At 47.6% G+C, this 70,919-nt stretch overlaps 2 protein-coding genes and 1 pseudogene across 5 annotated transcripts; 1 reads left to right on the forward strand and 2 right to left on the reverse strand.

Annotated features, from left to right (window-relative positions):
* Positions 1 to 8,799: 8,799 nt before the first annotated feature.
* On the reverse strand, positions 8,800 to 34,958 carry Ppcdc (phosphopantothenoylcysteine decarboxylase). 4 transcript variants are annotated; one of them, XM_055622066.1, is made up of 9 exons: positions 34,914 to 34,958; positions 33,622 to 33,715; positions 32,748 to 32,906; positions 32,329 to 32,392; positions 29,735 to 29,917; positions 15,590 to 15,685; positions 14,602 to 14,730; positions 9,953 to 10,121; positions 8,800 to 9,516 (listed from the first exon to the last, which is right to left on the reverse strand). In XM_055622066.1, exons 5-9 carry the CDS (start codon positions 29,867 to 29,869, stop codon positions 9,431 to 9,433), a joined length of 615 nt encoding a protein of 204 aa, XP_055478041.1. In that variant the 5' UTR covers positions 29,870 to 29,917; positions 32,329 to 32,392; positions 32,748 to 32,906; positions 33,622 to 33,715; positions 34,914 to 34,958; the 3' UTR covers positions 8,800 to 9,430. The 4 variants fall into 4 exon arrangements, with proteins under 4 accessions (XP_055478041.1, XP_055478042.1, XP_055478043.1 ...); XM_055622067.1 differs by lacking the exon at positions 34,914 to 34,958 and adding an exon at positions 34,516 to 34,891; XM_055622068.1 differs by lacking the exons at positions 32,748 to 32,906; positions 34,914 to 34,958 and having other exon boundaries at positions 33,577 to 34,891.
* Positions 34,959 to 36,003: 1,045 nt separating this feature from the next.
* Positions 36,004 to 58,498, reverse strand: Scamp5 (secretory carrier membrane protein 5). Its single transcript, XM_055622428.1, has 7 exons — positions 58,390 to 58,498; positions 46,365 to 46,418; positions 45,468 to 45,596; positions 41,515 to 41,671; positions 40,629 to 40,730; positions 40,121 to 40,238; positions 36,004 to 38,512 (listed from the first exon to the last, which is right to left on the reverse strand). Exons 2-7 carry the CDS (start codon positions 46,369 to 46,371, stop codon positions 38,318 to 38,320), a joined length of 708 nt encoding a protein of 235 aa, XP_055478403.1. The 5' UTR covers positions 46,372 to 46,418; positions 58,390 to 58,498; the 3' UTR covers positions 36,004 to 38,317.
* An 8,922-nt stretch (positions 58,499 to 67,420) lies between these two features.
* Positions 67,421 to 68,394, forward strand: LOC129687836 (glyceraldehyde-3-phosphate dehydrogenase-like; annotated as a pseudogene).
* The last annotated feature ends 2,525 nt before the right edge of the window (positions 68,395 to 70,919 follow it).

Below are 70,919 nucleotides of genomic sequence, written 5' to 3' on the forward strand. Positions count from 1 at the left end.
GAATCTCTTTGCCTGGCCCATTGAGGATGGCTGTCCCTACCACCATGTTCCTCTCCAGCCCTGACAAACAATTAAACCAGTGTGAGCCTATTTCAGCTCGGGGCAAGCCTGTGCTCCCCTCCTCTGTGAGTGGCTGGCTTTGCTTTCATGGTTCTGTTACTGTCCTCAGATCCACAATCCATTGCCTAGTGTCCCTGTATCCCAAACAAACAAACAAAACGAAAACCAGAAAATAAATGCAGTTATAGTTTGGCCAAACCAGGGAGATATAGATCCTGATTTCTCCCCACCATGCCCCATGGCAGACTTACAATTCATGGAAAATCAGAAGACAAAGGCCAGACCATACATATGATTTTGCTGTGAATCAGCGATAAAAGATGACTCAGGTCCTCTCCATCCTCGGCATGGGGGGCTGCATGTTACACGGCTGGGGTGTGTGCCCCCCTCTGAGAACCTCCGATTCTTAACTGTAAAAATGAAGCTAACAGTGCTTACCTTGAAGGATGGTTGGGAGGCAGGAGCAAACGGTCTGCCGTAGGCCAACTGCCAGATAAGCCTGTGTTGCCTTCCAGCACTTCCTCTCCCTCGCCCCCGTCATGCCAACTTCCTCATCACAGCTCTGCTTCTCCCACCAGGAGAATGGCTTCTCAATAAATTCAAGCGACAAGTGAGATCTCAAGCCCGGATTTACCCTTCATTGCTCCTAAGTGCAAAAAATGATCTTGGCCCTACTCTAAACTCACGCTGAAGGCCCTGGGTGCCCTGGCCTCACCTTCCTTGAATGTGTCTGCCATTTCTGCCCACACTGGCTGCCTCAAAGTCCACCGATGAAGCTGGAAAACTCTTAGCCCTCACTTCTCACTTGTTGAGCCTACCCAGGTGAAGGCACTTTTGGCCTCCTCCTCTTCTAGGAATCTGGAGGGACAGAAGGCAATCTGCTGGCCCTCCAGCACCCAGGGGCCTGCTATGTAGGCTAGCAGGCAAAAGGTCACCACCTAATCTCAGCAAATAACGAGCCACCGGGAGAACAGACCACAGCAGCAAGGGGTGGCAAGCTCTCACAACACACCTGAATCAGCTGTGAGTCTCCCAGAGGCTCAGGTTTCCCACTGGCCTGCTGCCCTCACCCACCTGCTACCAACATTCTTTTACTATGAGACAACTGGCAGTTTTCTGGCCCAATCCTTAGTGCCTCTGCTTTACCACAGGTGGTACCAAGGCTGGCTAACTTATCAGAGACTATTGAGTTGTGCACGGAGGTGTCCAGAGCCTGCCAGTCACCAAGGTCTGACTCCAAGGTGCTTTGTTTCAAGGCATCTGCATTTTGGGGTTTGAAGCTGCCCTTAAAACTACAATATATTTGTGAAGGAAGCTATGGAAGGAAAGGTAATGCAGGAGCTATTAAATCAAGGCTGCAGGAGTGTCCATGCAGGGGAAGGAATGCTCCAACTGGTACCAGGAGAATGCTGAGGACCATTCTCCTTTGCGAGAGCACGCTGGGAGGCAGTTGCAAGGCAGGAAGAAAAGCCTGCACAACCAGAAGGACATGCGTTCGTTTCTCACCGAGACAGAGTTCTAGATAACTTTGACTACCCAGAGCTGCCTTGGGAAGTGAAATGAGATCAGAGAAACATTTGGTCGCACAGACCATATAACACTGTATCATCTGGGGCTCCACATGGCTCAGCCCCATCTACCCAGAACCTCACACTGGCCAAGAAAGAATCTAAAGCGAGTCCAACCCACAGTTGCTTTTTTGATTTCCTAATAGTATTCCCATACTTTACGCTCAGTGTGTTTTATCTTGTTATCTTTTCAGCTCTCTTCCCCCCCCCCCCCGCTTTATGCTCTCTGCTCTCTTTTTGAATCTGTGCCCTTTTATATCCTGATGAAGACCCAGTTACTACCAAACAGAATAGGAGCTGTGCATCTTCCTTGGCTCTAGCATCATTAGTCTGTTGAGAAGCAACATGTCTCAAAATTTTCTTCATTCCCCATTCATCTGCAGAGACCCTATTTTAGGCCAATCCCCTGGCCATCCTGTCTGGCTCTGAGGCTGCCCATTGTAAGCAGGACCCTCTCAGCTCTTATGTAGTTAACGTAAGAGCCTTGTCTCTTTGCTCCTTGGTTTAATTTCTTAGCCTTTTACCCACTGCCAGAATTTGCCACAAAAAAAGAGACCTGGACAAACTCAAACAACAAAACTTATTTCCTTCTTCCCATCTTCCCAATTCTGTGTCCCAATTCCGTTTTTCTAAGACCACACCTCAAAATTCCTGTGAACAGAAGGGTGGACCCAATCCCTAGGTATGTTTTGTTTGTTTTGTGAATTTTAGTTTTTCAAGACAGGGTTTCTCTGTGTAGCCTTGGCTGTCCTGGAACTCACTCTGTAGACAAGGCTGGCCTAGAACTCAGAGACTGGCTTGCCTCTGCCTCTAGAGTGCTGGGATTAAAAGCATGGGCCACCACCACCTGGCTCAAAATTCTTATTAACAAGTGTGAACTATGAATAAATTGCACCAAGACAAAACTGTCATTAATTTCCCTCTCTCCTAACCTAACTTGCCACAAAAATGCTGTTTTGTTTGTTTGTTTTCTGTTATTGTTTGTCCCTTTCTTTCCATTCTTTTATTATCTATCTATCTATCTATCTATCTATCTATCTATCTATCTATCTATTTATTGATTTATTTTTAGGCAGGGTCTCATGTATCCCAGGCTAGCCTTGAATCTTCTTCCAACCTGATAAGTTCCTTGAGGCCAGGGACCTGACCTTAAAGGGAAGTCATGTGAGAAGAGTAGTAGGCCCATTTCTACTCCAACAACTTTAATGAAAGTCTCCTCCTGCCCCTACCAAGTCTTCTCCCTGCTTTCACTTGCATTAACTCTCTGCCAAGCCATTCTTAAGAATGTCTGGACAAAGAGCAGATAAACCATTTATTTAATATTCATTATTGTGTATGTGTGCACAGGTGTGTGTGTGTGTGTGTGTGTGTGTGTGTGTGTGTGTGTGTGCTACAATATACACATATGTACTTACTGCAAAGTAAGTCCACCAGGGACCACCACATAGGCACTCTTAGAGCCAAAAAGAAAGTCTTTATTGATGGCTGGAGGCTACTTGGAGAACTTGCCCAAATCATGCAGCCCCAAGCCTTATAGCCTTTCTCTTTTATGCACAGAAATCACATCCTGGTTGTCACACTTTAGTTAACGAGAAGCAGAAGTACAGAATCCAAAAAAGCAAGATTATTGTCTTTAGGGACTTTTCTGGAACTATGGACTAGGTTTAGGTCTTTGTTTCTGTTTTGGCAGGTGTTGGGGCCTACCTGCTGGGTTTTAAGGTCAGAATAGCACCTCTAACATGGCATCAACTGTGCTAAGCCTTGGGAGCCTGTTATAGCAGAGGTCAGAGGTTCTATGGTGGAGTCAGTGTAAGGAACGAGAAATATACCTTGCAAGACAATGGGAGACCAAAACAGGAGCAATATACCTTGCAGGTTAAGGTTTCTGTTTGTGGTGAAAGAGGAAGTTCCCCACTGTCCAGTGTTCAGTCCTCGCAAGTTAAAGTTTCTGTAATTAGGAGCAAGTGCCTGTTTCTTAGATCTGATGTAAACTTGTAAACTGCAAAACATGTTTTTCAGCCTACACTAAACTTGAGACCCCATTCACAGGATATGCTTCCCCATCCCTTCCCGTTCACTGTCCCTTTCTAACAATGTGGAACAGCCAATTCTCGCCCCTGCAAATACCTTTTCTCTCCCACAAATGGCACCTTGAGAGGCCAGCAGGGGATGCTCTCTCAAATCTTGAGTTAAGGTGAGACGCCAGCTGGCCAGTCCTGGGTGCACCCCAAAATATGGCTTGCTTTTAACTGGACAGTTGTGGAGTTGGCCTTTTCTCCTTCCAACTCTCAGGTTTGGGGGTTTTGTTTTATTTTGTTTTCAAGACGGGGTTTCAATGTATAGCCTTGGCTGTCCTGGACTCACTTTGTAGACCAGGCTGGCCTTGAACTCACAGATGGTTGAGCCCTGCTCTTTGTAACATAGCTGAAATCATTTTGTATTTAGTATTCATTTTTGTTTAAAAGGTGAAATTAAGTTCAAAAATTTTAACTTACTTTCTAGAAGTGGTTATTCATAGCTGACACTAACAGACCCTGCCAGAGGGTCAAGTTAACCTTCTATTTTACTATGACTCAGTTGTCTTAATTCATGCTTTGTTCTCTCCCCGCTTGGCTACAGTCGGGCTGCACTGTTATCTCTGCACTCGGCTACACTCTGGTTGTACTCTCGAAGACCCTAACTACCTCACTTAGGACCAATCAGCTTAAAGGTTAGCGATAATACTTTACCTAGTTAGCCAAAAATGTAATGCTGCTTTGTATAGTCAGCCAGAATGTCACATCGCCCTCTCTTTGCCTTCCATCCTAGGTTTTCCTATCAAGAGGCTATCCTAAAAGCAGACCAGTGTCACAGCTTGGCTCCCGAGTCCTTTCTGTGGCCCTAATCATGATCAGCCTGGAACAGGCACTTAACAAATAGCTGACTGAGATTAGCGTCTGAGTGGTTTGTGTGTCTGTTCTCAGACTACAAGACCTTCCTGCCTTTGCCTCCCTGAGTGCTGGGGTTACAGGTGTGTGCCACCATGCCCAGCCCAATTCTCAGGTTTAACAGTCAGTTCTTTCCACTTTCACATAGGTTCTAGTCATCAAACTCAAGTTGCTGGTCTTGTGTGGTACATGTTTTTACTTCGTGAGCTACCTGATTGACCCTATTTATTCTGGAGTCCTGTAACCCAGGTTGGCCTTGAACACTGATCCTCCTGCCTCTACCTCCTAGTGTTAAGAATGGAGGTGTGTGTTTCTGTGACATTATTTATACCAATGGCAGGTTTGAGAAAGTCCCACTATACTCTTTGGCCCAAGAATGGTCCACTGTCTTGGACAGAACATGTAGGTGCAGGAGGAATTCACATGAATGAGGACAGGGACATTTGCCAGTCTCTGAGAGCTAACTTTGGTTGTCAACTTGACCCCTATCTGGAATGGGCTAAAAGAGCATCTGGACATACCTTGAGGAATTTTCTTGATTGGATCATTTGATATGGAAAGACCACCCTAAATCTGGACCACATCTTCTGGTATCATCCCCCACAAAAGGACATAGACGGATGCTTTTGATTATTTTTGTCTTCATGCCCTCACTCTTGGTGGGGCATCTGTCCTGTTGCTGAAGCATTCTGTCCTTGGTATTAGAATCTCCTTCAGAATTCTCATGTAGAGCGAAGGCTAGCATCTCTCTAGGAATCCTCTGAGACTCCACCAGACCGGGATTGCTGGGACATCCAGTCTCAAAGACTGAACAACTCTCAGATTCTTGGCCTTTCCAACAGGAGACAGCCATTGTTGGACTAGATAGAACATACACTGAAAGCCACGCAAGTCATAAATATGTACACACACACACACACACACACACACTTGCACGCACGCCTGTACATGTCCCATCAGTTCTGCTCCTTTAGTGAACCCTGACTCAACACAGCCAGGTCAGACTCAGCAACCCTGGCAGTCCTAGAGGTGACAAATGTAGCAGAACCCTTTTAAAATAATTTACTAATTTCATGTCAGATAATATGTTCATCTGGCTTAAGATCTGAAAACAAAAAGCCTGCCTCCCACCACTGCTTACCCGTCTCTCGGGCCCCTGCCAAAGGGATTCTTATTCATTTCCAGTAGATATTTGTTTTGTATACGAGTCAATCTGACTCGATCTATGCCCTCCTCCCCTTTTTTATACACAAGCTATCATGCCATACACACTTCTCCCTGGTACTTTGCCTCAGAAATCTTCCCAAATCAGGAGTGTCCCTAATACTGGGGTTTGTGTCGGTGTGGTGCTCCAGTACAGAGACTCCAGTTTGTTTAATCAGTGTCTAGTTGTTTCCCATTGATCGGTTTTCAGACTTTCAGTGCAGTCCTGGTTTGCCTTCTACTGCTGGATAGGCACCGTGACAAAAGCAACATGGAGAGGAGAGGGCTTCTTTCAGCTTAGAGTTGTAGTCTGTCATGAAGGGAGTCAGAGCAGGAACTCCAGGCTGCAACCCGGAGGCAGGAACTGAAGCAGAGGCCATCCGTAATTCTGGTATATTTCTAGATGTTTCTTAGAAACATTGCTACATCTCCTAGCAAGGTATGAGGTTTCTGGTTCCCCACACATTGATAATCTAAGAGAAAAACCTTTCATTTGAATGTAATTTGATTGATATCCTTATCATGAAAGGATGGGTAAGTAGTTTAAGGACAATTTGTAGTGGTTGTTTCTATCTGGTTGGTTGTTTTGTTGTTGTTTTTAAAAAAGCCATTGTGTGTGTATGAAGGTCAGAAGATAGCTTGTGAAAGTCAATTCCCTGGTCCCTGCGTGGGCCAGGGACCAGGCTTGGCCACAAGTGCCTTTATTGGCTGAACCACCACTTCAAATCCTAAGACTTTTGTTTTTGAGGCACACTGACTCTGAAACATGCACAGGATCTTTTTTGGGGGAGGAGGGGAAAGGTGAAAACAAGTCTCACTATGTAGCTCAGGCTGGCCCGAAACTCACTTTTTAGCCTAGACAGGCCTCAAACTCGATGCGGAAAGGTCTCTGGTTTCGTTTACTATGGAGGGCCTGGCACATCCCAGGCAGCCAGCACTCTTCTGCTGCTACATCCTACCTGAGGTTGGTTCTTCGTTTTTTCTTTTAGTGTTTCCTTATTCGCCTTGCACGCCCGTGTAGAAGTCAGAGGACCCCTTCCAGGATTGGCTCTCTCCTTCCACCCTGTGGGTCCCAGGCATCGAGCTCAGGTTATCAGGTATAGCGGCAGGCCCCTGAAGTTTGTTCTTGATCCTACTTTTAGGTTACATTTTTCTTTGGTGCCTTAATGCAATTTTATCCCAAAGAGGCCCTTGATTAAGTCAAGTTAGAAGGGCTCCTGGAGGCTGGGAAGACCATGGTTCTAGCCATCACCAACTGTACCTTCAATGCTTTCAGGACAGCCACGGGACTGTGCTTAGTCTAGGAGCCAGAGCAGGAAACAGCCCCCACGTCAGCAGCAAATACACAAACAGGGCCTCGCTGAAGCCACATCAGAGTAACTAGGTCAAAAGTGAGACAGCATGAGGTTTCTAGGCCAAAGGCTCTCTAAAGACCAGTCCTCCAGGCCATGTGTAGCATGAACAGGACAGACATCTCCACGCAAGTACGACAAGCTGAAAGGGTGGGAGTCGGAGAGCCAACACGGAAGGCAGGAGGCAAGCGGAGTCCTGGGATGCAGGAAAGGCTGCAGCTCTGCCAACGGCTGACCCGTCACTCTCCTAAAGGGCCGTGTCAGCTTGGGGTCTGGGCTCACTTCCTTCAACATGAGGTGGACTGGTCGGTTAATGTTAGGCCGCTCCTGACACACATAAGCACGTCTGAGAAGTGCGCACTCACAGACTGAACACTCAGTCATCTGACATCAATCACATCCCTGGTACTCAGAGTGGTGAGAGGAGTTTCCGCCTACCTGCAATGCGCCTTTGTTACCTGCTCAACCCTAGTCCAAAATATGAATGTTTGTTAAAACAGTTCATAGTTTACAGTCACACACTGCTGAGAAGCTTGAAATACCATTCTTCCTGCTCCATCCAACCCAGACAGGAATCACCATTTAGTCCAGCGTGTCCCTGTTGCTTATGACTGACAGCCAGTGACTACAGCTGTGTAACCAGGTCAACAAGTAGCCCTTATCATGATAACGGCCCCAAAGTACAAGACTCCTGATGCAGACAACTCCGGGAGGCCAGAGGCGCATCAGGGGCCTTCCTTTACACGAAAAGGTCAGTTCTGGGCCAAGTACAATGGGGCACAACATTAATTCCAGCACTCAGGAAATGGAGGCATAGTGGAGCTCTGATTTCCAGGCCAGCCTGGACTACAGAGCAAGTTCCAGGACATCCAGGGCTACAAGGAGAAACCCTGCCTCAATAAACCAACCAACAACAATAAAACCTAAGTTCTTGACTTTCATACAGTTTTTCACTTGTATGTTGAAGCTGCTAAGAGACCATGTTCACACAGGTTTTGCAATAGCATTTGAAACGTTTATTGTGTTTATTGTGCGTGCATGTACAAATGGTACATGCCACAGCTGAGGGCAGGGGTCGGAGGGCAACTTTCACAAGTCGGCTCTCACTTCCGCCCGGCGCTTCCCTCAGATGACACCTTCACACACTGAGCCATCTTGCCAGCCCCTGTTACATTTTTAATTTTTTGTTCTATTTCTTTCAGCATGGAAAATAGTTTATTGTACAAAAAAAGTGAATCACTGTTCTATTTTGTTATTTTGCTAATCTCTTACTGAGCCTAATTTATAAGTCAAAGTTTGTCATAGGTTATATACCTATAGGAAGACATCATACATATAGAGTTCTATACTGTGGCTTCAGGGGTTTGCTGGGAACCCAGCAATGTAGCCCCTGTGGGTGTAAGAGACAAATGTACTTTTCACATATACCTCATGCCTCTCGATAGTTCCATTATGGAATAATGATCACACAGATGGGAAAGCGAGGGTCAGTCAAGGTCCGTAGCCAGAACGGGGTAGAGCTGAGACTCGAATCTGAGCTGTTTGCTATGACAGCTCTGTGCTTAATCACCCATGTTGCCTAAGAGTGTGGGAGTGCTAGTCAGTTAGCGCAGAGCCCTCTCTGCCTCACTTGGCCATGGCCCCCAACCTCTGAGGGCACAGACAGGATGTAAAGAAGGACAGACTCTCTTAAAAGATCACTTTTCTTTATTTCCCAGAACTACTCCCGTCCCAGAGTCTTGCCACCTCACAGACTTCTTGACTCTGTGTAGGACCAAAGAAGGGGAGCTTCCAGGGCCTGACCAGGAGCTGCTGTACGAAGGGTCTTGAGCTATGGTGTTCCTTCTTGTTGCTTTTGTTTTAAAATAGGCTGTCATACTCACAGATCGGCTTGCCATATACCTCAAGCCAACTTCAAAGTTATGGCAATCCTGTCCCAGCACTCCAAGTGCTAGTACCACAGCTATGAGCCACTGTGGCCAGACTCAGCCATGATATTTCTAAAAGCAATTCCCAGGCAGGAGGTCCCTCAATCATTCAATTAAACTTCAAGGAGCAGCAAGTTTACCTAGTTTACTGGGACTATCCCAAGAAAAAATGGGAGGGCCTCTGGGAAGCAGACATTTGCTCACTGAAAGAAGGCATGACATGGGTCTGTGGTCCTGTTTAGCTTGAACAGGGTTAGACCCCAGAAACTCTGAGAAGACTCCGTCCAGCCTCTTCTCAGCAAACACAAGCTCATCATGGTGTGCTGATGTTCCTCTTCAGCAGCTTGGGCTGAACTCACTGGGTACAGGGACAGCACGACAGAAATCCCAGCTCAACCCTGCCGGACACCACCATGCTGGAAGAGCACTTCTTTTACTTTATCCACAATGCTTTCCACCTCAGCCATGGCGCCGAGACCTGGAAACAAAGTTCGTCTGTCGCTGAGAGCCACAACATGTGAGCTAACCTTGCCTGTGGCTACCACTCACATCCCCTGTGCATTCCACCCACGTCCTAAGCCTGGGGAGCCCAAGTCCAGCTCTGCCTGACCTAGATCCATCATATCCCTTCCAAGATGGCCCAGGACAGGCCCCAGGAGTCATTCTATTAACAGCATTTGTTCTATTGCCAGGGGCTCTACCTGCCACTTCATACATATTGTCTCACTTTGGCCTAACAATCCTGAGAAACAAGAATTAACGCTCTACCCATTTCCAGATGAGAGAGCTGAGCTCAGAAAATAGTCTGTCCAAGGTTGCAATGCGCCAGAGAACCACTGGACCACAGAACCCAGAGATGACCCCAAAGCAGAGCCCCTTCTACAGCCCTGGGTTGAGTATGCCAGGAAGCCCACCTTGGTCTCCACACACCAGCTTCTTGCTCACACAGGGAATCTCCACGTAGCCAAAGGACTTGAGCTGGCCCACCTGCCGTGCAGTGAGAGGGTGCTCCCACATGGCGGTGTTCATGGCAGGGCAGAAGAGTAGGGGCTTGCTGAGGTCCCAGGCCCGGATGACACAGGTCTGTGAAGAAGCGGGGGAGAGGTGCTGATGCCCTACCTACCCTTCTCAGTCCTCCCAAATCCTCCCTACTATCCTCATCATCAGAGCAGCTGTTGGCTAGGGATGACTGGATGTCACCCATCTACAGAGAAGTGTTATTGCATTCTTGGGGCAAGGGGAAGTTGTCTCTTCCTCCTCCATCATCTCCACTCAGGCTCTAGCTTGGTCCTAGACACAGGAGATACCAATTAGCACCCACAATGACCCAGATACCTCCAACAGACCTCCATCCTACTGCAATCTCCATGCCCACCAGCCTAAGTCTTACAACTGCAGGGCAGTAATCCCAGGTGGGGGTTGGAGGGAGGAAGCCAGCTTCCTAGCTCTCCTCACTGGAAAGCTAGGAAACAGACTGTTCATGTTCTACTCAGCAACAGCTCTACTTCTAGGTCAACTAAACCCTCAGAACAAAACCATCCAGCACGATACCTTTTCTCATCCCTTATCTCAAGAATCCTTACTGTAAGCCTGTAAGGACGATACTGTCCCTTGCTCACAGATGGGCAAACTGCAGCTCCCTGAGAGAAAAACAGCTGTCCAAGATCACACAGAAACAAATATGGTCCTGTACAACCATTCATTGGACTGGGCAGCCTCCCTACCTCCCAAAGCCAGACCATACCACCAGGTCATACAGCAGAGCAGCTATGAAATGGCTTACCAGTTCAGAGTCTCCCTTCCTTCCTTCCTTCCTTTCTTCCTTCCTTCCTTCCTTCCTTCCTTCCTTCCTTCCTTCCTTCCTTCCTTCCTTCCTTCCTATTTTCTAGCTCGGAGTCTTAAGGTTGTAAACTCTGAAATCATACAAGCTTGAAATCAAAGCATGGTTGATGCTAGATATAGTGACAGACGTCTGTAATCTCAGCCCTCTAGAGGCTAAGATAAGAGAATCTCAAGTTCAGGGATAGTCTGGAATAAATATTAGGACCCTAACTTTTTTCTTTTTAAGAAAAAGTTGAGCCTGGAAGCATACTCCTTTAATCCTTAGAAGGCAGAGGCATGCTGGTTTCTCTGCATAGCCTGCTCTACACATAGCAAGTTCCAGGCCAGCAAGGGCAACACAGATGTTGTTTCCAAAAATAAAATTAAATTTAAAATGAAAAAAAAAAAAAAAAAAAAAAAAGAACATGAATGCTTCAGATGGTGGTGGTGTTGGTGTGGCAGCAGTTTTGGGGGGCAGAGTCTCCCATAACCCAGGCCGGTCTCTGAACTGGCGATGGAACAGCTGGCTTTAACCCTCAGTCCCTAGCTTTCCTAAGTGACGGCATTAGAGGTGGGACCCCCAGATTCCAGCAAAAGATGAAAAGGCTTAGAGGCTCTTAGCTGAGAGCAAGGCACTGAGCACAAGCTCCACAACAATGGCTCCTACATTCACCCAGGTGCAGGCTGGGGAGGCCAGGCACTACCACCAAAGAAACAGGCTTTCTGTGCTTTGACAATACCAGGTACCTGCTCCTGAAAGCTCCTGGGCAGACAGCAACTGTGACACTCCTCCTCAGAAATACAGTCCACTTGGGAAAGGAGGAAGAGTGTAGAGAACAATGTGACAAACAGGCCAGAGCCGGCGCCTGTCCCTCAGGGCCCTTACCCTCTCCTGGGACAGCAAGCAGCTTCAAAATCTGATTGTTTGCATCATCCCAGACACCAGTGTTGGTTTCACACCAACTCCTTACAAAACAAAAACCTGGCGTTGACTGGACAATTTCAGTCACATTTCTTGGCTCTGTACCACCTACTGCTTTTGCAGGAGTTGTAAGTAAACCTAGAAAGGACCCTTGAAAATGGGTGGCATCAGGAAGAGGCTGGGCTTGTCTCTAAGCACCCTCAAAGCAGAGAACACTGACCACAGCAAAAGCCAACCGTCTGTCCTCAGCAGGGCTGCTTCCCCACCATCTGACTCAAAGCTCAGTGCTTCCTGGATAAACCGCAGCTCCTCTGAAGCAACTAGCAGTAGGAAGGGGAGAAGACACTGGCTCCCACAGCAAAATGGCTGGCACCATGCTCAGCGCCTCAACCTTGCCCCTGGGAATCCTCTCAAACAGGGCAGATGCTGTCCAGAGACTAGCACTGAGCCAGACTGGCAACCTTGGGGAGTCACCCCCTCTTTCTGATCTGATGAGAGACCAGAGCAGATGGAGACAGCCATCCCAGGCCCTTGGCCTGGAAGGAAAGAGTGCAGGGCAACATCTAGCACAATGCTCCTCAGCTCCTTCCAACACTGGAGACAGGGAAGAGAGAGTGGGCTGAGCTTTCTTTCAGGACTCTAAGAAGACACTGACTGAGGAGGGGTGCCCCCCCAACCCAAGGCAGCTTACAGCTCAAAATGTAACACTGGCAATTGTCTCGGACATCTGTCTTCAGGTGAGACTATTTGAGGCAAACGGTTAGTTTGGGGAACATGTTCCACTGTCCAGCCAATTCTGAAGAGAATCTCAAAGATAGGAGTGTAGCAGCCTGGAAGAAAAAAACCTAGGTGCTCAGGCCATGCCTGTGATCTCATCACTCAGGAAGGAGAAGGGAAAAGCAAAAAGATCAGGATTTCAAGGCCTGCTGGTCCACATGAGATTGATTATATTTGTTTTATATGTGTGGGTATTCAGACTGCATGGATGTCTGTGCATCATCACATGTGTGCCTGGTGCCCAGGCGCAGCTAAAAGAAGCTGTTAGATCCCCTGAGACTGGAGTTACAGACAGGTGAACTGCCACGTGGGTGCTGGGAATCAAACCTAGGTCCTCTGGAAGAGCAGCCAGTGCTCTTAACCTCTGAGACATCTTTCCAGCTCAGCTAAAGACTCTATTAAGAATGGGGTGCTGTGCATATAATAAAAATATCAACAACAAGGAGGGGAGACCTCGGTGTTCAGAAGGTAGGAGGAACACAGGGATTTTGGGGACACGGCTGAGTACCTCCCTTCCCTGATTCGGTGCCCTGCTGTGCTGTCCCAGTCCTACTGGGCAGTCAGGACCATGCAACACCCAGCTCTGCTTCTCTGTCCTACCCAGTCTGCTCCTGGCCACAGCATCAGGGCGGTGCTCCTCCCACCCTCTGCTCTTAGCCTAATGGTGCTTAGGTCATTAGCAGCTTCCCAGAAGAAAAGCTAAGACCTCCTAACAAGCAAAGAAGATATTAACATCCACTTTTCTTTTATATACTGTAGTCCGGGGGGTTGAGTGAGCCCAGTGTTTCCCACTCACTACACAAGCACTAGCCACTGAGCTCTATCTCCAGCCTTCTTTTTATGTTTTCTTTAGAGAACTTTTGATCCTCCTGCCTCAGCCTTTCAAGTTGCCAGGATTATAGGCTCATGTCACCAGGCTCAGATAAGAGGGCATTGATTTCATATGTGATATCCCAAAACTCCTGATGCATATTCAGTATCCAGTTCTTTACCATTTCAACTCTGAAAATGAGTTGAGTATAGTGACATACACCTGTAATGGCAGCATCCGAACACACAGGTAAGAGGAATGCCAAAGCTGAGACAAGCCTGCATTCTCTCTCTCTCTCTCTCTCTCTCTCTCTCTCTCTCTCACACACACACACACACACACACACACACACGTAAATTTAAACAAAAAATATTTATGAAAGAAAATTACTTCCTACCACATACAAGCAATATTATTAAATGCCTACTTAACGCCTAGCACCAAGCAGGCTCCAAAGACTGATGGGGCCATTTAAGACTACAGTACTCACCATGGAATGCTTTCCTCCTGCCTGCATGGGAGATCACAAATCTCTCTCTCCAAATCAAGCACTCCCTGTGTCCTCAGTATAAGCCTCCAGAACATGGAAGGCGAAAGGTCAAGAAGCTGAGGGAGGGGTGACCATAAGACCTTTCCAGGATGTTCACATAAACAAAGGCAGATGTTCCTTAAGGGGGCAGCTCCCAAGAGGTCTCAGAAGCAATCACTTCTCACTCGGTTTTTCCCCTTTGTCTCCAAGCTTTCCCTGATAGATGGGAAAACTGGGTCTTAGCTTTGGAGCCAAATTAACTATGAAGAAATAAGTCTATGAGATGCACGGGGAAGAAGACACCCTATCAGAGTAGTCCTATGCATGCCTAGATTCTGGTGGGAAGGCAGAACTGATGAGGAAGTAGTAAAGGCAAGGAAATCTATGGAGGCATGTGGAGGGCAGCCTGTGGAGAAGGAAGACGGAAGCAGGGCCTGAGGTGGAGCACCTGGCTGGCCACTGAGGGCGAGAGAAGTGGTCACTCCCAGACAGCGCCAGTAAGGCCAACTGATTCAGCAGACCCAGATCTTCACCCTCCTGGCTATAGAGACGGGGCAGAGGGGCTACTAGACAAACTGCACCCCACAGTAACAGGGGGCTCAACAACCTGCACTCCAGAGTAAGAGATTTCCTTGGACAATGAAACCTTCAGCTCAGCAAACCGGGAGCAAAGTTGGAGAGGACAGACACAGGAGTCACTCACAAGTAAGTTGTCACAGATGCCACTGGCCACCTTCCCCAGAGTGTTGGCATCAAGGGGAGCCACTAGCATGAGGTCAGCCCACCTCCGCAGGTCAATGTGGAGAACTGGGTCAGAGCGCCGCTTCCACATCTGTCAAAGGGAAGAAATGGGGGTCATCAACCCAGTTACTCTCAGTCTGTGTGTAGGGAGGGGACGGCAGCCAAATAGGCCAGGTACAATAAGTTGAGAAATCCAAGGAAACCACCTAGCTCTCCCTCAAAGTCTCCCACTGTCCTCGCTCACAGCAAAGCTGGCAAGCATTGGCCATGGAGCCAGCAGCTTGACAGAAGCCAGGCCCGAGGAAACAAACGCTCCTTGTCTCCCTGAGCTTATTCCCTTTATGGTTTGGTTTTCAAGAGAACTGACATCTGGCAGGGAACTCCTGGCCTGTCTGCTTGAGGCGGAGGCTTGGGTTGTCTAAGCCAGTAGAAGGGCTCTGGGGCAGTGAGAAATGAAGGGGGAGGGCAGCCAGAAATGTTCAAGGCTGAGAATGTTTTAAAACGCCTGGCGGGGCAGCTCTATGTGGCCCACACTCCGTGCCTGGCAAGTCGGCTGGTAACCCCCCTCCCCCTGCAGGAGGGCAGAGACCCGGCCAGCAGCCGTGGGAAGTGAGGCGCTCTGGACAGCCTTGACGCTGAGAGCCACGTGGATAAGGGTGGTGGGAACAGAGCTCCTCTGTGGTTTCATCAGCCCAGATAAGTACAAGGACACTCAACCCCAGGGCACTGAGCCAAAGCTGAGTTCTGCCTAAGGAAGGCGGGACTATAGGCCTCCCACGGGCCAGAAGCTAGACAGATGTTTTCCTCATTGCCTCTACCCAGATGGTCCTGACCACCAACTTGAGCCCAGGCTGTGTGCTCCAGCAGCCAGGACCATAGGCTGACAGCTATAGGACCAGAGGAAGACAGCTCTGTCCTGCTGCAAGAAAAGCAATGGGCCCAGCACTGACCTCCCACTCATCAGCGTCACTGTAGAGGGTGACAGGAACATCCTGAGGGTTGTAGAAGTGTTTGGCTCTCTCCGTTGTTACGACTGTGACTTCCAGCTGTCACCAAGAAAGTGCAGGGAAGGGAGAAAAGAGGGAAAAAAAGTTACTAGACCCACAAGTGTAGCGGCCACATGAGGTCCGGTGAAGGCGGATACTCTCCTCACAGCCTGGTAGTGACAGGACTTCCCCTTAGCAATGAACCTCATGTTTACACAGCTACTTCCGCTGTCACTCAAAGGTCAGGCCCTGCCAGGTGCACAAATTTCACTTCCCTAACTAGGGGCTGCTAAGAACTGACTCACTAACTGCCTCCAGTATATAAAGTAGCAGCCTCGTGTCACTGCGGCAGTTGAGGCAGTGGACGGCAGACAGTGGCAGGGAACTCAAGCCTACCATAGGCAAGAAGGGCCAGCCTAGGAGACTCACAGGACCCAGTTCTAGGCCAACAGCCTGCTCATTATACAGGCCAAGGCACCGACAGCTGGCGCATGCAGACTGTGTCGGTCTCCATGCTCCAGTGAGAGTAGAGTCCCCTCACCTACTTCCAGAATCGAGGCCTGGGTGTGGGCGGGGGCCTCACACTGCAGACAGGCCTTGGAAAGATGAGCTCTGTGTGAATGAGTGTCCTCACCCTCAATTATTGAGGAAGCACTGATGCAAACAAGGAGGGTGTTTAACCTGAGTGACAAAACGGGGCCTAGAGAAACAGCCCAGGAGGAAGTCACTGGGAAAGGAGGGGTGTAGGAAGCCACACCTTAGGAGAAACCACTGAGTCAGAAAGGACATTTGTCCAGGAGGGAGGCCTGTCAGTGGTGACAGAAAGCATCTGTTGACAACCAGGGCTGTGGGCAAAGGCTGTAGTGTCTGACCACAGCCAGCCATACAGCCTGGACAGTTGTAAGCAGTTTTAGTGAATGTATACACTGGAAGAGCTCACACAGGAAATTCAGTTTCCTGGCTGCTGGAGAAACACTAAAAGCTCAATACTGCTGAATCTGCATTCTTGCTTGATAAGAACATGGTGACAAGCCAGGCACAGTGGCGCACACCTGTGAGCCCAGCGCTCAGGGAGGCAGAGGCAGGCTGATCTCAGCAGGTTGGCCCAGCCTGGTCTACAAAATGAGTCCAGGACAGCCAGGGCTACACAGAGAAGCCCTTTCTCAAAAAATAAAAACAAAAACAGAAGGTGGTGTAGTCAGGTCAAGTGCATCTAGCCACCACTCCTGCCCTTGGGCGTCTCTCCCTGATGCGCAGAGCAGGGGCACCATGCTCTCTGCATGGCTCCAGAGAGAAAGCAGACATCAGAGAGGACTGGGGAGTAGCTGCGGGTCTAAGGTTCCCAGAATTGCTGACTGTCCCTCCTGTCTCACTTCCTGTACTTCTCATCCCTATTCCCCTCAAAAGGGGATGTTTTCAGATATCTTTACACTGGTGGTTCTCAGCCTGTGGGTCAGGACTCCTTTGGGGTGTAATGACCCTTTCACAGGGGTCACCTCAGCCTGTGTGTATATCAGATATTTACAATACACTTCTTAATAGTAGCAAAACTATAGTTATGAAGTAGCAACAAAGTAATGTTATGGTTGGGGTCACCAAGACATGAGGAACTATCTTAAAGGACCACAGCGTTAGGAAGGTTGAGAACCACTGCTTTAAGCCAAACCATCACTGAGAATTGAGTCTCTAAGACACCATGAACAAGCTCGCCAGTTCTGAGCAACGGCAAATGAGCACGGCTGCCCTGTCCCTCCACAGATCCCAGCCATGGCGCGTAACCTGGACCCTCCAAGGCAGGGACAGCAGAAGAGGGGAGAGCACGCCAAAGGTCTTCACATTTTCATGGCAAAGACACAGGATAATGAAAGGCTCGATAAGTTACTATACTATGAGAGGAATGATGCATGAACTCAGTCATGCATAACTTCCCAAGTAGGAGAAGAAAATTCAGTCTACGCAACAAAGGGAAGAAAAGACAAGGCAGCAGAGAGAAGCATGATAGACAGAAAGTACTAAATGAAACAGCAGGAGCAGCCACATGTGGTGGCGTAACCCGCAGTCTCAGCACTCAAAAGGCAAAGGCAGGGGGAGTAGGAGTTTAGGGCCAGCCTGGGCTACATAGTGAGATTCTCTACAAACCAGAGAGGATGGGATGTAGCTCAGCTGATGGCATGCCTACACAAAGCCCTAAGTTTGATCCCCACACTACATAAAACCGGGCATGTTGGCATCCACCTATAATCCCTCCTCTCAGGAGGTGGAGATAGAAGATCAGACATGCAGGGCATTTTTGGCAAAATAGTGATACAGAGTTCAAGGCCATTCAGGGATATGTGAGGCTGTCTCAAGAAAAGAAAAAAAAAAAAATGGGGGACTGAGGAAAGAAGGGATTAGAGAAGGCTCAGTAGTAGAAGCCATGGGCCCAATTTCCAACATGGAAACAGATTGCAGGATCAAGCCCAAATGTGAGAAACAGAAACACACAATAACCTACACTGCTGATCAAGATGCAAATATTCTGGGCTGGCGGGATGGCTCTGTGGGTAAAGCTACTCGCCACTAAACCCAGACGTGAGTTCTATCCTTGGAATCAAAAGGTGGAAAAAAAGGACCACCTCCCTCAAGCTGTCCCTCTGATCTCCACATATATGCTGTGCATACATACACACAACATAAATAAAGTTTAAAAAATCACATTCTCATTCAAGCTGGGAGCAGCGGCACAGGCCCATAACCCCAGCTTTTCAGGAGGTGCGGCAGGAGCCACAGGTCCCCTTGGGAACTTAGCAAAACTCTGTCTGAAAATAAGATGGAAAGGGGCTGGCAGTGTAGTTCAGTTGCAAAGTGTTTGCCTAGCATGTGTGAGCCCTTTGTTTGATATCCAATACGGGAAATAAAATAATATTAAAGTAAGCTTTCAGCCAGGCATGGGTGGCACACATCTTTAATCCCAGCACTCAGGAGCCAGAGGCAGGTGAATCTCTCTGAGTTCAAGGCCAGCCTGGTTTTTACAAAGCAGTCTAGGACAGCCAAGGCTACACAGAGAAACCATGTCTCAAAAATAAATAAATGAATGAATGAATAAAATAAAGTAAGCTTTCAGCTAAGTAGTTAAACTGTCAAGAACAGAGGGAAATAACAGCAGTTAAGACTTGTCAAGATACTTTTGGAAAATTAAAGTGGAAGGAAACAGTAGATGTAAATACCAAGACCCACAACATTGCTGAGAACAAGACCAGAGGAAAGAGGGGAGACAGCTCAGGGAGCAGAGGAGCAGGGCACCTTGGAGGGCAGGCAGGAAGTGGGGCTGAATACAGGACTGGTCCACCATCTACAGGGCAAGTAAAGCCTCCTGGCCTCCATCCCAACCTGGCAGCCAGACATTCAGCACTCTCCTCCTACTCAGCAGCCATTTGAGATGTTAAATAGGCCAAACAGTCCTGGGCTAGAAGTGCACCTACAAAATGCCCAGGCAACTGAGCCCTCAACATTATGTTAACAGGCAGGAGACTCGTGTGGGCCTTTCTGGAAAACTCAAATGACCCTGGGACTACTAGAGTACAGCAGAGAAGGAAATTTTGATGTATTCAATTCTAAAGGACCCTAGCAGAACCTTTCATTCCCAGCTGAGTCTTGGCAATGGAGAGAAATTTCCAACCAGCTTTTTACAGCCAAATAGGTACAGCCAAAGAACATAAGACCTTTGAAGTAAACCCTCCAGGTCAAAGAACAAGATTAAACAACTAAACAGAAAACAGAAACTCACAGACAATGCAGGGCGAAAACTCAGACTTGAGAAATACCCAAGAAACAGAACATAGTGCTATTTTTTTTTTCTTTTTATGTGTATGGGCGTTTTGCCTACATGTATATCCAGATACCAGTGCCTTCAAAGGCTAGTAAATCAGACTCCCTAGGACTAGAATTACAAACAGGTATGAGCAATCCATGTATGTGCTGAGAACTGAACCCATATCTTTTGTAAGAACAGCCAGTGTCTTAACTAATGAGCCATCTCTCCAGCCCCCATAATACTTTAATTTTTTTTAAGATCTATTCAGGGAGAAAAAAACAAAAACAACAACTCTGGAAAATTTAAATTATAGTGAAATAAAAAAAATTCAGTGCATCCCACCTGGGCAGCACAGTAAAGCAGACCCTGGTGGCAGGGTGTTGCTGAGTCAGCCCAGAGGGCATGAGCCTGGGAGAGCTGGCCTCACTCCTTGTCTGCCATGCTCCACCCGCTTGCCTGAAACAGGCAAGTGAGCTGACCTGGAGGTCACAGGAGCAGAGAGCTGTCCCCACCCCTCACTGGCTGCAGTACTTGGGAGAATAGGCCCTGCACCTCACTTGGGCAGCACAGTAGGGCCGGCCCTGGTAGCAAAGGCAAAGGCGCAGGTAAGCCAACCTGAAGACAGGCTGATCCAGCCTCCTGCCAGCTGAGGCACTGAGGGAGCTAACTGGGGCAGTGCTGGAGAGAACGCCTGGTGGTGCAGGAGAGCTGGAGGGCCGGCCAGCTCCGCTGCCTCCCACGCCCAATCCAGGGTTTAGAGATGGCCCACCCCAACTTCTACCTCATCTATGATCTGCTGGAGCCATGAAAGGGCTGATCCTGCAGATCCAAGCTGCAGGATCTCCATGACACAGGGCAGGACCTCCAAGAGGAGTCCCTGTGAGGGATCCAGTATAGATGGTGTGGCAGAGACCAGAGTCCTCGAGGTAGGTTAATGACTCATCACAGTGAGCATTTGCAAGTGGAAATGTGGGGGGAAAGGGTATACTGTGTGACACACTGTGACACACTACAGCTTCTATGACAAAAAAATTTTTTTTTTAATTCTACCTTGTTTTGTTTTCTTTGAGGAGAGCTTGGGCAGAGGTTGCAAGGGTGAAAGAAGGATATGAAGGGATGGGGAGATGAGTGGGATTGGGGTATATGATATGAAATTCTCAGGAAATCAATAAAAAGTTAAAAGAAAAAAGGATTCAGTGCAGCTGGGCATGGTGGCTCACATCTTTACACCTAGAACTTGGGTAGCAGAGGCAGTACAATCTCTGAGAGATCAAGGCCAGGCTGATCTACTTAACGAGTTCCTGACCAGCCAAGGCTACATAGTGAGACTGTCTCAAAAAGCCAAAAAACAAATCTTAAAAATTTTTCAAAAGAAAATAATAATTCAATGAAAAGCTTACAAAAATAATAATAATTCAATGAAAATCTGGGGGGGGGTGTTAAGATATATTTTAAAAATACCATGCACTCAATGGATATGATAGGAAGAGATTTATTTGGGGGAAGGAAAAGGGAGAGGAGTTAGGGCCTAAGGGTAGAGAGAGAAGAGACAGAGACAGTGGGAGAGAAAAAGGAGCACGGTAGCGGGGACCCCGAGTGAGTCAGAGCAAGGAAGGGGAGAGAAACCAAGGCAACAACACAGAATGCCACAGTCCTAAGTACAGCCATGACTTCCACCAGCGTGTGCACGGTTGGCAATCAGCAAGAACGCCACAAAATCCTCACCTGTGCGACTACTCAAGGCCCCATTCGGGTGTGAGATCCTTCATAGTTTTCTCATAAACTCCCACACTCACCAGAGTTGGCTCACTGTTTGCCTGGTCTATGGCAGCTCCTAAAATCTTAATCCTGTTGTTTCTCCTGGCCTACCCTCCGCCTGTACCACCATCAGGAGCCCCCAAAGACACTGATTCAGTTGAGGACAAGAGACCTTCCACAAGGCCCACATGCTAGGGGGAGAGAAGGAGGGATAAATAAAGAACCAAGAATGTACCCTTGGAGGGGGAAGAGAGAGAGTCTAAGTTCTGGCCTGAGCTTCCTATATAGGCAAGTATGACCTTGAATTTCTAATCCTCCTGGGTGCTAGGATTACAGAGTTGTACCATCACTCACATTTTATGTGGTTGTGGGGATGTACTCTCCCAATTGAGCTACATCCCCAACAAGAACGGCCCCACTCTAGCAGGAGCTTTCACTGGTTATAAACAGACTGACAGCATCTCCAGGTGGTCTAGGAAGATATCCAATAAAGGTCTCATCTGTGGCTTCCTACCCTAAGCAACAACTCTAAGACTTTTCCTTCAAGATTTTGCACTACCTCTTAGCCAGTCCACACTCTGGCTACCCTCCCAGGGCATACAACCACACTGCTGGGGAGCCTCCTGGGGCAATGTACTCACTTAAGGAGTAATGAGAAGAGCATATGACAGGCAGGGCCTTCCCTATGTCCTTCCCCAAACCCAGTGCTATTGGCAAGCCCAGACTAGTTTTTCTGGTTTTAAAGGGATGCCACTTGATCTGACTCATCAACCCTGTGGGGTTTGTTCTTTCATCTTCGTTCACTTAGCCAAGAGGTCCTAAGAGCCAAGGGTTGGGTGGGTGGGCCCTGGATCAGCACTCCAGCACACGTAAGCACGCAGGTGCATGCATGCGCGCTCGCGTGCGCACACGCACACACACACACACACACACACACACACACACACACACACTATAGACTATTCATTCACATCAGGCAATAAATCCCATGGAGTCCTGGCAGGGCAGAATACGCCCTGAGAGCAGGAACCCTCTGTGCTTTCTCTGAAATTCTTGTGGGTCCTAGTGGAATAGAGCTGGGCATTAAAATCTTCGCCCCCATACTGCATAACTCCTGAAAGTCAGCACTGTCTTGGTCCCCTACAGAGATCCCTCTTAAGATTAGGTTTTGTATCAAGTATTTTTAACCTGTACTTTGTGTGATGTGACGGAAGCCTGGCCAGACAGATTGCATAAGCTGTCTGCATTGTGCCTAGCATTTATAGAGATTCCTTCCTGAAACCAGCTCACAAGGCTGGTTTCCTTTTCTCTGTTGAATCTGGAATCTGGGGATCCTGAAAAGCTGGGGGGTGGACGCAGGTGGAAATGGAAACAGGATTCTCAGTGATACCTCCACCTCTACTTTAGGCCTCTAGTCTGGTCCAGGCTATGGCAAGAAACCTGTGTAAAAATACTTCACAGTCTGAGCATGACAATCCCATAGCCAGGGTCTCCACCTCTGTCCCTCTTCTCTACTAGAAGTTAGGGGCATTGCCATCCCTGGTTATGACAACAAAGACTTGTCTCTGGACATTGTTCAATGCTCTCCAACCAGCAACATTATCTGATAAGAACTCGCAGTCATAGTGGAAACATTTTGCCAGTTCTGTCCAGTGTGGCCACCACCAGTTACAGGTGGCCACTGAGTGCCTGAAGTCTCTAGCCCTGCACATGATGACGTCCCCATGGAAGCAAAGGACTTCAAAGAGGAAACACCTGTTGTCTTAGTCACTTCTCTATTGCTGTGATAAACCACTACCACCAAGGCAACTTAGAGAAGGAAGGGTTTGTTAAGGAAGGGTTTGTTTGGGCTTACGGCTCCAGAGGGACAGGAGTCTATCACCATTGCTTTGGGGAAGAGTAGCAGGCAGGCACGGCAACTGGAGTAGCAAACTCCAGTTCATTATCTTACATTAAACCACAAGCAGGAAGCAGAGGTAGCAAACTGAGAATGATGTGAATCTTTGACTACTCAAAGCCTGTCCACAGTGACATGCTTCCTCCAGCAAGACCACACCTCCTAAACTGTCCAAACAGCCCCACCAACTGTGGACAGGTGTGCTAATGCCTTAGAGTCCGGGGAACAGCTCACTCAAACCACATCTTCCATGTACTTATCCTGTGATCAGACAATGAATCAGAGCTTTAGAATGGGGACTCTCGGCTGGCACATGCAGTAAAGGACCCTGACACTGGGTCAATCAATATTAATACTGCTATATTATAAATCTGTACCTGCAGGCCAGTGATCAGACAAGCTGACACTAGCCCAGGGATGAGAACGGCAGCTATGGTCTCGGAAAAGACTGCCGATGTCCACAGCAGTGGTCCAAAGCCCCGAATAAGTACTCAGATCTCTCATAAGGAGAGATGGTACAACTCTCATTTATCAGGCTTACCATACACAGGCCATGGGGGCCAAAGTCCTCAACCAGAGCCTAGCCAGGCAGGAGTGGCATGCATAACCCTGACTATAGAGCAAGACAGGCAGAGGCTAGCCCATTTTAGGGTGCTGTAACATGTGTAACCCTACCTATAGAACAGAGAGTGGCTGGCCAGGTGGTAGTGGCACACGCCTTTGATCTCAGCACTTGGGACACAGAAGCAGGTGGATCTCTGTGTTCAAGGCCAGCCTGTTTACAGAGTGAGTTCCAGGGCAGCCAGGGCTACACAGAGAAACTCTGTCTCCAAAAAACAAAAAACAAAAAACAAACAAACAAAAAAAACTAAAACTCCCCCCCCCCCAAAAAAAAAAAAAAACAAACAGAAAAAGGACAAGCAGAGGGTAGTGTACATTAGGGAAGTGTGGTATATACAATCCTGTCTACAGAGCAGACAGGTGGAGGCTAGCCCACAATTAAGTAGAGAAAACCCATGGTCAAGATCTGTGCTCCCCAAGTTCACTCAATGACAAGAATCCGAAAACTAGCGCAGTTCTGCCACCTTACTCACAGAGAGGCCTTGGGCAAGGTAAGAATTTTCCGTAACATACCCCACCTCAAACTTCACTGTCTTAAAAAATACAAGTACACACAAAGGTTAGAAAGCAAAAACTTACAGTACGACACAAAATGAAACCTATCTCCTTCCACAACTGCCTCCAGAGGAGGGAAAACTGCAGAAAGTCTTAAATATGTAAACATGCAAGGACATCATGTTTTATATTAAGAGCCAACGAACATTTTCGGTAACAGTCAGAGACTGAGCTCAGAGGCAGCCGCACGCAATGCAGAGGCTGGTATACGCAACTGTGAAGCATAATGCATGAACTATCATGGATCTTGATGCAAATTCCCTGTCAGTGAAATCATTTCTTTATTATTATTGGGGGTGGGGATGTGCCACGGTACTCATGGTGGTCAGAGGACGTAACAGAGTCGGTTCTTTCCTTCCACCTTTATACGAGGCGGAAGGGACATCTTGCATGGTTGGGCAGCCAGGGCCTTCATTTACTGCGCCCTCTCACCTGGCCCATCACTTCTGAAATATTTTCTTTTTAAAGTTTTAATTCCTAAGTGTGTGTGTGTACATGCATGTGTGCATAAGCGCGCGCGCGCACACACACACACACACACACACACACACACACACACACGCACATGGACATGTGAGTATGGGGAGTCACAGAGGTCTGATTTGATCCTCAGGAGCTGAAGTTCCAGGCTGTTGTGAGTCACGCAACATGGATGCTAGGAAGCCAACAACATGGGTGCTAGGAAGCCAACTCAGGTACTCTGGGAAAGCCATATGCAATCTTTTTCATTGTTGTTTTGTTTTTTGAGCCAGGGCCTCTCTATGTAGCCTTAGCTGTCCTGGACTCGCTCTGTAGACCAGTCTGTCCTCAAATTCACAGAGACCCACCTGCTTCTGCCTCCCTGAGGGCTGGGATTAGAGGGGTATGCCACCGTGCCCGACTACAGCATGCACTCTTAACCACTGAGCCATTGTTAACCCCGAAGATGAGAGGAAAAAGACCTAAATCATCATGGGCAAATTAATTAAAGGAAGCAATTAATTAAAGCAACCTTTGTTTTATTCGTATCCACAAGCTCCCTCCCCTAAGGCAGGGTTTGAGAGGTCAACCTTGGATTGGAGAAAGATAAGGTTTCTATAGCTCGGGATACGGGATTCCCAACAGGTGGGGTTACAGGAGCAGAACATAAGTGGAACAAGTTAGTCCTACCTGGACTCCTGAAACAAAGCAAGGTGGGCATAACAACAGGCAGTCATACAAGGTACCCATGGCAACACTTTTGAAACAAAGACAGGGTTGCCATTCCTGGAACAGGCAGTCCAGAACCTTTTGTAGTTAAGGTTACAGGTGGGGTGTAACCCAATTCTCAAGACATAGATTTAATCATAGACAGGAATGACCCTAGTTTGTCTTTACTGTAAAAGGGTTTTAAGCCTAAGATGGAAACAGGTTGGTTCTTCACCATCTCTCCAGCCCCTCTGAAGGTTTCATGTAGCCCAGTAGGCCTCAAACTTGCTCTGTAGCTGAAAACGACCTTGCCCTTCAGATCCTCCAGCCTCTGCTTCCTGAGTACTGAGATTACAGAGGTGTGCCAGGTTTATGTGGTGCTGGAGGATGAAGCTAGATGGCTGTGCATGGTAGGCAAGTCCTCAACCAACTGAACCACGTCCCAAACCATCCCTGTCATCTTCGTTTGTTTGAGAATGAATCTCACTGTATGATCCCGGCTTGCCTGGACCTCACTATATAGACTAGGCTGGCCTTGAACTCACAGAGATCCAGTTGCCTCTGCCTCCCAAATGCTAGGCTTAAGCGCATGTGCCACCATCCTGCCACTTTTATAAGCCACAAGACTATTTTTTTTAAGACTATTAACTATTTTAAAATGTAAAAACCGAGGCTTGAAATGCAGTTTAGTAGCTGGGTGCTCATCCGGAGTACACGAGACCATTGTGGGGTTGGTTCTTAGCACTGAAGAAAACGTGTTTAAAAACCATTCTCAGTTGCCGGCTACCGTCTGTGGATGCTGCCATCTGCACTGTGGTTTACTTCACTTCTACCCTTGTACCAGGCCTGGCAGGGATTAAGATATTTTGAAGGGATACTTACTTTGGCTATCAGACTATTCAAACAGTAGACCCTAAGTGACCGAACTCCCCGGAAGCTCCTGCTGGGAGGGGAGAAAGCTTAACGCCTGGCCATCAGGGGGGGGAAAGGGACCCCTAGTGAGACGACCTCACAGAAGAAACAATGATCTCAACTGCGGGTGGGCTGGCACTTTAGCTGGGACTGCCTAGACCCACAAACCCCAAGTCCTCTGTTTAAACAGAAATTTCACCTCAAGACCCTGAAGACAGCTTTGGGGAGAAGGGGAGCTCTTTACCCCTCTTCCCAACATGGCCACACTGAATAAATCTTCCTTTTTCCCTTTTTTTACTATTAAGTTTGGGTTTTGTTTTGTTGTTGTTGTTATTGTTGTTCTGATTGGCTTGTTGAGGAGAGCTGGCTGAACCTGGCTTCCTGGGGCACAGACTGTGCCCTGAAGTTTGGTAGCATCCTTAGGAATGCCCCACACCCATGGGAATGGACCGCTTTATTGTTCCAAACCACTGCAAGCAGCCTGAGAGGCTGCCGTGAGTGTGCGCTGTGCTGCTGGACTCCCAGTTTGATTTCGCTTTAATGAGCATCCTCGTACATCCTCGGGAACTTTTGCAACCATAGAATTTAATTCTGAGTGAAACAAAGGCTATGAGCATTTAAACTTTTTCTGTATATTGACAAACTGTCCAGAAAAGCAGAATTTACTTCATACTGCCTATGAGCAAGGTCCTCCTTTCTCATTTTAATCCCTGGGTGTCCTAGCAGATGTGCTAAAACCTATCTCTCCGTAAACCCAAGGACTACCACAACTCCCTCTATGGCGGATCTTCCCTTTGCCTCTCAGCCCTGCTGCCGCTGGCCCTGAAAAGCAACTATGGTTGTCTGTCTTGTTCCCACCACACTGGTCTGAAATCTTCAAGCCAGACTGCCCACCCAGGTGCAAAAACTGAGGAGACAACCTGGATGAAACTGCTGTCCAAGTACATGACAACTACAGAGTTGCACAACAATCTCCTAGATGAACTTTGTCCTGCTCCCTTTTGCCCTCCCATCTAGAACCTTTTAACAGCAGGGACTCTCAGGACGGACCACGTGCATACTTGCCTTCCCTGTACAGCATGGCTTTAAACAAAAACCAAGGCCAAGTAAGGTCGGCAGCTCTCCCAGGACGCCTGCGAGTGCTGGCACACCAGGTGTGCATGTCGAATGGCCTGCAACCCACACCCAGATGCTTACTGACTACTCAGAAGCTGACTGTCCTCAAGAGAACCGGGGGGGGGGGGGGGGGGGGAACCTTGTGCACATGCATGATGAACTTAGGAAAGAGGTGGGGTTGGTTGCTCCAAGCGACCAAGACTCTGACATGAGGAGGCATTGGGAAACTCAGTACTCCCAGGAAAGGAACTGGGGAAGGAGGGCTGCGAAGGGAGGGAAGTGACCCTCAGACAAACTAGGGGCCTCCCCTGGTTACCAACACCTCACACAGCCTTACAGGGCAAAGCTAGGATTGGTAGCTTCATCTTCAGGATGAAGCCATGGGAACCCTCATGTGCACAAAGGCGCTGCAGTTCCAGGGGCTTTTCCCAGGTTGCTGTCTCAACAGCCTCAACACCTCAAGCCATGTGGTAGCCCAAAGGCGGTGACATACAGCAGAGGAGATGTGCCAGACAGGAAGCGCACACCGCTAAGTGCTTCCGCGTGCCAAGTTGCTGTCAAACTGCGTCATCTGCCCTCCCCCTCCACGCCAGGGGGATGGCAGCAGGAATCATTCCTACTGTAAAGGCAGGCTCTTAAGAGTCAAGCAAGGAGGCCTCCACAGCCCTCTGGCTGCCTCACCTGAGCTCCAACCTCGGACAGAGAAACAGCGGGCCTACGCCTGTTCCAGACATGGCCTGTCCTCCCTCCCAGGGGCCCAGGCTAAAAAAGCTGGGGGTAGGCGGAGCCGCCACCCTGCAGGCAGCCCTTTGCTCACACCCCGACACATGCGTGGGCCGGGAGGAAGTGGTGGAGTTGCCATTCCCTTGTGCACTGAGGCTGCCCATCTGTTTCCTGGGATAGAACTCCCTACCCCCATCCTCCTACCCGGAAACTCACTTGCTCTGGGGCTATGGGAAAAGGAACTATCTGAGTTCCTCTCCCTAGGGGGTGGTGACAGACCCTGTTCACCACCTCGGTCCAGGCCTCCTTCCCTCCGAGCTTTAGCTGACCTGCTGCCACCAACAGCCCTGGAGCGCATGAAGCAAGGGCCATCACGGGAGCCTCCCTGCTCCTGTCCGCGAAGCGGCTGTCTGTTCCTGTCTGCAGCTGGCATCTTCACTTAGTTCAGCCTTGGGGGAGGGAAGGGCAGGGCTTAGAGAGAGAAGGTAACATTCTGGGTAGAAGTTGGTAGAAAGTAAAGGAATCGGCCTTTCCAGTCCCTCACTGGAAGGACCCACATTGGTCATCTGTGTGAGAGGAGCGCACTCTGCTGGACCTGCAAGATACAACCATCTAGGCGGCTGTGCACACACAAGGCAGAAAAGAAGCCTTGGTGCCTTAACCTATGCCCCACAAAACTAGTGTTGGACTAACACAAGCAGTGCCTAACGCAGCCTATGGTCCTATCTCAAATGAGTTTAAAAGGAAACAAAACCATCCAGGCTGGGACAAGCAGGAAAGGTGAGTCGAGGGTTTGTATAGACCTGAAAGATGAAGAGAAAGGCAATTATATGCAAGCCCCAACCCAAAGCAATGGTCATTAGGTGGAACACAAGTACAGCAGGAGGATACATGGACCCACCAAGGATTCTGAGGAAGTGAAATCTATACCTGCTAGAGCTGACAATATGTCTGTCTTTGAATTTCTGCTCCTCAACCCTAATATATAAAACTTGTCAAAGTTGAGGTGGCCTGGCCAGGAACAGAGTGAAAAGCTCCCAGTCCACCACACAGTAGTGGCTTCTAGAGTATCTTTGAACGCCGGAGGGAACAAGGTTTGAAACAAGAAGTAGAGGTAATGAACAGCTCTCAGGCTTTCAATGTGTCTGACGGGAAAAGCAAAGTGTCTAACAAGGATGGAGAGCTGAGCCTGAGAGTTCGGAGAGGAATGAAAGTGGGGGCAGGGGATCGCGGGGTGCCAAAGCCTCTGCCCTTCTCTGGGCCACTTTTCTACAACAGGACTTCAGGGATCCTCAGGGTCAGTGTATGGGGTCCACACTCTCCATTCATGGTGCTCTTTCCCTGTCTTCTCATGCTCTGCCCACACTGTCCCATTTAATCTAGCGTCTGCTTATTTTGTACACTAGTCCATCTCCTGTGCGCCCCACACACCAGCACAATAGATTTCCTTCCATACACAGCAGGATTGAGGAAAAGAACATCCCATGTACTGCAGAAATGAGCTGCCCAGGGAGCAGTGACTCCCCAGTGCCAGAAGACACTATGCTTGTCTTGAGAGGGTACTCACCCCAGGAAGGTCCAGAAGCTTTGCTACCAGAAGAGGCAGCTTCAGGGCAGCGACGCTTCCAGTGACACCCACAAGAACGTGAAATGCTCTCTCCACCGGAGGTATAGAGGCTGGGTGTGGGACCCTCGCTTCCATGTGGTGTCTGGTGGCTTTCTGGGAGCCTAGAAATCCTGGGTTTAGAATCTAAAACAGAATAAAGGGCATCCTCTTCATTCATAGTCATACAAGAGTTTGTGGTATGCCCTAGACTGTCTAGATGCTGGGGCTGCTGTGGGTGTCAACAGTCCCAGGTTCTGAATGCACACAGTGTGATGAGCAAGTCAGGCCTCCTCTCCATACAATGCTGTAAGGGCAGTACCTGTGCCATGACTGTCCAGTGACTAGCTCAGAGATGACGTCACATAAAGGTGTCATTCAGGCTCAATCCTGCAGGATGAGCACTTTTTCAGACAGGAGGAAATTATTTCAAATGTAATAACCCTGCACAGTGAAGTGGTCTGGAAGAGAATGGCAGGTGTGGGGAGCAGCCTAGGTTAAGAGAGAAGCTGAAGAGTTGTGAGGAGGTTAGGAAGGGCCAGGCTGCACAGTCAGATCGAAGCCAGAATGTCAGCGGCGGTGAGAACCTGGTGCTTTGATATGAAAAAGATGAGACTGGGGCTGGTGATGTGTGGAGAGGCCCGTGGCTGCTGGTAGAGACTGGGGAATTACTGCGATGTGCCTGGCTGACTAGTGAAGAGGATGGAAAGAGAATGAGGACAAGAGCTGTGAGTGATGTGGAACCACAGGCAAGAACAGTACTTCTAGAGCCAAGAGACATGCCCCTGCAGCCCCGTCCCATCCTTATGGGCCAGAGTGAACACCAAACCAAGAGGCAAACAGAAAGCAGTAGGCCACTCCACAGGGGCAGCTGGCTGGGCTCTCCCTCTGGCAAGTGCTTGTGACGCTGTGGCTGATGCAAACATCAAAACCTCTACTCACTGCACCAGCACACCTCACTCCGTCAGCCAGTCCCCAAGGACCAAACTCTGGGCAGAGAACTGGGGAAGACAGCACTGCTGCCTTTAGGGACTGTATGGATGAGTTTGGGATGGCCCTTTGGACGGAGCCTTTCTGATGACCTCTCACTCGGTTTATGCATCAGTGTCCGCTAGCAGCAGTCTCCCCACATATTAACCACCACCCACCTCTCCCCTCACGGCCAGCCCTCAACATCTGGACATCTGTGAGTAAACGGTGCACTGGGCAGATGGGTGCCCTGGGAAGCAGCAGTCCTGGGTCCTGTCCAAGGTTGTACTCCTGACCTGCTCTATGACCCTGGGCCAGGGTCATTCCCTCCCCAAAACTGTGCTCATACGAAAAACATATAAACAGATGATTTCTGAAACCTCCTTCAGTGCCACCTGAGTCAATGCAAAAGACAGTGGTAAAAGACTCTCTACAAGATAGAAAATCCCAGAAGATGCCTTCAAAAGGTCAGTTTCAGCCATGGACAGATAACGCAGTAGCTCAAGCTCCCTCCCCATGCCTGGGTACCCACAGGGGCCTCTCTGGCATTTTCCTGTAACGTTTAGGCATATATCTGTAAAAGCGGAGGTGATGCTGGTTAAGCACAAACTGGTTCCCTGGCCACAATTCCCACCCCTCAAGTTCTTGCTGCACTTCTTAAAGATTTACTTTATCTATTCACTGTTTATATGTATGAGTGTTTTGACTGCATGTATGTCTGTGCATCACCTGTATACAGTGCCCAGAGGCCAGAAGAGAGTGTCAGAGCCTCTGAAATTGGAGCTACAGGTGGTTGTGAGCACTAGGTGAGTCTAGGGAATTGAACCCAGGGCCTCTGCAAGAGAAGTATATGCTCCCTTAATCACTGAGCCTTCTCTCTAAGCCCTGCCCCTCGTCTGCCCCTAGTACTTTAAATCTTTGCTAAAATTCAGGGCCTCAACCAGAAGCAGGCCTGTTAGAGAAATACACCCAAAAATCTAGGGAGCACTGTTAACATCTGACCATGGGACCAGCTTCTCCCGAGCACAACATTAGTAGGTGGGACACACGTTTGGGGTTTGTTTTCAATTATTTTATTATTTTAAAATATTTATTTATTTATTTACTTACTTATTATTTATACAGTGTTCTGCCTGCATGTGTCCTGCAGGCCAGAAGGCAGCACCAGATCTCATTACATATGGTTGTGAGCCACCATGCGGTTGCTGGGGATTGAACTTGGAATCTCTGGAAGCGCACACAGTGCTCCTAACCTCTGAGCCATTTCTCCAGCCCCCCTAATTATTTTATTTGTAATTACGTGTGCACATGAGCATGAGCACTTGAGTGCAGATGCTCTAGGAGGCCAGAGGCATCTTGGAGTTCTGGGTAGCTGTGAGCAGCCATCACTCCAGCTCCATGAGAAGCACATTCTTTTTTGGTTTGTTTTTTTCAAGACAGGGTTTCTCTGTATAGCCCTAGCTGTCTGAGAATCACTTTGTAAACCAGGCTGGCCTCGAACTCACAGAGCTCCATCTGCCTCTGTCTCTGAGATCAAAGGCCACCACACCTGTCAAGAAGCACATTCTTGATTCTTCAGGAAAACTTACCTGTCAGTCCTCAAAACTTGACCCTACCCTACTTCAGTCAAATGATGCAAGAACAGGAAGAGTCCTGCAAAACAGAAGCACAATTTCATTTCTGCAGTCCCTGAACCTCAAGAAGATAAAATTCCTAAGGGCTATATTACAGAAAGCTGTCAGTTAAACTGGAGACAGGACTCTGCAGGGCTCATTTCAACTGCTCCCCCCCAGCAGGCACTGTGACCCAAAATACAATGCTTGATCTGCTAACCAAGCTTTGCCAGGACCAAAGCCATTATTCTAGGAGGAAGGGAGGGAGGAAGAGAGGAAGAAAGGGAGAGAGAGGGAGAGAGGAAAGAAGGGAAGGGAGGGAGAGAGGGGAAAGAGAGAATACAGAAACCAGATTCTTTAACCCACATTTGGAAGCAAGGTCAAATCTGTTCAACCTGAATGCCAGGGAGATGGCAGCTGGCAAGAGTTTGTTTACTCTCCAAGATCAAATTCCTCCATCCAGGTCCTATGAAAGACTTTTACATTTATTTCTTAACACAGTAGGGGTGACTGTAGGCAGCACCTCACTTCCTGGGACCTGCCACTCACAGGAACTGTGAGCAGAAAAGAGTAGACAAGCAGGTTATGACTGAAAGGTTGTAAGTCCTGTGATTCCACCACCAGAAAACTGCACTTTCTCTATCCTTCAGAAAGACAGAAGAGCCTTTGCTTACATAACAAACATAACTTCTAAAACACAGTAACAAGAGAAACTTTTCTACCCTTGGAAATGCTTCATATTTGTGTTTCTTTCTATCTGGTTAATGATGTGCCTTCTGATGCTCTGGAGCATAAATTTTCCAGCACAATTCCTTTGGCTCCGGTGGACTGCCCTCCATCCTAACCATGAAGCTCACTGGTTAGAACAGGGACAAGGCTGTACATGTCTGCATTCCTGACATGCTTGTCCAGAAGCATCCAGGAGCTGAACATTATAACATCTAATTTTCTCCTACCACTACTGACCCTCTGAAGAAAAAAATGAAAAGGACAAGCTTATTTTATCATGTTGTTCCACCAAAGTCAAGCTTGAGTTACTCTTGGCCATCCTTGAACTTCAGATTAATTTTTCTTTCCAACCTCATAGCCAGGTACAAGGGAGACACACATATGTGCTGGCTATAGCTAACTAGCTCTAGACTAGTCTTTATTCTAAGCTACATATGCAGAAAATCCAATTTTTTCATATTTTTACTTGACATTTATTATAACCACAGAACTTACGCTTATTCTTATGTATATTTCAAGAAAAAGTTTGGTGGCACATGCCTTTAATTCCAGCACTTGGAATGTAGATTTCCAGGAGTTGAGATCAGTGGTCTACACAGTGAGTTCTCGGCTAGCCAGTCCTACACAGTAAGACCTGTCAAGAAAGAGAGAAGGGTCAGGGGAGAGAGAAGGGAAAGGAATAGAGGAGGAGGGAGGAAACAGAATTTAAGAGAACACATATACACAACAGGGAAAGGGGACTCAATGTGTGAATGTCTCAGTGTAATCAAGGGCAAAGTTCAGTAAAGTTTCATAAATATGAATATGAATTCTGCCTGTAACAAAATGGGCAAGAATGTAGCCAGGAGCCTGGGGCAGTTGGCACATGCCTGTATTCCCAGCACTCGGGAACACAGAGGCAGGCAGATTATCTGTAGACTAGCCTGGTCTACAAAGTGAGTGCAGGACAGCCAAGGCTACACAAAGAAACCCTGTCTCGGAAGAAAAACAAAAACAAAGGCAGGAAAGTGTGACCACCTTACAGCAAAACCCCACGATACATTAAAAGGGTATCCCACACCACCCAGCACCTAAACCCCTTTCTCTGTGGTAGGAAAGGCAGGGAATAGTCAAAGGCTTGGCATTCTGACTTCTCTCGAGGACACATGTCCTGCTGGTTCCCAACTGCTAGAGAGAAGCAGAAAACCCCTCCCAGGCACCCATCACTTCCTGAAGCTGGCAATCTCTCCTGCCTATTATCTAGTTCTGGTTTCTAATATTCCAAACGTCGGTGACGTGAAGTTTCTTTCTGACATAAACTGCCTCACTCTAATTTTTAAATGACACTCAGCAAGTTTAGGAATTAAGCATCTAAACACCACTAGGGTTCTCCTTTCTCTAGTTTATTACTTTAAAATACATCCCGAGGCAAGCTGGCTCAGTAAGGTAGCTTACAGGCAAGCCTGAGTGCGGGACTCGTGGTGGAGTTGAGTCCTGCAAGTTGTCCTATGACAACTCAAGCTGTGACAGCCACCCTTCTTCCAAAATAAATGAAATTTTACTAAATAAGAGGTTTGCATTTCGGTACGCTCCTAGATCTTTTGTGGGCATCTTATGCTGCAGCTTTTCAAAGGTAAGAGTCAAGTGTGGGTGTCCTGATTGCGCCGCATGACGTCTACGGGCACACGTGCTGCATCAGATCCCCAAACTCTGAGATCGGGGTCACACCCGCGCCCCACACTGCACACATTAACACTTCGATTCTCAAGCGGACCCACAGACGCCACCGGAGCGTCTCCCACCGACCCCCCTACGGAACCATAGACAGCGGTCTACACCCTTTCACCGCTCACCAGCTCCAGGCTGCCCCCAAATATCGCGGTATCTAGCACCCTTCCGGCTCTAAATAGCTCGCGAGAAAGCTAGTGATCGCACGGCCTTCTGGGAGTCGTGGTCTACTTCTCTGCCTTCTGGGAGTTGTAGTCACCAGGAGCCCAGTGCTTTGTACATCTTTAGCGCGTTCTCCAGGACCAATTGTGTGATTCTCTGCCAACTACCCCGCACACCTGTTCAGAACTCAGGCACTTAATACTATTTACCACGCCGTTCAAGAGGCAGCTCTGCTCTTGAGACAAACAGAAATACATAAAATTAGAGGCTGAGATTGAGCAAGCCGCATGATCTAACACACTAGGCAGGAAAACCATGTCATTGAAGGAATCACTTAGAATCTTTTCTTTTTCTTCTTTCTTTTAACTCTGGCTGGTCTGGAACTCAGAAATCTGCCCGCCTCTGCCTCGTAAGTGCTGAAATTAAAGGTTTGTGCTAACTTGCCCATGGCTACTTGAGAGGAATCTTGAAGGGTGACCAGCACAGAGGATCTGGGCAGCATTTCTAGAGGGCACACCTTTGGCAAAGACTGGGCTTACTGGAATCATTGTTCTCACTACCTTGCAGCAGTCACAAGAATCAAAAACCTGTATGTTCATTGAGGCTGTTGAATCAGTTCCAGGTGACCTACCATGGGAACTGAGGAAGGGCCTGTGTTCTAGTCCTACCATTAGCCAGTTACAGAACACTCCTGTTCCTAATTTTCTTTTTCTTCAGTTTTTCGAGATAGGATTTCTGTGTGTAGCCTTGGCTGACCTGGATTCGCTTTGTAGACCAGGCTGGCCTTGATTCACAGAGATCTACCTGCCTCTGCCTCCCAAATGCTGGCGCCGCCACCACCTGGCTATCTATTTTTTCTTCTTAACTGGTAGTTGTGGCAACTACTTCATGGCCTACTCAAGGCTGCTTCAGGGGAAGGATCACAGAGAAGCACATGGTTTTGGCATCACAGAATGCCAAGCCACAGATGCACTCAACTCAATTCTACACCCCTGCTTCACATCCCACATTAAGGCTTCATTAGGACCCACATGAAGACAACACAACAGAATAGACAGGGTCAAATGATCCCCTTTATTATGGTTCATCCAGTTACCACAGATAGACACACTGGCTCAGGCAGGTCAACTGCCAGCTAGGGAATAGTGTCTCTCAGAAACAAGGGGCAATGGATACCAGGAGAATGCAAAAGCAGGTCACTGGTTGGCAACAGACAGGAGGATCCCCAGAACCAACTGGGCCCTCCCACTCCCAAAGCAAACCATCTGTACCCAGCCCCATTTCTCATCCTGGTTCCTTCCTCACGAAAGTGCATAGTTGCCTGGAGATGCAGCATTCCAGGGCCTGAGCAGCCAGACACTGGGAATAGGCTTTCCCAAGGGCAGCGCCAGGCATGGCCAATAGGTCTGAGCCAGGAAAGAGTAAAGTCAGGAAGGACGGGAAATATTATTGGAGGCAATATCCAACAGCTTGTGGATGCTCGGCCAACAGCCGAGGAAGGGAAGAAGAGCATAGCCCTAGACTCTCTTAGGGTACCCAGGGCTATAACAACTGCTCTCCAAAGAGAAATCTGTAGAGAATCAACTAAGCCTAAGGAGTCATTAGGAAGGGAACTTTTCCAGAGTCTCTTAGTTTCTCTTACAAGGAGGAAGAAGAAAATCATAGCTCAAAGTGGCCTGGTACCAGGTCTTAGATTCCACCGCAAACCAACCTGGAATGGCTGAGTAGGGTCTGGTTTTCCAGACTATCTAGCCCAGGTGGATTTCTGTTAGGAGGTGGGAAACAGGCAGCTGCTCCTTGGTAAGGCCTACCCACCTCAGGCCTCACAGGGCTGAATCCACTACCAGGCAATGTCCACCCACTGCTTGGAACAGACTGTCCCAGGAAGCTAAGATCAGTCATGAAAGGAATGAGGGCTCTAATAGAACTAAGGGAAGGCCAGGAATCAAGTCCTGTGGTCCTCTTGAATGGAAGAGAAGGAGAGAATGGCAAAACCCCACAAAACTAAAAACTAAAGGCCGAGTACTCCTTCGGTCCCTCCTTCCCTCCCTGCCAACCAGGAATCCTATTCAGGATATTGTGCTTGCAGCTTGAACTGGGCCTGGGAGCATCTCCACAGAATCTGTCCCCGAACCAAGGGCAATCGGGCTGGAAAGGAGCGGTATCCTCTCAGTAGGCCCTATTTGACTTCTCTTCTCCCATTCCCTTCAGACCTGGCCCTCTGAGCCCTATCCTTTCTATCTTACTCAAATAGAACAGCTACTCCTCCCAGGAATCCAGTGCTCACTCTGAGATACCTACAAGCCCTAGTGGGCTGGGGCCAGCCACACCTCCCCCAGGGGCCAATGATGAGCTCCATGTTCGCTGTTCCAGCAGTGCCTTTACACTTGGCAAGTGCCTTGTACAGCCCAGCTCTACAGGAAATGCAGAGCAGCTAAAGGTGGCTCTGGGAAAGGGAGGGAAGTCAGGAGAAGGAAAAGGAGAAGCCTGCCTCTGCAGGCCAGGCTTTCAGAACTACGGAGACCAGCCCTGCATTTCCATTCTCTTGTGTGTCCAGTACCAAATGGGCTCTCCATCTCCAAGCTGTGTGCCCCTTCCACCTCAGGGCTAACTCAGGGCCCACATCAGCCTCTTGGAACTGGGAAGCAGATCAGACTTGGGGATCTGGGCAGTCTCAGAAGCAGACATAACTGAGACACTCAGCCTTAGGAAGACAAAGCTACACAGGGGAGGAAAAAGATCCTGGGAGAGGCAGCTAGGGAAGAGAGCACAAGGAATCTAACAGTGAGGCAGAAACAAGGGGAGGACTACAGGGAGCAAGGGAACATCATCTGTCCCATCCCCCAGAACCTACCTACCATCATGAATGCTAAATACTGTTGCTGCCCAATGGGACCAAAGGCAGAAATAGCTTCGGCTCATAATTCTGCATGGGATGCCAGGCCGTCTGCTAGGCCTCCTCCTGCCCTGTGAGGAGTCCCTGGGCCAGGGCCGGAGGGGGCAACCTGGTGGATGGGGGGCTGGTTTAGTTCTAATCATACATCTAGCACCACAACAAGAGATCTCCACTGTACATTATTTCACAAGGGGACACGGACTCAGCTACCAGTGCACACTTCTTGTGCAGTCTGCAGCTCTTGGAGTGCCAAGAGCAGAACCCAAAAGGTGGGGGCAGGGGAAAGACATATACATATACATACATATACATATATATATATATATATATATATATAACTCTGATTCTTTGTACAAAGTCAGGGAGGAGGAAAAGGAAGGGGGAACCCTGCTTGGTCACCACACAGATGATGTGGATTGAGCCCCCTGTCCCGCTGGCCCCAGCCCTGCCTCCTGGAGGGGCTTGGCTGGCTCACATCTCATTAGAGTACGTATAGTTAGGGGTGGCAGAATATTGAGTCTGCGGTTGATTCATGGCACCCTGGGCAGCCCCCATGGCTGCATTCTGGGCTGCCTGCTGCACGTGTGGGTTCTTCCATGCTCCGGTGGTCCATTCCTCCTGAGCTTTGCTGAAACTGCCTCCGCTGCCCCGGTAGAACTTATGAACCTGTAGGAACAAAACAGTAAGGGAGGGTTAATGGAAGAGGAAAGCAGACATGGCGCTGCATCCCTGGAATCCCTGAGGGGGCAGGAGAATGGACTCAAGAGGCTGTCTAAAACACAAAATCAAAAAGCCAGGAATAGTGGCACATGCCTGCCACCCAAGCCCTTGGGAGACAAGGGGGGTTACTCTTCAATACATCTTGAGTTTGACGCCAATCAGGGTTTCTTTTATAAGTCCCTGTCTCAAAAAATAAAAATAAAAAAATTAAGGGACTGGAGAGATGGCTCAGCAGTTAAGAGCATTGGCTGCTCTTCCAAATTCCTAGCACCCATATGGCAGCTAACAACTGTCTGTAACTCAATTTCCAGAGGATTCAAAACCTTCACACATTCATACAAGTAATCTAAACACCAAATGTACATAATGATAAAAATAAATAAGTTTTTTAAAAAATAAAAAGTTAAAGCTTGGCATGATGGTGCACAGCTTCAATCTTAGCACTTGGGAGGCAGAAGCAGGTGGATCCGAGTCTGAGGGCAGCCTGGTCTACAGAGAAACCCTGTCTCAAAAAGCCAAAAATAGATAGATAGATAGATAGATAGATAGATAGATAGATAGATAGATAAAAATAATTTAAAAAAATGGGTAACAGATGGGATCCCTTTGTGGAAAAAAAAAAAAAAAATCAGTCCTCAGAGTAAGTAACTTAGAAGACTTTTGGGTTCTTTTTTTTTTTTTTTTAGATTTATTTATTATTTACTCAGTATTCTGCCTGTGTATCAGAAGAGGGCACCAGATCTCACTATATCGATGGTTGTGAGCTGCCATGTGAGTGCTGGGAATTGAGCTCAGGACCTTTGGAAAAGCAGCCAGTATTCTTATCCTCTGAGCCATCTCTCCAGCCCTGGGTTCTCCCTTAAAAAAAAAAGTTTTTGTGTGTGTTTGTATGTGTCTGCGTGTGTGACTTCAGGTGTCAGAGGACAGCCTCCAAGGTCAGTTCTGCCTTGCACCTAGCTTGAAGCAAGGTTTCTGTTCTTTTGCTACTGTAGTCATCAAGCACGCTGGCCCACAAGTCTCCTGTCTCTACTTCCCATCGGGCCATAAGAGCACTGAGACGACTGTACCCAGGTTCCAGGCGTTCACAAGCAGATCCTGCATCTGCACAGCAAGCGTTCTTACCTCCTGAGCTGTCTCCCCGGCACCCGACTTGTGTGTGTTAAATGCAAATACACAAAGGGGTGCACTTGCCTGTGCATGTACGTGTAGAGGTCAGAGGTCAACTCCAGCTATCTTCTCCCATTGTTCTCTACCATGTTATGAGAATGCCTGTCTCTTTCTCTGAATCTGAAGCTTGCCCTTTCAGCTAGACTGACTGGCTTTTAGACCTAGAATCTGACTGCTTCTACGCTGCTCCCAGCTCTGAGGTTACAATCATTGGCCACTGTGTCAGGCAGTGGATTGCGGGGATTCCAAACTCAGGTCCTCATGCTTATGAAGCACTTTACCCACCATCTCTGAGCCTCCTGAATCCTCCTATAACCTGGAGAAGGGATGGTTTCAGATCACAGTCCTCTCCCAAAGCCACCCCTTCATCCTGATGTTTACACATACCATGCTAAGGGCGATGAAGGAGAAGACAGCCACGACTGTGAACATGACCGTGGGGATGAGCATCACCACTGCTGAGCCAATGTTTGTCCCGAAGAAGGAGATGGTGGCGATCCAGCCACTGTAGGAAGAAGCCAGCTGTGGGGCGGATGTAGGAAGAGGGAACCCAGGAGCCACCCCAAAGATCATCTCATTGCCACCATGAGGAGCCACCCAGTGACCTTACTTTTGACACTCCATAGCCTATGTATGCTCCCAGAGCTCCTGAGGCAGAAGGCTTTTCCTCCCCAGCTTTCCCACAGCTTCTGACGCTCCTTGGCCACTCAGATCCCCCTTCTCAGGTCCCCTTCCCCTCTAATCCTATCATGAGCACTACTCCACGACCCCGAAGGCCCTCATTCTATCCACAACAAGCCCCTCGGTGCCCTCAAAAGCAAAGCATCTTAATACTTAGGCAAGCAAAGACCCAAGTGCTACTCCGACCAGCCCAGGTCAGCCCTTTGCCTCTTACCAGACACCCCAGCCTGGAATTCCCACAGCCTGGATGATGCTAATGACCAACTGGGCCATGAAGGTGAAGAAGAATGCCATGAAGCTGAAGGAACTGTCTGTCCTGCAGCAGAGAAGACGGTCTGTCACCGGGCAGAAGCAGTGGGCTTCCATGCACTCATGAACCCAAAGCTCCTCTGGGCATAAAGGACAAGGATAGTTAAAGGCTTTACATGAGCATCTACATAGAATGGCCTTCACCCGTAGATTTTCAAACTCTTTCCATGAGTTAGGCCTGTGTGCAAGAAAGGGATGTCCCATGAAAGGACTATCCATGGCACATGGGTCAGCAACCCTACTGGCATAGAGAAAGATGGCTCCACTGTGGGAGAAACAAGCAGCTCCATTATCAAGGGACTGGAACGGGGGTAGACAGCTCCATAGGCTCAGAAAGAAAAAAATCCTAGTTGACACTGGATGAACACTCGCTGGCACCAAGTCAGCTATTCCCATCAATACACAGATAGGTATTCCCTTTGGCACAGAACTGGATGCCATCATTGGCACATGAATAGTGTTAGTGGGTCTTGGATGGTTGGTTCCATTGACACATGAATAAATGGTTTTCCGGGTATCAAATCAGTCATTCCCCACTGGTAAAAGGATGGACAGCTTCACCAAGACAGCCACATAGGCAAAATTTGACAAGAAGGGTAGAATGAAAAAGGAAGGAACTGAGAAGGGTCCCGCTTCTAACCCTCTCAACCCAGCCTAGAACTCTCAGGAATCCCATGTTCTGCCTGACAGTCCCAGTCAAAGGTGAACAAGGGAAATAGCAGACAGAGTTTGGGGAGTAGTAGTCAGAAGGAAATAAGGAGTAGGAGCTTGGGTCAGCACCAACCACTTACTTGAAGGCCTTGTAAATGGGCCGAAACCAGCAGACGTAGGAGCAAGGTGTGAAGAGGATGAGCCAGAGAAAGGCGAGGCCAAAGTTGGTGGCTCCCCCGCCTCCGATCAGCCACGCGAGACAGCCCACCAGGTTCACGGCCAGCGTGACGCTGTTCACTGCAGACCCGGGAGTACACGCACACATAGAGATAGACACCAGATACACACAGGACACCAAAGTCCATACAGAGATACGTGAGTGTACAGACGTGAAGACACGCACCCAAGGATTCCATATAGACTCACAAGCAAATACATGGCAATAACACAGACAAGCAGTAAGATACGGACATACACATGGACATATGTGCAAACACACACACACACACACACACACACACACACACACACACACACACGCGATCCATAAGCCATACCAATGAATACATAAGAGACAAATACAAAACACACACGCACACGCACACACACAGTACAGACTGTAAGAAAGAAAGCTGGGAGCTTGGGTCAACCCTTCCCCAGATTTCTAGGTGTCGCTAGAAATCTGAGAATCCCAACAACAACAGTCTCTAGGCAAGAACTCAGAGCTTCTGCCCAGCAAGCCCCCTGGAAGGATCACACAGCCTCAGGGTCCTGTCCTGGTAAGAAAGACCTGGGGAAAGGGGGGGCGGGGGGGGGGGGGGAGGAGGAGTAACTCAATGTTAAAAATGTACTTGACATGCAAGAGGTAGGGATTCCATCCACAAGACCACAGCTCAGTCCTTGGCCCTCTCAGACCCACAGCAACTACCAGCCCCAAGGCAAGAGATCCATCTTCTATCTTTTCTTACAAAGGACTTGAAAGCCAGGGAGAAAAAGACCTGGAAGCATCTCTTCAAAACACTGGGCCACCTGCCTGCACTTCGATGGGGGCCACAACAGTAGCGAGGAGCTCGGTCAGTCCTTGTGTATTGTGTAATCCATTTCTTAGACCACAATCCTTCTACCTCCAAGATGCCTTTCTTACCTATCTTCCTTTGCTCTGACTTGCAGATCTGGGCTGCTATAATTCCAACCCATCAGCCAAACTAGAAATTCCTCAGTGGTGAGATCCAGACTCCTCTTTCTCTTTCTCACCTGCCCTAGAAGATCCCAGGACTCACAGTATCACGAGTCAGACAGCAGAGGTCTAAAGACTTTTCATTTTACAGATTAGAGAACGGACATTGGCATCAGCCTACGCCTCAGTCTTCAAATCCCAGAGAACTCCCTTCCTTAAACACTGGCTGAGTCCCCAAAGAGCTGCCAAGTTAACAAAGGAAGGTGGGCTCCATCTTGGCCTCAGTCAAGCACCTCTGCTCATCTTCTGAATCTTAAGGCTTACACACATTCTTCTTCAGGACTTAAGGAGATATTTATAGCCCTTAAATCCAGCTTCTGGACCAGATCTTCTCATGTGGCAGAGCTCCAGAGCCAGACAGAATGCTCCCCTAAATCTGACCCAGACTGAAAACTACCTCTGCAGCAACACTCATCTCAGGGCTCCTGTAACAAATATGTGAATTTCAGGTGTTTCTTCCATTCTTCTTCATTGCTGCAACGTTTACTACAGCTTTGTTGTTCTTACTTATTTTGTTTGCTCTTTAAAAACAACACCAAATCCATGTGTGTTTCTGTGTGTATCTGTGTCTGCCATGGTGCACACGTGAAAGGCAGAGGACAATTTGCAACCCTAACGCTGGGTCAGTTCTCTCCTTCCACTGTGTGGGCTCCACGGATCAAACTCAGGCTGTCAGCGTTTATGGCAAGTCCCCTTGCCTGCTGCACCATCCTCCTGGCCTGTATGTGCTCTTCACATAGAAGATGCTGCCCATCAGGTATTGGGTGGCATCACTCTCTCCAGGCTTATCCCTCTCTAGCTCACATGCTCTAGAGTTTATACTGCAATTCCCCACATCTTTGGGATAGAAACCCCTGGACGCAGGCAGTATTTCTCCAGCCTTGAGGCATTCTCTTCTTTCTTCTTCTCCTTGTGCAACCTCGAGTCTTCAATTTTCTGTCTTACTCCCTTTATTTCTTCATTTCTCCATTTATCTATTTATTTGTTTATTTATTTTTGAGATAGGTTCTCACTGTATAACCCTGGATGACCCAGAACTTAGTATGTGGATAAGGCTGGCCTTGGACTCACAGAGATGCATGTGCCTCCGCCTCCTAAGTCCTAGAGTTAAAAGGGTGCATTGACCCAGAATGACCATAATACACATCTTTACCTGAATGGAATGCCCATAAGGAAAAAAAAAGGTATTGCCATGCAGAAGCATAAAGGACTAGAAATTCATGGAAAGCGATCTCAGATGACCTCTCATGCCCCAGAGATCTTGGTAGCTGGGTTTAGCTTCACCTTCCCCAAAACCCCTACCCTTAATCCTCCTCCATACATTTTCTTTTATTAAAAATTATTTTTTAATTGTTTTTTATTATTTATGTGTATGGGTATTTTGTTTGCATTTGTATCTGTATACCATACGCATGTAGTGACTGTAGAGGCCAGAAGAAGGCCTGGAACTGGAGTTATGGACAGTTGTGAGCCTCCATGTGGATGCTGGGATTGAACCCTGGTCCTCTGGAAGAGGAGACAGTACTCTTAACTGCTGAGCCTCCTCCTTATTTAATGGGAAAAACAGAAGTGTAATTTCATTTTCGTTCCAACAACTACAGGCTACCCATATCTGCCCAACTCCTCCTCTTCTCATGTTTGTAAGGCAGGAAACCCTTGTCTACCCAAGGCCAAGGCAGGTCATGGCACAGAGCCTGACCCTCTGCTGCTACTAACTACTGTCCCATGAAGAACCTGTTGCAAAGACAGTGAGTTTTGTTTGCTTGCTTTTTACCCCCCCACCCCCCGTGTCTGTGTGTCTGTGTGCACATGTGGAGGTCAGAGGACAACTTTCAGGAGCCATCCTTTACATCTACCTTGTTAAGGCAGGGTCTCTCATGTGTCTGCACTTTGTACTCCGTATCAGCCAGCCTTCCTAGCTTCCAGGCGCTTGTCTCCTGTCTCTGCCTCCCATCTTGCCTGTACTGGGATTACAGGTATATGGTACCACTTTTTACATGGGTTCCCGGTATTGAACTCAGGTTATCAGACTTGTGATAACTTCACCCCACATTCACAAACTGAGATGGCCCACTAGCCCAAGATAGCAGTCTTTACTACCTTCCTGACACAGCTGGGTGCAGAGCTGAGTCAAGGCAGTGTCACCTGGAACAGATGCCAAGTGCATCCACACTAGAGCCTGTCCCCCCTCACATGGCTCAGCAGGATCTTCTGACAACCCTGAGCAAAGTCAAGTCTACACACCTCATAATGACACTATTCCGCTGGCCCACCTCAGACCACGACATACAGGCACCTCTAAATTCTCACCCTTAACTCCTCAGAGCATCAGAACCCTAGCCCACACAGCTACCTGGAGCCGCAGCTATCAGCAAGCCACACTCTCTTTCTGCAACAGAGAACCTGCTGTTTGGGAAGCAAAACAGAAAAACTGGATTCCATGTCTCCTAACTCCCAGTTGAATGCTCTTCTCTTTGAGCAACATGTCAAGAAACATGAGGATTTAAAGGAAGGGCTCTCCTCCAAACCCAGAATCTTGGCAGCCAGCACAGGTTCCCTGGAAAAAAGTTTTCCAGTGGGAAGGCGTAAAAAGGCAAAAGGAGAAATAACACTGCAAAAAGAAACCCCGCCCAGAAGCTCTGCAAAAAAGAGACAGAACAAGAAAAGAAGGGAAGAAAAGAGAGGCCTACACAAAAGAAACTTAGGCCCAGCTGGGCAACTGGCCAGTGAAAGGGAGCTCTCAGGGGGCCAGCGTGGACAGGTTCCCAGGCTGTGCAGACGCTACACTTGGAAACCGGGATGTGCAAGCAGCCCTCCCCAAGGCCAGCACTTCTCCCTCATCCCCACAGTACTCACACATCCAGAGGTAGTAGAGGCGCTTGGTCAGGCTGAGATGCTGAGGAGGGATGTCGGCCTCAAAGTCTTGGTAGAAACATGGCTTCAGCGGGATGAATTTGGGCAATGGTGGGAAGTTGTTCACTTTCTCTGTGAACGAGATACACTGAAGGGTATCACCTTGGATGTCTCCCCTGGACTCCCTTCTGGGCCCTATAGGTCCTGTATGGCCCTCCCCTCCTGGCTGGGCTGTCTATAGATTCTATATACTCTGGCCCCGTGCCCTTGCTGCTTTGCTATCTCCACCGAACTATCCCTACTACTAAGGCCAAGATGATCCTTAAGAAATCAAAGATGCTAAAAAAAAAACATCTCTCAAAAGACCACAAATATAATAAAAGCTGCCATGGAGTGAGGTGCCTCTACAATAGAGATCAGGTCCCACAGCATGGGTGGAGTCTGGAGTTGTGGGTCCTGGCCTCCACCCCAGCATCAGTCATTCAACTCTCTACCCCTCTCCAGACCTCAGTTGATTCAGAAGAGTAGAATCTGGGCTACATGGTTTCCTCCAGCTTTGGCACCGTGCACCTAGGAGCCTTTAGAAACCAGAGGAAAGAGTCTCAAAGTACAATGGTAACACCAGGAAATAGGTACAGGCCACCCATGGTGCTTTTTGGTGAACTGCAGGATAAGACAGGACCATCAAGATGCTCAGCTCAGGTCCCCAAGCTCAAAATTTAACATAGGGATAGATGGTGCTACGAAGTTCTCAGATTGGCAAGCCACAGTGGGAGTGTGGGGCTATAAAACCAGGAGACAAGAGTGCATGCAGAAAGCAAGACTTCTGAAGGCTAGGACAGGGCCAGCTACTTTATGCCTTTTTTCATATCTACCCCAACATGGCCCATCTCTCCTTACCGGCCATGATGGACCAGCCTACTCAGTAGCCTGCTCACACCTCGTTGTCCTGACCTGGAAGAAGAGAAAAACTAGATGAGAATGAGGATCAGAACACAGTATAACACAGTTCCCTCTGCACCCCAGTTTGCTTCATGGTCTCTTGAGGCCTGACACTCTTGCATTCTTACTGTGGGGTGAACCCAGATGGAGCAGCTCTTTGCCTCAGAGAATCACATCAGCCACATTCTTCCGGCCATTTCCACTGTGCCAGTTAGTTTTAACGTCAACTCGCCACAATCTAGAATGGCCTGGGAAGAGAGCCTGAACTGATGAGTTGCCTAGATCAAGCGGGTTTGCAGGCGTGTCTGTGAAAGACTGTCTTGACTGTTGACTGACGTGGGAAGACCACCATCCCCGGGGCTGTGATCCTGGACTGTGTAAGTGAAGAGAACTTGGTGAACATAAGCTAGTAAGCAGGCAGCATCTACGTTTTCTTCTCTCTTCTCCACTATGGATGGGATGTAACTAGCTCTTTAAGTTCCAGCTTTGACTTCCCCTCGGTGGTATTACCTGGAACTATAAGCATAACAAACTTTTCCCTCTCCTAAGTCACTTTGGCCAGCATATTTTGTTTTATTTTGAGACATATTGGGTCTCAATATGCAGCCCTGGCTGGCCTGGTACCCACTATACTAGACCAGGTTGGTCTAGAGCTCATAGAAATCCACCAGCACAGACGTTACAGATCAAACTGTCTGTGACTCCAGTGCCAAGGGATTCTATGTCCTCTTCTGACCTCTGTGGGCACCAGGTAGGCACATGGTACCCAGTACACACACATATCTGCAGGCAAATCATTTAGACCCATAAACAAAAATCAAATCTTTCTTCAAAATAAATATATAGAATGTGCAAGGCCCTGGGTCTAAAAAGGCCTGACTATGTCTATGTACCACGTGTGTGTAGTACCAAAAGAGGGTGTTGGATACCCTGGAACTGGAGTTATGGATGGTGATAAGCCACCATGTAGATGCTGGGAGTCAAACCCAGGTCTTCTGGAAGAACAGCCAGTGCTATTGCCACTGAGCCACTGCAAAGTTCTTTTTATAATGTAGAGTATGATTACATTTTCAAAAACCACCATTCTGGGGCTAGAGATAACACTCAGTGACTTTCTGTGCAAACAGGACAGACCTGACTTTAAATCCCCTGTGCTTAGTAAAAAGGTGGATATGGCTACAAGCCTCTGTAACCCACTGCTGCTGGCATCAAAGATAAGAGGATCACAGAGGCCTGCCAGCCAGCCTAGCCAAACCCAGCAAATTCTAGATGAGAGATCTCGCCTCAAGGGAATAAAGTGAAGAGTGCTAGAATAAGACTCCTTGACATCCTCCTCTGGCCTCTGCATGACTTCGCATGGGCACACACATTCACACACACATGGGTAAAGAAACATACCAATACACCACACACATACACACATTTCCACTCTGCCATCCCTACATGACAACAGACACAGGCAGGGATCACTTAGCTACCAAAACCGCTGTGTGACGGTTGCTATGGAAAAGTGACAGTGAGTGAGTGTCACATTTCAGACTGCTTACTAATTTTGAGAGAAAAGATATCCCTAAAATGAGAGAATCTGGCAGACCAAATGATTAAAACTAGCATTACAATAGAATAAAAAGGTAATGTGTGCACAGAAGGATACATAATCTTCTGTGTGATATTGGTGCTAAAAAAATGTTAGTCTGAAAGTAAGTATGAGCCAAGCATGGTTGCACATTACTATAGTGCCAGCAATAAAGAGACAGAGGCAGTAGGATCAGGAGTTCAAGACTAACCTGAACTACCAAAGGCCCTGTCTCACAACGAAGAGGGGTTAGTTATTTTAAAAAAAGAAAGAAAAACAGCTGTTTACAAAAAGACAGCTTCCACCTAGGTCTACTTATATGAGATAAGGAGTCAAATTCACAAAAATAGAAAAAAAAATTACAGAAGGTAATCGATGAAGGTTGGGGGAGAACTGGAAAAAAGATTTGGGGAGGCACTCTAGAAAAGGCAGATGCAGGCCAGAGTGTGGCCTCGGAATACAGCAGAAGTCCACCTCTCTACCCCTCTGCTACCGTACAAGCTGGAATGAGAGGGAGCGGGCAAGAGCAGGGCACTCAGCTAATGGGCAATTACAATTCAACCTAAGTGCTCTGGGACAGTAAACACAGCTGTGGGAATCAAGACACCTCCTTGTACCTGCCGTGGTGCCAACAAGGGCTCCACAGAGGAAGCAATATCAGATCTGAATACATGAAGGTCAAACAGGAGTTGGCTGGACAAAGGAAGTAAGGAAAACAGAGGGCCAAAAGAGCAATGGCACGGCTATTCAAGGAATAGAGAGGCAGACTGAGCAGAAAGCTTGAAGCAGAGGGAGGAAAGGAAAGGAAAAAAGGTTTCTGGGAGAATGGAGAGACGGCTCAGTGGTTCAGGAGAGAACTCACTCCCCGAGCTTTCTTCAGATCTCCACACGTGAGCCAAGGCAGAAGCAAGTGCATGTGTGTGTGCACTCACACACAAATGGTTGTTTTTTTTTTTGAGACAGTCTTACCATGTAGGCCTGACTAGCCTAGGATCGGCATGTAGACTAAGCTGGCCTTGAAGTGGCAGAAGCCTGCCGATTTCCGCTTCCTAATGGCGAAGATTAAAGGTATGCATTACCTCACTGGGGTAAAAAATTGGTATGGGGGTTGGAATTTTATATATGAGTGCTGTATCTACATTATCCCCCCACTCTCCTCATGTTCATGGATTTTTTTTTAATTATTATTCTCCAATATGTGTGCATGTATAACTATATAAACACAACAACCTGATTAAGTACATTTCCTGTTGCTCATATATACACATTTAGGACTGACTTGGTATTGGGTAAATATTTAGGGAGCTCATTCCTGGGGAATATTGATTCTCTCTCCTTTTTTTAAAAAAATTATTTAATTTTTATTTTATGTGCATTAGTGTGAAGGTGTCAGATCCCTTGGAACTGGTGTTTCAGACAGTTGTGAGCTGCCATGTGGATGCCGGGAATTGAACCTAGGTCCATTTGGAAGAGCAGATAGCACTCTTAACCACTGAGCCATCTCTCTAGCCTGATTCTCCCTCCTTTAAAAAAAAAAAAAAATTTATATATATATATATAAAGAATAAAACCAAAAGCTGGACACAGTGGCACACGCCTGTAATCCTAGCACTCAGGAGGCAGAGGCAGGCAGATCTCTATGAGTTCAAAGCCAGCCTGGTCTACAGAGCAAGTCCAAGACAGCCAAGGCTACACAGAGAGACCCTGTCTTGAAAAAGCAAGCAAACAAACAAACAAAAACAAAGTTTGTTTTGTTTGTAGGGTACATCCCTACAAACTAGTACTTAGGACATAAAAGCTAGAGGACCAGGAGTTTGAGGCCAGCCTGAGCTATCATGAGACCTTGTCTCAAAAAACAAAATAAGCAGGTCGGAGATGCCTTGCAGCCTGTGTTGCACCCCCAGACCCCATAGAACGGTGGAAGAGAAGAAATGACTGCACGAGGTTGTCCTCAGACCCCCACATCCGCCCACAGGTGTATCAGGTGCTCATGCACACACACTATTTTTTGGGGGACATATATTTTGTAATTGTGTGAGCTCAGTGAGGTTTTATACACATATGTATTTGTGTGTGTGTGTGTTTTTTTTTTAATATCCTGAACCCAGTTTCCCTTCCCTCTTCTTTTTCCAGTCCCTCCCCACCACCTCCCATGTCCCCCACCCGCCCACTCGACAATATTTTTGGTTTGGTTTGGACTTTGGTTTTTGAGACAGGGTTTCTCTGTGTAGCCTTGGCTGTCCTGGACTTGCTCTGTAGACCAAGCTGGCCTTGAACTCACAGCAATCCACCTGCCTCTGCCTCCCTGAGTACTGAGAGTAAAAGCATGTGCCACCACTCCCGGCTAACAATATTTTTAAGTGCATAAAATTAAAACAAAACAAAACAAAAAAGCTTCCTCACAAGGATTCAACACAGGACCTCATGTATGCTAGGCAAAGACTCTATTCTTGAGCCAAACTCCTAGTCTCAGATCCTTTTATTCATTTTAATGTACAGCTATGTATACATCACAAAAATGAGCTTAAACATGGTGTGTCATAATCTGATTTTTTTTTTTTCAGACAGGGTCTCACCATGTTGCTCTGGCCCGAAATTCTCATAATCCAATTTTTCCTACTCAATATATATTTTTTTTGTCTTCAAGTTTGTCTACAACCTTATCATGCATGCCTGTAAGTGCCAGAAGAGGGCACCAGCTGCCTGGGACTAGAGTCACAGCCAGTTGTAAGCTGCCATGTGGGTGTTGGGAATCAAACCCAGGCACTCCAGTGCTTTTAAGCACTGAGCCATCATCTCTCCTGCCCCACACAACATCTTATAAAAATGTTTCAATGCAACTCTCCTGAGAAGCCTAAACTAAGGGTGTGGGTTAGCCTTTCCCTAAGTGCCCTTCTCTCTCAATGCTCAAGCTTAGCAATATGCTAAATCCTTCCTTAATAAACTTTAACTCTGCTCTTTCTGTAAGTGGTGTGAGATGACCTGTGAAAATGGTTCACTCCTACCTTGAGGTGGAAAACCCACAAAAGCATAAAGTCAGTAGCTCCAAATCTTTGTGTTCATGTTAAGAACAGCCTTGAAACTGCCCAAGCCATCAAGGGTGTGCACACCTGGAAAGCCAGCAAGTATCTGAAAGGTGTCCCTTTAAGATAGCTTTGAGTGAGCTGGGCGTGGTGGCCCAAGCCTTTAATCCTAGTACTCAGGGAGGCAGAGGCAGGCAGATTGCTGTGATGCCAACATGGTCTACAAAGTGAGTCTAGGACAGACAAGGGCACACAGAGAAATCCTGTCTTGAAAAACAAAACAAAACAAAAAAGGCAATGAGTACCATTTTGAATGTCTGAATGTACAATGGTACAATGGTGTGCCCAGGCCAGTAAGTACAACTGGAGACAGGATAAGTGGCGCAAAGACAATAATAAATTTTTTAAGCCAGATTTGGTGACTCATACTTTAATACCAGCACCTGGGAGGCGTAGGCAGGAGCTTCAGGAAGTTCAAGGTCATCCTTGGGCTATGTTTTGAATCTGAGGACATCTTGAGCTACTAGGGGTAGGAGGAGCACTGGAAAAATGGCTCAACAATTAAGAGCAGGTACTTCTCTTACAGAGGACCTGAGTTTGATTTCCAGCGCCCACATCAGAAGGCTTAAGACCTTGCGTAACTCAAGTGTCCAGAAATATGTCACCTCTGGCCTCCAGGGGCACCCATGCTCACAGGCACACACACACACACCCATGCACAGACAGACATGCATAACTGGAAGGAATAAAATAAATCTTTCAAAAAAGAAAAGCATAGGTAGCTTATTCCTGTAACCCTAGCACTTGGGAGGGCCTCAAAAAGAAAGGAAGAGTGAGGGAAGGGAGGGAGGGAAGAGAGGAGGGGGAGAGACAGCACTGGCAATGAATAAGGCAGAAACTGGGTGTGATGCACACCTTTGATCTCAGTGCTGTGGAGGCAGAAGCAGGCAGATCTCTGTGAGTTCAGGGCCAGCCTGGTCTACAGAGTGAGTTCCATGTCAAACAGGGCTATAGAGAGAGTACCTGTCTCAAAAGACAAACAGCAGCAGCAAAGAAAGTAATGCAGAACCTAGGGATTTTAGATTCTTTGGTCATCAAGCATAGCCAAGAGAGCAAAACACCCAAGATACACCACTGTCCATGCAGACCTCATGGCTGGTTCAGTACATAAGCTCTTGCCATACTGAGAAGATTCTCACTGAAGAGGAACAAAATGTTCCTAAGCCAATAAAGAAAGAGAAAGGTCTCCTGGCAGAAACATGACTGTATTGCATGGGAATAAATTTAATGTAAAGTAAATACAAACAAAAGCAAAATAAGTATAAATCCTAAATCTGCTTCAAAACAGAAAGAAAGAGGTGTACCACGATGGCTCAGCAGGTAAATGCGCTTGCCACTGCCTGACAGCCTGAGTTCCCTGGAACTCACAGGGCAGAAGGAATAACCTGATTCCTGAAAGCTGTCCTCTGACCTCCATAAGTATGCTGTAGCACAAACATGCACACTGAAAAAATAAATAAATGAAAAAAATTTCAAAAGGATTTATTTAATGAGCTTGGTTGTTTTGCCTGGACGTATGTTGGCACACCATGTGTCTGCAGTGCCCGTGGAGGCCAAAAAAGTCTCAGATCCCCTAGAACTAGGGTAACAGGTGATTTAAAGCCACTCTGTGGATGCTGGGAACTGTACATAGTCCTCCGGAAGAGCTACCAGTGCTCTCAACCCCCGAGCCATCTCCCCAGTCCATAAAAATATATTTTAAAGAATTCAGTTTATGTGTATAAGTGATTTCCCTGCAACTATGTATGTACAATTAATGTATGTGACACAGGTGGAAGAGGGCATCGGAGCCCCCAGAACTGGATTTACAGATGGCTGTGAGCCACCATGTTGGTGCTGGGAACTGAACCCAGGTCCTGTGGTAGAGCAGCCAGCACTCTTAACTACAAAGTCCCCTCTCCAACCCCAAAAAATATTATTTTAAAGGAGAAAAAAAAAACCCTTTTCTATTAATGAATACAGATCTATCTTAATCTCTTTAATGACTGACCAAGTAGGTCAACAATAGCCATGGCCATGGAGCAGTGAAGTGTGGTACGGTCAGAAGGTCACAGCTTCAAGGAAGTGGCAGAGTAAACGCCATGCTGCTAAGAAACTGGGACTAGTATGAGTGAGAAGAAGAAATAGGCTAGGGGCTGAAGGGATGGCTTAGTGGTTAAAAGCAAATCAGGTGGTTCACAGCCTGTAACTCTAGCTCCAGGGGATCAGATACCTCTGACCGCCACAGGCACCTGTACACACATGCACACGCCCACAGGCAGACACACACAGTTACACATAATCAAAAATAAAAGCTTAAAAAAAAAAAAAAATCCAGGCTTGATGGTGCATGCCTATCACAGCAGCATTTGGGAGGAGAAAGCAGGAAGGCAGGTTGGGCTAAAGAAAGATCCCATATCAAAACCAAACACGTCAAGAGCTGGCACTGTGGCTCTTAGTCTGCATGCACTAGGTCCAGGGTTCAATCTCCAACACCCTATAGAATGGGTGTGGTAGGACACACCTGTGATTCCAGCACTTGGGCAGTAGAGGCAGGAGGATTGGTTCTAGGTCTTTATCAGCTACAGAGTGAATTACAGGCCGTCCTGGGCTCCATGCGACCATCCCCTACACCGCCATCACCTGCTAAAGAGGCTAAGTTAAGCTTGGGCTACAATATGAGCCTGTTTCAATAAATGAACAAAACTACAAGAGTGCTGACACTGGGATAGAAAGCTTTCTCCAGGTCGGGAAACTTATCTCTATTTACAAACCAGGAGGGAGATACTAAAGAAAGCAGTTCAGAGGCTCAAGACACAGTAGAGGGAAATAACTGATGGACAGTGGTGCCTCAGGAGACACAAAAGGTCAGCTCCATAGTTCAGAGTAGAGCTTTTCACAAGGACCCTTCTTACTAGAATTCAAGAGACGCATGACAAATGCCCAGTGTGGCAGCACATTTCTATAATCCCAGCATTTGAGAAGCTGAGGCAGGAAGACCAACATGGGTTAGAGAGCAGCCTGGGTTCCATGAGACCCTGTCTCAAAAGTAAAAAAAAAAAAGGAAAAGGCTGGAGAACAATACAGGTGTTAAGAGTACTGGCAGTTCTTCCAGAGGACCAAGTTCAATCTCTTCAGAGGACCAGCACCCACATGGCAACTCACAACCATTTCTAACTCCAGTTTAAGGGATTAAACACCCTCTTCCGGCCTCCAAAGGCACCATGCAGGCTCATGGAACACAGACACATATGCAAACACCCATATACATAAAATTAAAATGTAAAGCTCTTCCTTTTAGAAAGAACAAGTGGACAGGAACATGAGTACGACCCCATCTCCCACAGCACACCCTGATGACGCTCTACCTGAGTGAAAGACTTTAGGAATACAATATAGGTTGGAATATTCCTCCTTTGGAACAGATTAGAGAGCACATAAGAATGAGGGAAGAGTTTCTAGGCTTTTTGGATGGCATATGGTGAAGACTAAGATAGGACATCCTGCTGCAAGCAGAATCAGACTGTCCTGGTCTGACAGTCTCCGGGGTTTTTCTATATTCTGAGTGTAGCATCTAGAACTGGGATCTACTTCTAGGAAGGGCACGTAGGCAAAATGGCCCAGTGATTGAGGGCATGGAACCCAAGGACAGAGAAGGGGCACCGGCCATGCAATAGAAAAAACAGAGACGTCAGAAGACCTCACGTCCCAATCTCCAGCCCTGAAACCCAAAGCAGGTAATTCCCTGAAGGCAAAGAATTCAAACCTCGTAAGTGACCATATGCCAACAACAAGACACGTGGGGGCTGAAGGAGGTACTGCCTTCCCCAAAGAGAACGAGATATGGAATGAGAGCTTGCTTCTGCAATACAGTCAGTCCTCCAGAAAACTGAGGAAGACAAATAGGGGAAAGGAGCTACAAACTAAAGAAAACTTGTAAGAGCCTCAAGTGGGATGCTCCCATAATTCTGACTCCGGCCCAACCCTTATCACAGACCCCAAGTTATTTCTCTGTCCCCACAGTGAGAGGAGTCAAAAAGTCACATACGAATGATCCAGGGCAGAATTGTGGTTTGTTGCTGAAGGCAAGGGCTCAGGAGCGCTGCAGGAGGAGGACCACAGAAATATAAGTCTGCAGGGTCCTTTGTCCTTAGGATAAGGCTACCTTTTTCTTAGGGGGAGGGTGTGGTACCGGGATGAAAGAAATCGATGGCTTTTACAGTTGAACTTCTTAGATGGAGAACGAGCAATTTGTTCTTTAGATGAGAATCTTCTGTAATTGGCAGGGGGTGGGGTGGGGTTCCATACATACCTGAAATTTTGTTTTGGTTTGCTTTTATTTTGTTTTGACTCAGGCTCTTGCTAGGTACTCTTGGGTGGCCTGAAACTCACTATTTAGGCCAAATTGGCCTTGAAATTCCAGCAATCCTACTTCAGCCTCCCAGCTGCTGAAATTACAGGCACAAACCAACACAGCTGATCCAATAGCACCTGAACGTTGTTTAAGAAACCCAAACTGTAATTTATTCAATTCTTTTGTGTGACTGGTCCATAGTAGACCAGAAGGAAGTCAAGCCTGGTTTCAGGTCCAGCCAGGAGTCAGAGACCACTTAGCTCCAAGTGCTCTCAGCTTGCCAGCAAGAGCCCCTCATCTCTGGCACAAAAATGGTCATTCTTCTGTTTGCCCACAGCCTACTAGCTAAGGCAGAAGTTCCTAATTTGTACTCTACCTCTGACCCCCTCCCTTATCCTTATTTCAACCCCATCTGTAGTCCTGAAGCCGAAAACTGTGAATCGCCCCCAGAATACAGGGCTCTCCTGGCGGTGTGAACATCATGCTGCTGATGACACTACGGTACCCTCCCACAGAGCCTGCACCTGGTATTCAAAGCTTCATGCCAATCAGCTCCAAGTCCCCCTCCCCACCACCCTGTTTCTCTACCACAGACTAGTGTCTATTCGGACTTTATGCAGAATATCATGTCTAGCCACCCCAGTGACCCCAACCCAGCAGCCTACCACCTTCTCTAAACCCTGTCACTTCCCACAGCGCTTCTGTGAACCCTCCCTAGACACCCCTGCTCTGCATCCCATTGCATACATTCTAAAGCAGCCACTGGTGCTGCTCACTCATCCATTCTCCTCATCCATCCCTTGCAGGTAGAGGACAGTTTTGTTTTGATATAGAGTCTTGCTCAGTAGCCCAGGCTGATCTTCAATTCCCAGCAATCCTCCTGCCTCAGCGTCCCAACTGTTGGGATTACCGGCATGTGCCATCCTACTGGGCTCCATACAATCTGAAGATTGAACACAAATACTAATTTGTTCTGCTCCTTAGTATGAAGTTAGGAGGGACAGGTCCTGCAGAAGGGAAAATCAGGTCTATGATGGTACTTATGACTTGGATATCCTCCCGAGGTATGAGAGCAGGAAGGCTAATGCCTTCTCCTCAACAGGCAAAGGCCAGCACTTCTGTTAACCCAGCTGCATCACACTTCCTTCAGGAAACTTTCAGACCCCAGACCGAAGCAAGGCAGGAAGCGTATCATGGAGAGGAAATCTGGTGGGGAGGAGACCAGACAGGCAGAGAGAGAAAGAGGGAAAAGGAAGAACTCAGGGCTCTTTTAAACTAGAAAACACTTCCTCAGTGAGGTCACTGCTTACTCCAATTATTTTGTCCCTAGAGAAAGTGTTAACAAAGAGATACCCAGAGAGGGTTATCAACTTGCTCAGCAGTGACCAGCCAGAGAAGGAGCTAAAGAACAGCCACACTGGGGCTGGAGAGAGAGCTCTGTGTTTAAGAGCACTAGCTGCTCTTCCAGAGGACCAAAGTTGACTCCCAGTACCCATATGGACAGCTCACAACCATTTGCAACTCCAGTCCCAGAGGATCCAACGCTGTTGTCTGAGGACACTGGCCACAATTGTGCACATACAGGCAAAAGACCCATACTTCTAAAATAAATACCCAGCCAGGCATGGTGGCGAACGCCTTTAATCCCATCACTCAGGAAGGCAGAGAGAGGAGTCAGATCAATGTGAGTTCGAGGCTAGCCTGGTCTACAAAGCAAGTCTAGGACAACCAACACTACACAGAGAAACCCTGACTCGGAAGAAGAAAAAAAAAAGAATGAAATAAATACAATTTAGAAAAACATAAAGGAAAGAGGAAAAAAAAAAAACAGTCACAAGGCCCGGGCTCCTAACCCCTCTCCATCTTCTGTGGCCCGTTCATACATGGGCCTCAGCAATGGAGAATGGGCCCCCGTCTTCATAAGCTCCTACAGAACCTAAACTAGCAACCCCAAACAAAATCTCTCTGCCAGCCGTGCCCCTACCAGAATCATCTCCCTCTTTCACAGTCCTGACGGTGAAGACAGAATGGGTAAAGCACCGGTTGCAAATTTCTGTAGAGCATCCCTCCCACACACATACCACGGACAGGCTGGGGTGGGGCGGCGTGCGCTTCATGCCTACCTCTGAACTTTGCCTGTCCCACCACCTGAGATGCCCTCTCTTGCCTCTGCCTCCTTCCAAATCCCACCTCCAGAAAGTCTCCTGACAGCTCTGTCTACAGCCCCGGCCTTTGCTGATCTGCTGATCCCAACCGGGACGTCGCAGGTTTGCGGGCTCTGACAGTCAATTCTCAGTCCTACTCTCACTCGACTCCCCCAGACTCCAGATCAGGAGAACCCTAGGGCAAGGACAGGGATTGGTCCCTAGACATCTCCCCTCCTTCCTCGTGACCAACTGGTGCCAACGTTGGATGCGCTAGATCCAGCACCCCATCCCACTACCGAAAGCCCGGGTGGTTATCCCGGCCCTAGTCAGTGCACCCATCCCCCTCCTCCGAAAATCAGGCTGCTCAGACCCGTGGTACAAAGGCCGGTTTCCCAGGGGTTAGTACAACCTGGATCCACCTGCAGGCGCCTTTTGTGAAACCACTGTCACCTGACTCCAATCCCCATCCCCGGCCATATCCATCACCCCAAAAGAAAGAGGCCGGTTTCCAGGGAATGCAAGGTTGAATTGGGGGTTTGTGGGGTGGAGGGCCCAAAGCTCAGGTTCCAGCATCCAAGGGTCTGACGTCACCCAAATCCCGGGCTCCCTCTGCGGGGACAGGGAATGAGGAAATAGGGGTTGGGGAGGAGGATTTTGGGGTGCCCAGGGAGCTCTTCAACGCCCCAAACAGGAAAGGTCACCTCGACTCCCCACCTCACCAGCAGCTCGGCCTGCCCCCTCAAATGAAAACGGATGCTTTGAATGCAGAAAACTGGGGCCTCTGACGCCTCTCCAGCCCAGCTCCCTGCAGAGCCCTCCACGCGTCTCCAGGCCCAGGACTCACCAGCACCAACTGCTCAGCTGCAGAAAAGCAGTCGCGTTGCACCGCGCTGAGCTGCGCTGCACCCAGCGATCAGGCGCGGAGCCGGCCGCGAGCGGCTTCCGGATTGGGGGCGGGGATTGTGTGAGCGCGCCCGAGGCGCGCGCGCGCGCCGCCGTGCCTGCTGCAACCACTCTCGCGAGACTCCCACTCGGCTCATAGGGTCGCTCCACTAGCGTCGCGAGAAGGCGCCGTCACCCCCGCACCTTGCGGGAGCTGTCCGAGGTGCTAGATCCTCGATCAGGTGGTGTAGGTGGGCAACTCGGGGACAAGAGCACAGTGGGTGCATAAAAGGCAGATGGGAGCCTAGTGCTAGCAACCAGTGCCTCAGCTTCCAAATCTGTAAAGTGGGAAGAATAACCCCAATACCAATCTCAGGGACCCCTGGGATGTACCAGGAAAGAGTAAGAGAAAGCTTGATGAGGCGCTAGAGAAACAGCTCAATAGTTAAGAGTACCTGTGTTCTTGCAAAAGGATTGGGGTTCGATTCCCAGCACCTATAGGGGCTCCATAACCCCAGTTTCAGGGGGGGATCCAACAGGCATGTGTGTGGTGCACACACATGGATTCAGGCAAAACATTCATACACATAAAATAAAAATAAATCTTTTTTTTTTTTTAAAGAAATAGACAGCTTGATGAAATGAAATAAGAAATAGAGATAGAGCCAGGCATGGTGGTACATGCCCTTAATCCCAGCACTTAAGAGCCAGAGACAGGCCAGTCTCTACCCAGTGAGTTCCAGGACAGTTGGCACTACATAGTTGAGACCTTAGGCGGGTGTGGGTGATGGAGGGAGAGAGAAATAGAAAGAAAGCAAATGTGTTGTGATTCACACCTATTATCCTGGCCTTTGGGAGACACGGGAAATGGGATCAATGCAAGTTCAAAACCAGTTTTATCTACACAGCAAGTTCCAGGCTACCAGGGATACACAATGAGCTACGGTCTCAAAAAAAAAAAAAGGAATAGGAAGGCAGAGAATGGCTCTAAAAATAGACAGGGGGAAAGAGGAAAGAGATAATAATATACAGATGTTAGCAGCAATAAGAAAAGACCAAGGTAAGTGCTTACAAGCACAGAATGTGTGTGGCTCTGAGGCAGCTTGGAGACATGGAGCTGGCAGTAGGGAGACAGGCTGTCATTGTGAGTGGTGTTTACATCGTAAACCCCTGTGGGTTCTCCATAGCCAAGGCCATTCCCTGTCCTGCCAACCAATTGCTTCTGCCCCTCACCCACACCACCCTGGGCCTGGAAGAGGGCTTCAGTGGGCGGGATACACTGTAGGGATTCTTTGCTCAGAATAAGGGCTCATTGTCTGGCTCTAGCCAGCCAGAACTGAGGCCTCACTCCCACAGCTGGCGTGGAGAGGGGACGGGGTGAAGCGAAGCAGACAAGAACAAGTGCAGAAGAGACCAGAGGGCTGAGCAGGAAGCAGCCAGGCCAACCAGAAAGAAAAGTCCTGGGCTACAAACAGGACAGCTGGGTTCTCTTCCAGTTCTGTCCTCGGTCCACCCACAAGATCACTTGTTCCGTCTAGTCCAGAGAATGTTCTGCGAGCGCTCTTTCAGATTCTTTTTAAGTTTTCATTATTATTTTTTATGTTTATGGGTGTTTTGCCTTACATGTATGTCTGTGCACCATGGGCATGCAGAGCCTGTAGAGGTCAGAAGAGGACGTGGGATTCCCCTGGGACTGAGATGGCTGGGATCTGCCGCTAGCATGCTGGGAATTGAACCCTGTTCCTCTAGAAGAGCAGCCAGTGCTCTTAACCACCCAGCCATCTCCCCAGCCCCTGTACTTCCAGTTTCAAATGAGTGAGTATATTAAGCAGGTAGCAAGCAAAAGTAAAAAACAAAACAAACAAACAGCAAGTAGCAGATAGAAAGTAAACACCATCAGATCATGTGCTGACATCAAGCAGAGACCTGAGGGAGAGGGGAGTGGCCATGCTGTAGCTTCCCCCACTGACGGTGTCTTCATCAAAGAGCTTCTGACTCCCATTCATGTTGTAGGCAAATTTATACCATGGGATAAACAGTAGTAACGTAATTGGGAAAGGTGTACCTTCCAGCTATTCTCAAGAACACAGTGTTTTGACTCTTGGGTTATTTTGCTCTTCTCTCCACCTGTCACAAAAGCAGAGAGCCAGCCTGCCCCCAGACAAGGGGCTTTGGTGGACACTTCATATGAAAATGCTTGGGTTAAAAATGCTAGGGAGAGATCCACCCTGCTTCCAATTTCTCAATAATAACACACGACAGTTAATAACACACAACAATTTATCAGTATGTTTTAAATTATGTCACTGCTGTCTACCCCTTAAATAAAGCGAGTTTATGCTGTTTTACAAAGCTGTTGGGAAAACCTATGAACTTGTGGAGCCTGAGAGAGACCACTTGGACAAAAGCAGACGTGTAGAGATGACAAAACACTGCCCCCTCAGGATTTTTATGTGGACCACATGGAATTTGCAAGAGGTAACTTGTGGTTCATGTGGGCCCTACAAGGAAGATGTTGGTGTTCTCCTGTAATAACTATGCTAGTCATAAATAACCTTCCCCTATCATGAAACTGAGACTCTGACTGATTAGAAGAATGAGGTGGGAGGAATGACCAAGCTCAAATTCAAAAGACAAAATAAAACAAATAAAATTAAAACAAAGTCAGGAGACAGTTTTTGCCCCAAAATGCTGTGACTTTCTGCACTTGTGCAGTGGGAGGGAATGATGGTGTAGTGTTGACCAGCATTTAAACGAGTGTTTATTTAACCAACATTTGTCCATCACCTACTAGAAGAAGCAACATAGGACAGCACTTAAGAAGATGGGCAGAAGAGGTAAATTGCCCCTTCCTGGAGCGTGAATGTTAGCAGTATTAGCATCCTCAGCGACCTGCAATCCAATCGTGCGACATATCACATGACATAATCAGGACCCAAACTTCAGGGTTTTGTGGAAGATAAAATGAATTAACACACTGCCTCAGTTTCTTTGCTTGTTGCTGTGATAAAAATATTCAAGGATGAGAGAGATGGATCAGCTGGTTAAAACCTTGCCAACACACCTTAGGACCTGAATTCAATCCCCAGCACCCACAAGTTGGAAGAAGAGAATTGTCTCCTAAAAGTTGTCCTCTCATCTCCACACCCATTGAAAACACATGCACACACAGACACACACACACAGATAGATACACAGATGTTTAAAGAATATTCTGACAGGGGCAAGAGAGATGGTTCAGTGGTTAAGAGCATTGGCTGCCCTTCCAGAGAACCAAGGCTCCACATGGGGAGCAGACGAAACCCTGAGCAAATGTGTATTAGTGTCACAATAGTACAGCCATATCAAGGACACGCGGGCGTCAGATACACGGGAATGGCAAAGCTTTTTCCCCGGTACAACTAAGGGTGTTGAGTAACTTTTGACCTTTAGCTAAAGCCAGCGTGTGTACAAAGTATCGACTGCAGCCAGGTTGACCATACCTTCCTCCTCCAGCTTGACCACAGCCTGAGGCTGCTCCCCTACAGAGGTTTCCCGGAACCCACAGAGATGAGCTAACCAGCCTCCTCCTCAAATGAGTAGAGTAACTCATGCTGCCTAGAGTAACTCCCAGGCGGTTGTTGGTCCATCTCCATCAGAGTGCACAGTCTACCCAATCCCAGCTTTTCTGTGTGTGTCTGTCATTTTTCCATTCCCCAGGGACCCAGTCAGTTAGCCACTAAGGTGTGTAGGTCATGGCACATGTAAATAAAAGATGGTGATTCCCCACAAGGACGCCCAGAGGGCCATTTCCTGGGTAACTCTCGATTCTGCCAAGCTGACAATTAAGAACCATTACACACATGTAGACATATATTACCTATGAGACAATGTCTGATACATAATAAACATACAATGGCTATTTAGCTCCTACTGTGTACCAGCACTGGGGATGTTTGTTTCTTATGGGCAGAAGTAGGAGAGCCTGAGCCAAACCATGTGGTAACATTAACATTTCATGCCATATCTGCTGCCAGGCCTTTACTTAAAGCATGTCATAAAGTTAGACCCAAATGGGTCCAGAGAGGAATGCTGCCCACACAGGATGATGAGCAAAGTCACATGACAAAGAACAGTGTTTAATCCCAATGTAGGCAAGGACAAGTTACTGGGAGTCGTAATCTAGTTAGTCACCCACAGACAGGGCCAGCTCCAAGCTGTCTTCCCAGTCTAGATATAGCCAGATGTGGCATGTCCATGCAGGGATCTTCAGGACAATGTCTACATTACAGATCAATAATCAAGTGATTATACCAGCTTTTACTGAACCTTTGACTCATTAAAGGAGATGCTAAGCCTTGTGACCATCTTATGAAGCAACCACTATTATCCCTATTTATAAATGAAGCAAGTGAGCGTCAGAGAGGTAATCAATTCACCTAAAGAAATAGAATAGATGGATCTAAAAATGAAGACCTATTATCTTTTTTAGATGTATTTAATTTATTGTATGTGCATATGTGTTTTTCCTGCCTGTATGTGTGTACCGTGTGTGTGCCTGGTACCCTTGGAGGCCAGAAGATGACATCAGATCCCTTGGAAGTGAAGTTTCAAATGGTTATGAGCCACCATGTGGATGCTGAGAATCAAACCAGAGCCTTCTGAAAGAGTAACTGGGAGAATGAAACCAAGGTCCTCTGAAAGGGTATCGGGCTCTCTTAACATCTGAGCCATCTCTCCGGGTGGCTGGGTGTGGTGGTTCCTGTTAATTGTCAGCATGACAAGGTCTAAGACAGTCTCAGTGAGAGAATGTCTAGATTAGGTTGCTCTATGGTCATGTCCACAGAGGAGTGTCTTGATTTTGTTCATTGAAGTGGGAAGACCCATACACTGTGACTCCATTCCCTAAGCAAGGGATCCTGAACTATCTAAGAGTGTAGGAAGGGAGCTAAGCAGTCACATACATGCAATAATTCATCACTTCCTGCTCTTGATGGCGGATGTAATGTGAATAACTGTCTCCCTTAAATTGCTTCTGTCATGGTATTTTATCACAGCAACAGGAAACGAAACTTAAGAGGCTGGAGTCAGAGTCTGCAGTAACAGAGTAAATACAAATGATCTCTTTAAATGAAACAAGGAAATGAACGGAAACAATGTAGGCCACAGTAATGGGCTAGTTACAATGTGGGCAGCCCGAGCTTGACCCTTCTGGGGTCTTCAGTACAGAAGATAACTTTCCACCGAAGGAGTGCCCACTCCTGGCACTTTTGAGCAGAGAATGCTCTCAGGCAGAAAATACCAGAAACTTGCAGGAAAAAAACAAACAACTAAACACAAGGAATAAGGGTTAGGAGAGGGCACAGTGCTACCTCTGTGAAAACTCATGAAAACCAGTTATTACCCATACCTGTGGGTGTTTGAACTATAGAGTCTCTCTCTCTTTTTTTTGAAAGTGGAAATGAGGATGAAAATAGAACTCAGAACTTTCATATTCAAAAAAAAAAACAAAGAAGACTCCAAGGACTGGAGATGTAACTCAATGATAGACAGATCTTCAGTCCCTGGAGTCTTTCTTCCGCGTGTGTGTGTCTTTGGTTTTTTGTTTGTTTGTTTGTTGTTTGTTGTTTGGGATTTCAGTGAGGTTTGTTAGTTTAAGATTTATTTTATGTTATTTAATTTTGATGTTTGATTTGGTTTGGTTTGGCCTAGGTTTTCAGTCATTGTTTTGTTTTTGGTGGTGGTGATGGTGGTGTTGGTGTTTTGAGTCACAATCTCTCTGTGTAGCTCAGGCTGGTCTGGAACTCATGAATCCAGACCTGACAGCACAGGCTTGTGATCCAAGATACAAGGGAAGCTCAGGTCAGAAATCAGAGACATGGAAGCCTTCCAACAGTGAATTCAAGGCCAATCTGAATGACTTAGTGAAACCCTGTCTCACAATAGAAAATGGAAAGAGGTGGGCTGGAGTGCCAGTTAAGGGCGCTTTTCTGTTCTTGCAAAGGACCTGGGTTCAGTTCACAGCACTCACACGGTGCCTCACAACTATCTGTAATTCCAGTTCCAGGGGATCCTATGCCATCGTCTGAACTCTGACCTCTGGGGCACCAAGAATGCCTGTGGTTCACATACAAAAACACTCATATGCATGAAATAAAAGAAATAAATCTAAAAAACTCTTTTAAAAGTGAAAAGAGAACTGGGAATATAGCCCAGCGGTAGAGAACCCATCTCTTACATATAAGGCCAATACAAAGTGCCCTAATAAATTGGGTGCTTAACTAATTAAAACGGGCAAATAAGGGGGCTGAGAACATTGCCTCGGAAGCCCAAGGCCTTTAGTTCAGTTCTTGGCATTGCATAAAACTAGGTGTAGTGGTTCAGGCCTGCTATTTTAATACCTAAGAAGTAATAGTAAGATGAACAGAAATTCAAGATTATCCTCAACAGTATGTAGCATGTTCTAGGCTAGACCACATGAGAGCTGTCTTCAAAACAATAAAATAGGTAAATAAAGCTGGAGACGTATCTCAGAGCACTTGCCTGGCACATTCAAGGCCTTAGACTAAATCCCTAGGAAGGGGGTGTCGGGAGCAAACAATCCAAGTAATCTGAATAATACTCCCTCCAAAGAAGATAGAGGAGTGGCCGGTGCTTACATGGCTCAACACGGTTAGTCACTGAGCACATGCATACCGACTCACTCACTAGAGTGGCACCAACCTAAAATTGTGTCAGTGCTGGTGGGGAGGAGGAACTACCCCGCTAACACAATACTGACTAGAGTGCAGATGGGGCCACCACTTTGGAACATGGCTTCACTCTTCCTTAAATTTAATTAATTAATTAATTAATTATTATTATTATTATTATTATTTGCAATGCTGGGGATCTCACCCAGGGTCTGGTGAACGCTAAGTGCGTGCTTTGTCACTGAGTCGCCATCCCAGCCTTCCAAAAATGTAAACATAGGGTCCGATACGGTAGTGCACACCTCTAAGGCGGGAGGGTCATCAGGTTGAGGCCTGTCTGAGCTCTATAGAGAAAGGAAGAAAAAAGAAAGAAAGAAAACCATTTGACCCAGAAAATCTACCCCTAGGTATATTCCCAAGAGAAATAAAAACATAGACAAAATTATCATTAATAACTGCAAATCGTTAAACAGTATTTAAAATCTGAAAACAACTACCAACCAATAATAAACAACTACCAGTCAGTACCAAAAGAATAAATTATTTTGTATTATTTAAGATACAAAGCCGGGTGCAGTGGCGCATGCCTGTGATTCCAGCACTTGAGAGGCAGAGACAGGCGGATCTCTGTGAGTTCGAGGCTAGCCTGGTCTACAAAGCAAGTTCCAGGATAGTCAGAGCTACAAAGAGACACCCTGTCTTGAAACAAACAAACAAACAAACAACCCCCCCCAAAAAAATATGAGCTGTTCCTCTTGCCAAGGACCTGGCTTTCATTCCAGCACCCATATGGTGGCTCAGAACCATCCACAACTCCTATTCCCAGGAATCGGATGCCTTCTGACCTCCTCAGGGACCAGGTACACATAGTGTACACAAATATGAAGGTAAAACACTCATATACATAAAATAAATCAAATAAATCTAAATAAATAAAATAAAATATGGAGCATGCACAGTGGCTTCTGACTTTACTCCTAGTACTTGTGAGGCAAAGGCACATGGATCTTTGTGAGTTCCAGGCCATTCTGGTCTACATAGTGAGTTTCAGGACATCCAGGAATACACAGTGTGGCCCTGTCTCAAAAAAGTAATAAAATAATAAATAATCGTATATCACTGAACAATAGAATTAAATAAACAGTGAGAGATGAAGCTTAGTGGCAGGATAATTGTCTTAATATGTGCAGGGTCCAGGGTTCCATGCCTAGCACAAAAATGTGGGGAGGGGACTCTGAGTAAATGGAGCTGGACGCAATGGCAGACACCTATAATCCCAGCCATCTGGGAGGCTGAAGCAGGAAGATTGCAAGTTCCAGGCCAACCTTGTCTCAAAATGAAAAAAGAGAAAGAAAAAGAGACTAGGAATATGGCTCAGTTAGCATAGCACTTGCCTAACATTCATGAGGCTCCAAATTATATCCTCAGCACTGCACAAGTCAGACATGGTAGCGCCTGTCTGTAATCCCAGCATTCGGAGGGAGATACAGGAGAATCCGGGGCCATCCTTGGCTATGGGAGCTCTAGGCAACCCATGCTATACGGGACTCTGACTCAAAACAAAAAAGATAAGCGCATTTTACTGGATGTTAACTATAACCCAGTAATGCTCCTATCATACAAGAAGAATGGTCTTGAACAGCAGGAATGTAGGAAACAAGAACAACCCACCTCCTACTTCATTCAACGTCCAGGTTTCCCCTCTGCTAGCAATGCCTGCAGTGAACCGCTTGGGGGCAAGCAAGCCAAGCGATCAATGATTGCACAGCTAGTTCACCATCAAGTCGGCTTTGCCTGTAACAAGAAGTGCACACGGCAGCACGCAGGCTTACACACAACCAACCCTAATCAACATCGTGTTCTGCAGCCTGGCCAGCAGTCCTGATCACGGGATCCAGAGCACACACTGCTGCTCATACATGCACTTAGAACAGGAATCCTGCAGCTAGCAGTGTCCAGCCAAACCTGTTTCTACAAGCCCCCCAGAAAGAGAGAATGCCCTCCACACATGCTAGCCTAAGCCTGGTAAGCACTGAGCTTGGCTCAGCCTGGCCCTTATATGTCAAAACCACAAAGTAGATTCTGGTCTCACCTGCCTGACCACGTTTGGCCCCACTCTATGCCCCTTCTCAACCTAACACCCTCTGCCCTGGCTGTGTTGCTTCACCAGGCCCTCAGAGTCCTCAGCAGACCCACCAGCCCTGTGCCTCTGCCCAGAAAGTCTTACTTTTCATTCTTTGAAAACATGTTTGGGGCTCTCTGCTCCTGTTCCAGAGACAGCTGCATCTTCTCCTTCAGTGCCAGCTTTGTCCCTTAGACACGATGGTTAAGGTTGGAGTGAATAGAGTTAGCCGTATTGGATGCCTGGTTACCAGGGCTGCCGGCTCATCTGGCAAAATGGAGATTGTTGCCATCAATGACCCTTCCTTGACGTCAACTACATGGCCTACATGTTTCAGCATGACTCTACCTATGGCAAGTTCAATGGCACAGTCAAGGCCGAGAATGAGAAGGTCATCACCATCTTCCAGGAGCGAGATCCTGCTAATGCCAAATGTGGTGATGCTGGTGCTGAGTATGTTGTGGAGTCTACTGGTGTCTTCACCACCATGGAAAAGGCCAGGGCCCACTTGAAGGGTAGGACCAAGAGGGTCTTCATCTCTGCCCCTTCTGCTGATGCCCCATGTTCACTGTGATGGGTGTGAACCAGAAGGATGACAACTCATTCGATCGTCAGCAATGGTTCCTGGACCACCAACTGCTTAGCACCCTGAACAAGGTCATCATGATAACTTTGGCATCGTAGAAGGACTCATGACCACAGTCCATGCCATCACTGCCGCCCAGAAGATGTGAATGGACCATCTGGAAAACTGTGGCAGGATGGCAGTGGGGCTTCTCAGAACATCATCACTGCATCCACCATGCTGCCAAGGATGTGCGCAAGGTCATCCCAGAGCAGAACAGGAAGATCGCTGGCATGGCCTTCCTTGTTCTTACCCCCAATGTGCCCACCGTGAATCTGACATGCCACCTGAGAAAGCTGCCAGGTATGATGACATCAAGAAGGTGGTGAAGCAGGCATCTGAGGGCCCACCAAAGAGCATCTTGGGATGCACTGAGGGCCAGCTTGTCTCCTGGGACTTCAACAGTGACCCCCACACTTTCACCTTTGATGCGGGGGCTGGCATTGGTCTCAATGACAACTTTGTAAAGCTCATTTCCTATATGACAATGAATACAGCTACAGCAGCAGGGCGGTGGACCTCCTGGCCTACATGGCCTCCAAGGAGTGAGAAGCCCTGAACCACCCACCCCAGCAAGGACACGAGAGGCCCTCGGCTGCTGAGAAGTCCCTGCCCAAACTCAGCCCGACACTGAGCATCTCCCTCACAGTTTCCAACCCAGACCCCCAGAATAATGGGAGGGGCATAGGGAAGCCTACTCTGTTTAATAGCATCGATAAAGTTCACTGCACACCCCCCCCAACATGTTTGCATTTGTTTATTTATTTGGGGGCCACAGGACACATGTGGAAGTCAGAAGACAACTTGCAGGTGTCCATTCTCTCCGTTTACCTTGTGGATTCCAGGGATAAAACTCAGGTCATCAGGCTTACAGCAATCACCATTGCCCATGAAGCCCGCTTGCCAGCCCACATCTTACTTCTCTTTTAGGACTAGGGTGTAAATAACCTCATAAGCAGGGGTTGCTTCCTCTCTCTCCTCCAGTTAGGAGTCAAGAGGGGTATTTCATGACCACTACTCTCAGGGACACCATGTCCTGCTTTTGTTTGATTGTTGTTTTGTTGTTGCTATTGTTGTTTTAGTGCCCTTTTGTGCTAATTGTTTGTTTTAGTTTGGTTTAGTGTTTGGTCAACTTGACATAGGATCATCTTGGAAGAGGAAACCTCCTGAGGAAATGCCTCCCTAAGATTGGCGTGGAGGCCAGTTTATGGGGTGCTTGAGTAATGGTTGATGTGGAAGGGCCCAGCCCACTGTGGGCAGTGCTGTCCCTGGGCAGGCTGTCCCTAAGGTGTATAAGAAAGCAGACCAGGCAGAGGTACAGGCCAGTAAGCAGTGTTCCTCCATGGCCTCTGACTCCGCGTCCTGTCTCCATATGCCTGTCCTGACTTCCCTCAGGGATGAAGTATGACCTAAAAGCTGAAAAATGAAACAAACCTTTTTCTCCCAGAACTGCTTTTGGCCACTGTGTGTGTCACAGCAACAGAAAGCAAGCTAAGACACTTCTGTATTGCGATCTTGCTCATAGCAACTGGCCTTTGTGCATGTTTTTCCTCAGGCTGGCCGATTCTTGCTCATCCGTCAAGTGTCTGCATTAGTCTTATCCTCTCCAGACCTCCCTGGACTAGCTGGGTGCCTTTGTTTGGTCTTGACGCTTTCCCTCCTGGCCACCCAGCAGCATTACTTAAGAATCCCTTGAGTTTAGAATCAGGCATGAGGCTCAGCCACAGCGGTATCACTCTTAGTCCCAATGCCGGTCTCAGACAAAGGAAACTGTGGCCATGACGTGCTAGTAAATGCCGAAAATTGGTTCTTCAGGGGAAGACGTAGCGTCCATAAATGTTTGTTTATTGTTAAATGTTCTTGAAACAAAAGACATTTAAGTCTGGAATGTGGTATATGCGACGCCCTGAGAGTGGTGAGGTGTGTGTGCATGTGTGCGCGCCCCAAGTACTATTGTTTACTAAGTTTCACAGTCAGCGCAGAACCGTGTCTTGTTTATTGGGTGGTTGGGTTTCTTCCTTTCTTCCTTCCTTCCTTTCTTCCTTCCTTCCTTCCTTTCTTTGACAGAGTCTCATTATGTAGTTCTAGCTGATTTGGAATTTGCTATGTAGACCAGACTAGTCTATAACTCACAGATCTGCCTGCCCTCACCTCCCAAGTACTAGGATTAAAGGAAGTTTGTTCTTTGCTTGTGCATTTGTTTTCTAGACAAGGTTCCACGTAGCACGAGATGTCCTTGCTATGTAACTGAGATTGGCTTTGAACTTCTGATGCTCTTGCTTCTAGCTTCTGAGAGCTGGCATGATAGGCATATGCACAGCCAGTTTGGGGGTTTCTGCTAACCTCCAAAGTGCAAAAGATTTCCATTACATCTGATTTTGTAATGTGATGTCACTGGGTGCAGAGTTGGGCAGAAAGATGTGCCATGCCATGGTAGAGTATTTTCTCCACTGGGATGCAAGAAACAAAATAGCTTCAAGAGAGTGAATAGTGACACACGGGCCTGAGCTGCAGCTCAGGTGACAGAGTGCATGCCTGGCATGCTCAGTGCTCCGCGTCTGAGCCCCAGCACCAAATAAAGCCCAAAGTGGTGGCACATACCTGCATGCTAGCACACAGGAGGTAGAATCAAGAGAATCAGAAGTGCAAGGTCATCCTTTGGTATATATAGCTAATTCAAGGCCAGCCTGGTATAAAGGAGACCTGTCTCAAAAACATATATAAGTAAGGATGTGATTAGTGTGATGAGTTTCAATATTCATTTACTAAAATTTGAATATTTGTTTTAATATATTTTATTTAATTGTTAGCCGATATAATTAAAACTTTAATAATAGCTGTGTTTAACAATAAGCTCATAAAATTAAACATTTAACAGTTGGTTCTTCTGAGCCATCAAGAGCTGCTGATAACATACAGAAGCTTGGTCCCAAGCCCAGGTTCTTTTCTAATCCCAATTGTTCTGACAGTTCAAGAGATTCTGTTTTCTTCAAATATTTATTTATTTTTAGACAGGATTTCATGTGTCCCAAGCTAGTCTCAAACTAGCTATATACCCAAAGATGACTTTGAAC

This window comes from Psammomys obesus, unplaced genomic scaffold, assembly GCF_907164565.1.
Source record: "Psammomys obesus unplaced genomic scaffold, mPsaObe1.curated_primary_1811, whole genome shotgun sequence".
Taxonomy (NCBI): Eukaryota; Metazoa; Chordata; class Mammalia; order Rodentia; family Muridae; genus Psammomys; species Psammomys obesus.

What these genes read in the sequence shown, in the direction of transcription:
- Ppcdc (XM_055622066.1), bottom strand. Translation starts at nt 29,869, where the DNA reads ATGGAAGCGAGGGTCCCACACCCAGCCTCTATACCTCCGGTGGAGAGA. An exon ending in GCATCTGTGACAACTTACTT is followed by an intron (nt 10,122 to 14,601) that starts GTGAGTGACTCC and finishes GCTTCTTCACAG; the next exon opens with ACCTGTGTCATCCGGGCCTG. An exon ending in GCTGGTGTGTGGAGACCAAG is followed by an intron (nt 9,517 to 9,952) that starts GTGGGCTTCCTG and finishes CTTTGTTTCCAG; the next exon opens with GTCTCGGCGCCATGGCTGAG.
- Scamp5 (XM_055622428.1), bottom strand. An exon ending in CCCATTTACAAGGCCTTCAA is followed by an intron (nt 40,731 to 41,514) that starts GTAAGTGGTTGG and finishes TCTCTGCTGCAG; the next exon opens with GACAGACAGTTCCTTCAGCT. An exon ending in ATTCCAGGCTGGGGTGTCTG is followed by an intron (nt 40,239 to 40,628) that starts GTAAGAGGCAAA and finishes TTCTTCCTACAG; the next exon opens with TGGCTGGATCGCCACCATCT.